The sequence below is a fragment of the Lepus europaeus genome, chromosome 15 (assembly GCF_033115175.1).
Source record: "Lepus europaeus isolate LE1 chromosome 15, mLepTim1.pri, whole genome shotgun sequence".
Taxonomy (NCBI): Eukaryota; Metazoa; Chordata; class Mammalia; order Lagomorpha; family Leporidae; genus Lepus; species Lepus europaeus.
This window is the reverse complement of record NC_084841.1, coordinates 51,125,947-51,198,035: the sequence shown is the minus strand read 5'-3', so window position 1 is coordinate 51,198,035 and position 72,089 is coordinate 51,125,947. Positions and strand designations below refer to the sequence as shown.

The window sequence follows — 72,089 nt, the reverse complement described above, 5'->3', positions numbered from 1 at the left end:
GCAGCCATAGTCCAGCTATTGGAACATAAGCCCATGTCAGTAGAAATCTCAACTGCTTTGTCCACTAATACACTCCCAGTCTGTTAGACAATGTTGAGCATATGAAGTACTCTCCACCTATGTGTGCTAAGTTAATCCAGAACATTCCAACAAGCCAACAAGAGCACCAATCCCTACTCTCAAACTTCAGGGTGATAACCTTCTTCCACCTGCTTTTCCATCCCCTGCTTACTATATCTTCCACCCCCTAATCCCCAACCCCACCCAGCTCCTGGTAACGGATATCTCTGCCATCTCAGTTAACAAAACCAGTCACCAATGATAGATCTACCTCATAACATCAACAATTGTAAACATGCCAAGTGCTTTACATGTCTTATCTATTCCTTACAGAAAACCTGTGAGGTCCTTAGTGTTCTCTTAGGTTGGAAGTTAAGGATTCATGGCATGAGAGATGTTAAATCAGTCAGTTGTCCAAAGGCCACACTAGAAAGCAATGAAAAACCAGATCTCACCTTTCTCTCCTTTACTTGTAATTAATATGCAAATTACACATGTATTAATGCTGATGCTATGTGTTCAAGTTTTAAATGCTTTATTGAAGAAGGAATCTGGGAGCAGAGTTTATGTAAGATTTCTAACAAAGAAAGGGCTCGACTATAGGTGTCAACACCAGTAGCAGCTGCCAGGCTGTGAAGCAGAACTGGCTGCTCTAGTGCCAATTGATGCAAATCGCTGCAGCTGCTGGGACAGGGATAGCAACAGCTCCACAGTGCCAGAGCCAGGCTTGAGGTAACAAGCAGGGCAAATGAGGAAGGCAAGTGAACCTCAATGCTTACCGATTCCCAGGTACTGAAGATAACAAAAGCAATGTTGAAAAGGTTATTAAGAAAATTCAGCAGTTGTTTTAAAATGTTTTCTTTTTACAAAGCAGCAAGCTCTTCACTCAGGAATGCAGTTTATAATCATTTGCATCAGGATTGCAAGCAAATAGAGCTTTGTTTAAAATGTAACTAAATGATTAATGGTGGTTGCGAAAGGAACCTAATTTTTACAGAGTTCTCATCTTATTACCTAAATAATTCTAGTTGCCAGAAACAGTCCTGAAGACCTCACTGACACTACCAAAAACTCACAATTCATGTTGTGAATTTTAATTCAGAAACATTTCTCATTTGGTCTCAAAGGTGAGTTCAAAATGAGCTCAGTTTTGCCAGTTGTAAGCTGGATTACATTATTACTATTTTAAAAATAATTTCATTGTTAAGTGGTACAAAGAATAACAATGTAATTTTCAGAATAGCTTTTGTTTTCCATGCGTGGGCATTGGAAATATTAACCTATTCACACTTCAATTTATAATATTTGTCTGTACTAAAACATTGGGGAGAAAAAATTGAAGAAAAAGTGCTCTCATAGGCATACCTAGAAAAAGTGTATTTTTCACCAGGAATTATTACATATATTCATATAATTATTTCATTTTATCCTTAAATAAACAAACCAGTGAACTCTCATAGTACTCATTTTACTGACAAGGAAACTAAATACCACCAAATGGTAAAGTCAATATTCAAAGTTAAGATTTTCTCCCAAGTCATCTATTTCACTAATTTTCATAGTTAGAAATGCAGATACCCATGACCCACAATAATAAAGGTAGAGATGGATTAAGTAAACAAGATTCAATCATTTCTTACACAATTTCCTAACCAGGCCTTTGGTGGGAGGGAGAAGGTAAAAAAAAAAAAAAATCATTAAAAGGTTTCACTTCTTTTCTTCTTCATTTTCATATAGGAAACAAAGCGAAGTATACCAGCAAGTACAACCTCACTGTCTCGGGCAGAAAACTGAGTCACGTTACAGTTTTTATAATTAATTTTCTTGCTGTCAAGATATCAGAGCAAGAGATACTCTCTTTACCAAAGTAAAGTGAGCTAAAGTGAAAGGAGGTTGAAAACATGTTCAACTCCATGGTTTTGAAGATTTTGAAAGGAAAGTTTCAAAGAATTCTTTGTCTTATGCAGCATGCATATTTTATCAGATTTTCCACTGTACGAGAGCCCTTATACTTAAATTTCTAACAACAAAACGCCTTTGTTAGTTCAGTGCTTCCACATGAAAATAAGAAAATTGCACATTTTTCTAGAAGGTCTCAATACCGTATGAAACCTCAAGTGTTCTAATACTGCTGACTTGTACTCTCTTTGCCAATATTATTGTCTCTAAAGGAGAATGAAAGAAAACATGAGGACCCAGCCAACTCTGAATTTCAGGCAGGCTATATAGTACATGGAGTATAACTAGATAGAAGCAGAGCAACTAGACTACATTTTGGCCTAACAGTGGTATCCCCTTTTCTTGCCTTACTGATTAGGTTGGGACAAAAGTCCTAAAGGAAATAAGTAGCTGAATTATATTGTATAGTGGGGTTCCTTCAATGTATTTCCTTGAGCAAAAACATTAAACTGTAAAACTCATTTTTTTTTTTAGGAAGTATCGTGAATGTAGCATTGTTCCTTTTGTTTTTCTTGAACAAATGTTCATATAGCTGCTTGGGAAATTTATAATGGCAGTTAAGAGAAAATGAGACGACTCCTCCAGATTCTTTTCCTATTTCTCCTATGTCACTCACCTGTCCCAACTCCTTACAATAGTTGAATTCAAATAGCTACCGCTTGCTAAGCACAAAGTAGAACCCATAATTTCTCCAGCACGGCACTCAGCCCTTTAAAGCAAACTTTGACCAACAGCCTTGTGAGCGAAGACTGTTCCCGGACCTTAGATAAGGAAACAGAAGTTTCGAAAAATCACAGAACTCACCCAAGACCACAAGGTGAATAAACTCCAATCTAAGAAATTTACTCACCGGACTGTAGCCCGCTGTCTCCAAGTCCTCCTGCCTCGAGCAATCTTGGGTGCTCCTCTCTCACAAACGTGGAAGAGTCGTCCAATGTTCTCCTTCACAGGGTTTTCTGGCTTCTCTGGAATCCATATCCTACTATTACCCTGCACACTTAGTTCCTGCACAACAAGTTCAAGTTTGATTCCTGCTCTTAACTTTGCATGAGAAACTGGTAATTGACTTTTCTCTGGTCCTCAAAACAGCAACAATCCCTGAGGGCCAGTAAACCTCCTGGTTGATGAAATGGATAGCCTGGGGTATCTGCTGGCCACACTAGCAGGGCTCAGGCTTATCACAATGAAAAAGCCACCCAAACCTACCTCTCTTGCTAGGCCGCTGTAACCCAGAGTGTTCGGTCAGCGTTACCCTTCCAGTTTATCTCCTGAAAAACCAGCTCCTCTCGAGGTGTGATCATGAGAACACCTGAGAACACATTAATTGTGCAAATTAGCCATTCCTGCCCCAGACCCACAGACCCACAGCCCAGGTGTGAGGCCCATTGTCTATTGAAGCAAGGCCTTCAGGTGATTTGGTGCACATGAAGTTTACAAACCACTGGAATAAAACAGACTCTGTGTGTCTGGCAGGCTTGGAGAGAACTTTAAAGTTAAAGGTCAGGAGAAGAAAGTTGCCAGCATGCAATTTAATTCCACTAGCAGATTCTGGTGTAGTTGATCATGTTTCCTGGGGTTTGGAGATGCTTCCTAAACATCAACAATAAGTTAAAAATTGTTTGCTGTCTATCTGCTATCTTTATGCTTGTATCTTGTAGGATCAGGGTGGTAGAAGGGATAACGGTATGATTCCACTTCATCTTCATCACGTGGGACATTGAGCAGGAAACCAGCTTAAGGGAAAAACAAAACAACCCCAAGGGCTCATGTTTGGGAATCCAGGATCACAGAGAAAGGTGAGGGCTTCTGACCTGTAGCAGTCTCAGTAGCTTGGCCGAAGCTGCTAGTGCAGCCACAGCTGTGATGAATTTTTGATTATTTAGAATAGCATTTAAGTGCCTCTTAGATGTAAAAATCAGCAGAGATGAACTCTACAGATGCTTTAAGATATTAGGAAATGGGACTTTGGTGCATTTGAGTCCAGACTTTCAGTCTCATGGGCTGGGGTAGATATTAGCCAGTCACTGAAGGGTGAGATTTAGTACTTAACTCAGATTTGAGAGATACACTCACAGCCCATAGAACCCTCAACTGTTCCCAACATGATCACCACTTGTTCTCTAAACTCAGGTGTCATTATTTGTCACATAAACCCTCATCAGAGTTGTGGATTTCAGGACTTCAGAATACGAGTTCACCCATGACTCACACGGTTTATCAGTCAACAGAACAGAAAACAGTGACATCATTTTCTAAACTAAAGTAGAGCAAACCTCATGGAGACTTCAGAACTAAAGGGACACCTTCTCTAGGAACCAGCATTGCTCAGAGACAAAGGGGAAAAGCATCATATTGCAAATACACTTTGATTTTGCAGGCAAATCAAGACCAGTTCAAAGATAGAGAGAAAAGAACCCAGCCAATGACCTAGGGAAAGAGGTTTCTACTCAAATGAAAGGTTAATTCATTAAATGACAGGCAGGGACATGGCAACGAAGACCAAGGCTTCTATACTATAGAGCAAGACTGGAGCTGGAAGACATCTAGTAGGAAAAAAGGGGAGTTCTCACAAAGCAAACCCAACAGAACCAGAACCATTGCTAAAAATAAAAAATAAATCAAAGATGGAGATTTAGAAGAAAATGCCTTCTAGGAGCACAGGTTAGAACTTAGCTGGAGAATTCCAAAATGGAGGAAAGGGAGCCTTAATGGAGGGGCCCATGACAGAGGGGCCTGGCGGATGCTGGCTGGGGGGGCGGCAGGAGCAGTTTCGTTCCCTCCAGGTGTATGTTGTGGGTGAGCTATTGAGACAAACGCAGGTATTAGGAAGAACTTTCCTAGGAATCCACATATATTTTTCCTTTAATTTTTAAATTATTTTTAATTCTTTTGTTCATTGACTTGAAAGGCAGAGCAACAGAAAGAGAGAGAGAGGAGAGAAAGAGAGAATGAGAATTTTCCCACCTTCCCAAATACCTGAAAACATCTTAGAGCAGAAAACAACAGCCTTTTGTAGATGAATTCTGAATTTTTTTAGCGATGGGCTATACTGGCAAACCACTTTCACATTTAAAATTTTTCTTTCATCTCTCACTGTCCTGATAGCACACTTAAGATGTAAATGGAGGGAAGTATTCACAAAATAGTATCTTATGATATGTATAAATTAAGTGTACCTGGTTAGAAAAGTCACAGTATGTGATGGGTAGAAATAAAAAGTCTCAGACTTATTTACACACTACAGAATATGTATGCTATGGAGAAAATAAGGGGAAGTGTTTGTAACCTTGAGCAGAGATTCACAAGAAAGGGAAACGACAAAGACTTTTTGAGAACAAAATCACAGTGGCTTATAAAGTGAAATACTCGTTTCCTGAGCAGCGCAGCCTAAGAGGCGTATTCTAAAATTCTGAGTGGGCAAATCCCTAGCAAAGATCCTTTTAATTAAAACCAAATGTTAATTTGCCTGTTATGACTTATAATAATCTGTTATGTATTGTTTTGGTCAGCCATTTTAATTTTATTAGATTTAAATTTTAATCTGGTCCTAATTAGATCTCAGATTGATGAGAATCATAAAGAGTTTCCAACATTGAGATATTATTTTAGAAGGCTACTGAGGGTTTTAATATTCATTTCATGATAGTGGTGAGCTCATTCCCTCCCCTCCACTGAAGGCTGATTTCAAACAGCTGACCTTATGCCTCTTAACACATATGAAACAGACTTTGCAAAGATAGTTTCAGTCAAATTTGTGATAACTGAAAATTACTTAAAACTGGAATATTTAGGACAAAATAGGGGGGAAAAAACCCAGGATCTTCTGAAAATTAAATGAATCAAGGAGAAAAACTACGATTCTCTTGATGGAAGTCAACAAAAATCATGCCAGTGTGAGATGTTCTTTTCCTCAGTACTCCGGAGCAGTAAGTACTGAATTCTCCCTTAAACAATTCCACCAGCCAAGTAATGAAAGTCAACAGAGTGCCTTCCCCTAGGAGGTTCACACCTCCCTTAGGATATACCCCATGTGAAGAGATAGATAGGTCTGGGCCTCTGAATTTACAAGGCCTAAAGCCCACCAGATTATTATCAAGCCCCTTCTATCAGGTTCTATTTGCCTCTCAATCAGAAAAATTACTTGTAGCTTAGACAGCACCTTTCTTAGCTCCTCTAATAATGACTCTGTCCTTTGTTCTAGGCCCTGTCTAGTGCACTTGGGCCTCATTCCTTTGTAATCATAACCTCTACTCTACCACCAATGGCTCTACTCCCAACATGTGTGTACTGATGGTCCTCTTCCCCACTTAATGCTGTATAATTGTTCAAACCTGGTAAATGCCACTCTTAGGATCATTGGTTACTATCCTCACTCTGTCTTTTATGACCTTGTCTAAATATGATCAGAGTCGGCAAACTTGGAAGGCTTCCATAGCCTTGGCAACTCATGACGACAGCCTAGGATGGTTACTGGCGCCATAAACTAGAGTGTCAATTTGTTGGGTCAACAACAGGAGCCACTGTGCACTTGCTCCTCATGTGGGATCTCTGTCCTTAATGTGCTGTCCATTGTGATTTAATGCTATAACTAGTACTCAAACAGTATGTTTCACTTTGTGTTTCTATGTGGGTGCAAACTGTTGAAATCTTTATACTAAATTGATCTTCTGTATATAAAGAGAATTGAAAATGAATCTTGATGCAAATGGAAGGGGAAAGGGAGCGGGAGAGGGGAGGGTTGCGGGTGGGAGGGAAGTTGTGGGGGGGGGGGAAGCCATTGTAATCCATAAGCTGTACACTGGAAATTTATATTCATTAAATAAAAGTTAAAAAAAAACAAAAAAAAATATTGGAATCGACAGTTGTCTAAAGACAAAGTACAAGGGAAGGCATTGTGGCACAGCCGATTATGCTGGAGTCAGGGACCCCTCTGTCCAAATCTGAGGGCCTGTGGGGACATACTGAGGCTTCAATTTGACATCAATGAGCTCTACAAACAATGAAGGTGTAGCGAGACAACTACTTCTTCATTAATCAAGACTTTAGGGACTGGCACGGTGGCATAGCGGGTAGGGCCACCTCCTGCAGTGCCGGCATCCCATATGGGCAACTGGTTTGAGTCCTGGCTGCTCCACTTCTGATCCAGCTCTCTGCTGTGGCCTGGGAAAGCAGTAGAAGATGGCCCAAGTCCTTGGGCCTCTGCACCTGTGTGGGAGACCTGGCGGAAGCTCCTGGCTCCTGGCTTTGATTGGCACAGCTCTGGTCATTGCTGCCAATTGAGGAATGAACCAGCGGATGGAAGACCTCTCTCTCCCTCTCTCTCTCTCTGCCTCTCCTTCTCTCTCTGTGGAACTCTGCTTTCAATTAAATTTTCAATTAAATAAATAAATACTTTATTGTAGCACTTAGTTTTGTATTTATCTCCTTGCTCTTATTTAAGTTTTTTTTTTTTTTTTCATCTAATGCCTAAGCCTTTGAGGTCTGTGACTTGTCTTTATATCCTCAAGATTTGCTCACCCCTTTTGTATGACTGGATAGCAACCACAGTGCTTTTACACATGTATTTCTGTTGCTGATTCAACACCAGACAGCCCAGTGCAGTTTTAGCACTTGTTAGTTTTCTACTTTCTTCCCAGCAAATGAGGCCCCTTTCATCTGAGATGGCATGAAGCCACAGTCACCTCTTAACATCATATTGTCCCCCTCTCCTGAGTGCTTCTTTGGATATTGAAGAAATCAGTGCAATAAACTAATGTTGGTTTCCTACACTTGCTTGGATATTTTAGAATGTGTGATTTTCAGGGACTTAAGGGTTAGCACTCACTTTGTATTCCTCTAATTTTAGAATGAATGTCTGTTCATTTATTAACTCAGTATCATTAAAAATGACAAATTCAGCTTTTTTTTCAACAAGGGGAGAAATGAGACTTCCAGATGAGCTAAACTTGTGACCTAAATAGGAGTTGCTTCGAGTAATATTTCAATGATTATTTATTTATTTATATATACACACATAAGCAGATAGATACAGATATATAATTTCCATAAAGAAAAGCATGAATGTTTTTGAAGTCCAATTCCAGTCTCCATCTCATGATCTAAAACTGAACAGGAAAGTGTTATCAAATTTCTAACCAGGCATATGCATTCTATTTGAAAAGAATTTGAAACTAAAAGTTAATCCATTTATTAAATGTCTGCTGACAGTTTTCTAAAATGCACTGTATCTTCAAGAAACATGACATTGTAATTGTATTTCTTTTATGCTTAATGATTTCTTAGTGCCTCAGGATATCGTTGTACAACAAAATCACACATCTCAGTAACATCCAAAGATATTAAAGAGTTTAGAACCTTCATTTTGCAGGAAAGGGACTGCTTAAGGGACTTGTCCAAGGTTACACAGAAAGCAGGTAGGAACTTGACTTAAACCTTTCTTCTAGTTCTAGTTCTTGTGCTGAAAGATATTAATGGTCTTACAAATGAGAAATGAAAGCATTAGGACTCTAATGTGTTTTTTCACTAATACAAAACCATATATTTATATCTGTATCCATATATATCTATACATGTTCTTGTAAATTCTATTTCAGTTAACCATTCTGACATGTTTAATAAGCTGTCATTTTCTAGAAAGATGTTATAAAATTTTCCCGGGATTTCCAATTTAGTCTGATGCCAGGGTTGTATTTCTTCAATTGTCCAATGCTTCAATAAAGTACAGATTAGAGCATGGCATGGTGGAGGCTCTGAGACAGAAAGTTATTTGCAAGAGATCATGATGAATTTCCATTCAATCAACACAAATAGATTAGCACTGAGGAATTCAATCATGGTCCACACAGATTTCCTCCAGATTTGAAAATATAGTAGTAGCAGCAGCAGCAACATCAGTCTGGAGGTAGGAAGAAAAAGGCTCAGTCCCTTTTGTGATCTGTACCACTCACAGTAGCCTCTGGTTCAGCCAATGCTGAGAAAACTCTTAAAGAGTTTCAGTTTCATCTGCCACTAGCTTCTCACACTCTGTGCCTCCCATTCTTTCTGTAGCTACCCACAGAGCACAATGCCCAGGTCAGAGCAGCACAGGAAGCAGAAAGACAGTAATCTCAGGTTTCTCCTCGGAAACCCAACCCCCAACAAAATCAAGTGTGTAGTGCTCATCCCTCAAATCTTCACTCACAATCTCAACCTTGGAAGCATTGGACACAGAAGTTTGCATTGCTAGTGGGTTCCCCGGTATTCAGAAACACAGGAGGACGAAGTCTGGTGAGGGATATTTCTTCAAATTGACTTCCAAGAGTTTCATAGTTGTTACACATACAGCTTGATGAATTTTTAGAAATGAACACATTCAAGAGACCAGAACAGGGAATGAAGACTTTGGATCCAAAAAAGTAGTATGTGTGTATAAACTAAAAAAGAATTTTCACATGTGAACTATTAAATGGAGAAATCCAACAAAGCAAAAAGGAATGAAATTGAAAATCAATTCCAATTGTTTACCAAAGGTTAAATGCTTAGACATGAAATAGCCACATATTGATCATTTTACCATAAAGTAGTAATACCCAATTCAAACATAAATTAAGACACACAATAAAATCTCCCTCACAGCAGCAACTAAGAATATAAAATAACTTATATGTTATCTTAACTGGTATGTTTTAGTGAAAACATAAACAGGAATATCACAGTTCTTTACAAAGAAAATAACCTTACTTGCAAAAATAAGAATGATCTTGACAAAACAGAAACTAGTTACCCTGCAGACATGAACAAAGATGAATTGTAAAAATAACATTTCTTGCACCAATTTGAGTGAATTAAATTCTAATGAAACTCTCAGTGAGATGTTTTATTTTGAGCATGAGAAAATTATTCTAAAATTCATCTAGAAAAAGGCAAAAAAAGATACATTTTGAAATCAGAAATAAAAAGGATTCAAATAAGTCTTACCCTACTAGATAAAGCATAGCCAAAAAAGACAAGAATTAAAATAAAGAATAGCTATCAGAAATGAGATACAGTCAATGAAACAAGTAATGTCTCTTAAAAATGAATCCTACCACACTCCACTGTTCATAATAATCTGGGGAGCTAGGAAACCCTGCAAATCTCTGGGTCCCACCTCAGAATTTGCAAATCAAGACTCTAGATGGTCCCAGTCCCATACTTTGACATGTGCCCAAAGTTCCTGAAAATTAATTAAAATGGCATGGAAAATAAACAATCAACAATCTTAATGGAGCAATCCCTAGCTAGATCATGCACACAGACTCTTGGAACTGAAAAGGACATGTGAATGAATATGCAAATACATGTTTCAGAAATTACACTAACCTGAATGTAGCATTCACACATATAATTGACTTCAGAGGAATGCTTGAATGTATAGGATGATAAAACTCACAAATGTTTATCTGTTCTTTTTTTAAAAAATGATTTACTTATTTATTTGAAAGGCAGAGTTACAGAGAGGCAGAAGCAGAAAGAGAGTCTTCCATGTGCTGGTTCATTCCCCAGTTGGCTGCAACAGCCCCCTGCAGGGGGCCAAGGACTTGGGCCATCTTCTGCTGGTTTCCCAGGCTGTAGCAGAGAGCTGGATCGGAAATGGAGAAGCTGGGACTCCAACCAGTGCCCAAATGGGATGCTGGCACTGCAGGTGGCAGCTTTACCCACTATGCTACAGTGCCAGCCCCTGTTTTTTTTTTTTTGTTGTTGTTGTTGTTGTTGACTCTATTCATTGAGATACTAAAAGGAAGTATTTTGGGTTCTGTTTTCATACAGAAATCCAAGCATTTGGATTTATTTTCATTTATATTGCCTCACCACCCAGTAATAATTAGGGCAGTTTTATGATTCTCCCAGCTATAATGTCAGGGTTGCCACACTTTTAATTATCAAATCATTAAAGGGATTGAATTACTATCATGGAGTAACAGTCCTTTCTTAGTAATAATTCAAATTCCAGTTGGTTTTTGTCAAGTGTGTGCAAACTGTATTAACATTTGTAGTCTTAATTATGCAAAGAATTCAAGTTTGCTGGTTTATATCATAAACAAAGCAAATGATTTAAAGTAATCTAATTGGGTTTTTCAATAATTCAATTTAGAATAATTATCTGGGAATTTTAAAATAATCATGTTAGAAATCCCCATTATAACATATACATATCAAAAATAAGATCAAAATTTAATTTTAGAAGTGTATTATATGTACAAATGAACATTGTGCTAATCAAATGACCTCAAACAGAAAATGATAGGAAACCCCCTTCAATACTCAGCATTTTTTTTTAATATTTATTTATTTGAAAGGCATAGTTACAGAGAGGCAGAGGCAGAGAGAGAGAGCGAGCAAACAAGCGAGATAGCAGGTGGTCTTCCACCTGCTTGTTCCCTCCCCAGATGGCTGCAAAGGCCAGAGCTATGCTATGCTAAAGTCAGGAGCCAGGAGCTTCTTCTAGGTCACCCATGTGGGTGCAGGGGCCCAAGGACTCGGTCCATCTTCTGCTTTCCTAGGCCATAGCAATGAGCTGGATCGGAAGTGGAGCAGCTGGGACTCAAACCAGTGCCCATATGGGATGCCGGCACTGCAGGTGGCAGTTTTAACCACTAAACCACAGTGCTGGCCCTCACAACATGGAATATAATGCATAGAGGAGAAAACATTTTTATCTTCTTCATTATAAGCTGTTATACATTAACATTCTACTTTAGGCCAACAGCTATTTAAGCTGATTTGTCTTTCACCAATTTAAATTAATTGATTTATGCTGCTAATGACAGAAAGTTTAGCTTTCATATTATGTTTATGATTAGAGCTAACATTTCAGGGAAATTAAGGTAAGTTCAGTTTTAGCTATGTGGCCCAGGGCAGTTGGCATTGGGTTATATCAAATTGTGGACTCTATAATAATTTTTACTTAGTATACCAAATTTTAGATAAATAAAGAGATAAATAAATAACTTCATATGAAAATTGGAAATCTATTTTAGGATCATAAAAATATTAACAAATGTCAAAATTGAGGCTGTTGAAAGTACATGAAGAACTTCCATGTTGAAAAAAGCAATGGAATATATTGCAAAGAAACAGGTAAAGAATTAGAGTGCAATGAAATCTGAAAAAAAAATAACTTTTAAAAGGAAATAAACTACATAAATGCTTGCTTGAGAAACACATTTTTACCATTATTATTTAGAGTGCTTACTAAATAATAAAAAAAAATTGTCAGGATGGATGTGTCAAGACATATAAAATAGAACCATACATTCACTTTTAGGAATAAGAAAGTACTAAACAGGGACCAGAGCTTTGCCATAGCAGGCTAAGTAGCTCCCTTCAGAGCCCATATCCTATATGAGTGCTGGTTCAAGTCCTGGCTGTTCCACTTCTAATCCAGCTCCCCACTACTATGTTTGAGAAAGCAGCAGCAGATGGCCCGAGTCCGTGGGCACCTGTACCTACACGGAGATCTAGATGAAGGAGAGCATTTTAGGCAAGGAAAGCCAAAACACTCTGGGAAAAAAAAAAGAAGACCTAAATGAAAGATCTCTGCAAGTGAGATCCCAGTGGAAAGAATGGGGCCATCAAAGAAGGAGGTACCTTTCTCCGAAGGGAGGAGAGAACTTCCACTTTGACTATGACCCTGTCGGAATAAGATCGAAGTCAGCGAACTCAAAAGGCTTCCATAGCCTTGGCAACTCATGACTAGAGCCTAGGGAGATTCCTGATGCCATAAACAAGTGTCAAATTGTTAAGTCAACAACAGGAGTCACTGTGTATTTACGTCTCATGTGGGATCTGTCCTTAATGGGTTGTCCAATGTGAAGTGATGCTATAACTAGTACTGAAACAGTATTTTACACTTTGTGTTTCTGTGTGGGTGCAAACTGATGAAATCTTTACTTAATATATACTAAATTGATCTTCTGTATATAAAGATAATTGAAAATGAATCTTGATGTGAATGGAATGGGAGAGGGAGCGGGAGATGGGGGGGTGCGAGTGGGAGGGAAATTATGGGGTGGGGGAAGCCATTGTAATCCATAAACTGTATTTTGGAAATTTATATTTGCTAAATAAAAAAAAGAGTAGAATACTCCTGCAGAATTAGATCCCAACCTGAAGGAAATCTAGATATAGAATTCAAAATGACTGTAAGGAAACTCAACAAGATGCAAGAGGGTACAGATAGAAATAGTAAAGAAATGAGGAAATCAATGAGTGACATAAATGAAAATATTAAAATCCATATAGAAATTTTGGAGATGAAATCTTCAATCAGTGAAGTAAAAATATCACTGAGAGATCTAAAAGCAGAATAGATCATGTGGAAGAAAGAATTTCAGATCTTGAGGACAAGAATTTGAAATAACTCAGTCAGACACAACAGAGAAATGAATTAAAAAGAATGAAGAAAGCCTACGTGAAATGTGGAATGCCATTAAACAATGAAATATTTGTATTGTAGGTATTCCTAAAGGAGAAAAAAAGGAAAAAGGCATTTAGAACTTGCTAAATGAAATAATACTTGAAATTTTCCCACTTCTTTTAAGAGACATGGACATCTGGATACAAGAAACTAAAAGAACCCCAAACAGACTCAACCAAAAAAGGTCTTCTCCAAGGCATATTGTTGTCAAACTGTCAAAAGTTAAAGACAAGGAGAGAATCCTAAAGACACTGAGAGAAAGGCACCAAATTACGTATTAAGGAAAACCAATAAGATTAACATCAGACTTATCAGTGGAAACCCTACAGATGAGAACAGAGAAAGATGATGTTCAAGGTTTTAAAAGAAACACACACACACACACACACCCAAAGAAAAAGACAAACAACAACAACAGAAAACTTCCAACCAAGAACATTATTTCCAATAAAACTATGCTTTAAAAATTAAGGAAAAACAGAGAAATCTCCACCACCAGACCTTTCTTACAAGAAATTCTGAGGGCATATACACATCATGAAAATACATGACACACAAAATTCACTAACAGAGCAGGTAAAATCATTATCCAGTCAACAAAATGACAGGCCTTAGTTCTCATTTATCAATATTAACCTTGGATATAAATGGTTTAAATTCACCAACCAAAAGATTTAGATTGTCTGAATGGGAAAAAAAAAAAGACTCCACTATATGCCTACAAGAAACTCATGTCATAAACAAAGATACACACAGACTGAAAGAGAAGGGTTGAAAAAAGTTATACCGGATCAATGATGTGGCATAGTGGGTAAGGCTACCACCTGCAGTGCTGGCATATGGCCACCAGTTTGAGTCCCAACTGCTCCACTTCTGATTCAGCACTCTGCTAAGGTCTGGGAAAGCAGTGGAAGACGGACCAAGTGCTTGAGCCCTTGAATCCACGTAAGAGAATAAGAAGAGGCTCTTGGCTCCTGGCTTCAGATCAACACAGCTCTGGGGACTGGATTAACAGATGGAAGATCTCTCTCTCTCTCTATCTCTCTCTCACTTCCCTCCTCTGCCTTTCAAATAAATAAATAAACCTTTTAAAAAAAAGATATGCCAGGGAAACAGAAATCAAAAGCAAGCAGGAGTAGCTATTCTGATATCAATAAAACAGACTTTAAATCAAAAAGTGTAAAAAGGGGCCAGTGCTGTGGCATAGTGGGTAAAGCTTCTGCCTGCAGTGCCAGCATCCCATATGGGCACTGGTTCGAGTCCTGACTGCTCCACTTCTGATCAAGCTCTCTGCTATGGCCTGGGAAACCAGTAGAAGATGGCCCAAGTCCTTGGGCCTCTGCACCCGTGTGGGAGACCCAGAAGAGGCTGCTGGCTCCTGGCTTCAGATCAGCGCAGCTCTGGGGACTGGATCAACAGATGGAAGATCTCTCTCTCTCTCTCTCTCAATCTCCCTCTGCCTTTCAAATAAATCTTTTTTTTTTTTTTTAAATATATGCCAGGGAAACAGAAACCAAAAGTGAGTAGGAGTAGCTATCCTGATATCAGTAAAACAAACTTTAAACCAAAAAGTGTAAAAAGAAATAAAGAAGGACACTATATTTTTATAAAAAATTCAATTCAGCAAGGAGACATAAAAATCATGAATACATGTACACATTACCACCCAGATATATACAGAAAATACTATTAGACCTAAAGAGGGAGATAGACTTCAATACAATAACAGTGGGTAACTTCAACACCTGCCTCTCATCAATGGACAGATCATACAGGCAAAAAAAATAAAAAAAATATGCATCAGAATTGGAGCATACTATTGAATAAATGGATATAACAAACATGTATAGACCATTTCACCAAGCAGCTACAGAATACACATTCTTTTCACCAGCTTACGGAAAATTCTCTAGGATAGAGCACATATTAGGACACAAAAAAGTTTCACCAAATTTAAAAAAAATTGAAATCACACGATGTGTCTTCTCAAATAATAAATAAATAAAACTAGAAATCAACATCAGGAAGAATAATAGAACACTCATTAATTCTTAGAAATTAAACAATATGCTACTGAATGGCCAATGAGCATTTAAGAAATTACAGAAGAAATAAAAAACTTTCTTGAAATAAATGAAAATGAAAACACAACATATCCAAAATTGTGGGATAAAGTGAAAGCAGTATTAAGAAGGAAGATTATAACATTAAATGCTTACATTAAAAAAAAAAACTAAAACTCTGATGTTACATTCTGAAGTCTTAGAAAAACAAGAACAAAACAATTCCACAAACAGCAAGAGTTGAGAAATAATGATTAGAGCCAAATTAAGTAAAATTGAAAATAAAAAAAGGCAAAAGCTCAACAAAACAAAAATTCCTGGTTTTTGAGAAGATAAACAAAATAGATAAACCTCTAGCCAGACTAACAAGGAAAAAAAAGAGAAAAAAAACTAAAATAAATAAAATTAGAAATGAAAAATAAAATAAACTGGGAATCCCCAAAGAAATAGATAAAATCATGGATTCATATAACCTAACAAGATTAAATCAAGAAGATACAGACAAATCTAAGCAGACTCATACCAATCACTGAGATTAAAGCAATAGCCAAAAATCTTCTGTCAAGGAAAATCCCAGAATCTGATGGCTTTACTACTGAATATTACAAAACATTCAAAGAGGAAGTAGCTCCAATCCTCATCAAACTATTCCAAAATACTGAACAGTATAGGAGTCTGCCAAATTCTTTTTATGAAGCCAGTATTACTTTGATACCAAAACCAAACAAAAATTATGACGAACACACAAAAAAACTATGGACCTATGCCATTAACAAACATAGATGCAAAGATTCTCGACAAAATATTAGTCAATTAAATCCAAAGAGACATCAAAAAGATCAAGCATCAGGATAAAGATGGATTTATCCCAGAAATGCAATAGTGCTTTGAAATTCATTAATCTATAAACATCACAAAGCATATCGATAGAATGAATAACAAAAACTGTATGGTTATCTCAACAGATGCAGAGAAAGCATGTGATAAGATTCAGTACCCCTTCATGATAAAAACCCTCCACAAATTAGTTATAGAAGGAACATTCCTCAAAATTATTAAGACTATGCATCACAAGCCAACAGCCAATATAACACGGAATTGGGAAAAACTGAAAGCATTTCCCCTCAAATCTGAAACAAGATAACGACGTCTGCTTTCATCACTCTTATTCAATACAGTACTAGAAGTTGCAGTGAGAGCAATTAGGGAGGAGAAGGAAATAAAAGGCATCAAAACTGAAATATAGGAAGTCAAATTATCCATGTTTGAAGATGACATGATGTTGTACATGGAAAAACCTAACCACTCCAACAAAAAGCTGTTAGGATTGATAAACCAATTTAGTAAAGTTGCAGGTTACAAAGTAAACATACAGAAAACTGTATCCATTTTGTATGCTAATGATGAACTCACAGAAAGAGAAATCAAGAAATAAATCTCATTCACAATAGCTCAAAAATCAAATATTATTTTTTTTTACATGCTGTTAGCTTTTTTTTTCACAATACTGCTTTCCAAACATCATTCTGTGACAATAGATAATGTCTGATGGTGACATAGTAGTTCCTAATAGTTCAGTTTCTTTTTTTTTTTCATTTATTAAACTTTTATTTAATGAATATAAATTTCCAAAGTACAGCTTATGGGTTACAATGGCTTCCCCCCTCCCATAACTTCCCTCCCGCCAGCAACCCTCCCCTTTCCCGCTCCCTCTCCCCTTCCATTCACATAAAGATTCATTTTCAATTCTCTTTATATACAGAAGATCAGTTTAGTATATATTAGGTAAAGATTTCAACAGTTTGCCCCATATAGCAATATAAAGTGAAAAAACTACCATTGGAGTACTAATTATAGCATTAAATAACAATGTGCAGCACATTAAAGACAGAGATCCTACATAATATTTTTTTAAAATTAATTAATTTTCTATGCCATTTCCAATTTAACACCAGGTTTTTTTTTTTTTTTCATTTCCAATTATCTTTATATACAGAAGATCAATTCAGTATATAATTAGTAAAGACCTCATCAGTTTGTACCCACACAGAAACACAAAGTATAAAAATACTGTTTCAGTACTAGTTAAAGCATCACTTCACATTAGACAACACATTAAGGACAGATCCCACATGGGGTGTAAGTACACAGTGACTCCTGTTGCTGACTTAACAATTTGACACTCCTATTCATGGCGTCAGTAATCTCCCTAGGCTCTAGTCATGAGTTGCCAGGGCTATGGAAGCCTTTAGAGTTCGCTGACTTTGATATTATTCCGATAGGGTCATAGTCAAAGTGGAAGTTCTCTCCACCCTTCAGAGAAAGGTACCTCCTTCTTTGATGGCCCCGTTCTGTCCACTGGGATCTCACTCACAGAGATCTTTCATTTAGGTCTTTTTTTTTTTTTTCCATGGTATCTTGGCTTTCCATGCCTACAATAATTTCATGGGCTCTTCAGCCAGATCCGAATGCCTTGAGGGCTGACTCTGAGGCCAGAGTGTTGTTTAGGACATCTGCCAATATTTAAGAATAGCTTAACCAAAGAAATGAAAGATCTCTACAATGAAAATTATCAAACATTGATGAAAGAAATCATCAAGAACACAAAAAAAGAAAAGATATTCCTTGCTAATGGTTCAGAAGAATCGGTATCATTAAAACATCTATACTACCTAATGCAATTTACAGATTCAGTGCAATCCCTAGCAATACGCCAATGGCATTCTTTACAGAATTAGAAAAATCAATCCTAAAATTCATATGGAATTACTAAAGACCCTGAATAGCCAAAGAGATCCTGAGCAAGAAAAATCAAACTGGAGGTATCACAATACCTGATTTCAGATCATCCTACAAAGTTATAGTAATTAAAATAACTTTTTATTGGCATAGAACTGGTACATAGATCAATGGAACAGAATAGAGAGTCCAGAAATTCATCCATGTGCATACTGCCAACTGACTTTTGACAAAAGTGCTCAGACCATAGAGTGGAGTAAGAATAATCTTTTCAACAAATGATGCTGGCAAAACTGGATGTATATATGTAAGAGAATGAAAGATCTATTGCTCTCACCATATATGCAGATCAACTCAGTGACCTATATTTAAGATCTGAAACTAGGAAGTTGCTAGAAGAAAATGCAGGGGAAATGCTCCAATACATTTGTGTAGGGTATGGCTTCTTTGATAAGACCCTCAAAGCACAGGCCAAAAAAAAAATGGTCCTTTTTCTAATGGAAACAAACTATTGTTAATAAATTATTGTTTATAGCCATTGTCTGTATTATCACCAAACTAGGGACTTTTGCTTCTTATTTGGTGAGGTATTAAGGCTTTTTACTGTAATGTAATTTTTATTTCAAAAACAAAACAAAGAAAGGGAGAAGGAAAGAGGGTAGGGAGGAGAGGTGTAGAGGGAGGGAGGGAGGAGGAAGGGAGGAAAAAATATCAATATATTCTTTGAATAGTATTTACAAATTACATTGAATTTGTTAAATACTGATAAAAATTCATTGGCATTCAATCAGAGCCTATTCTTGTCTGGCAGCTTTCTAAAGTGGGAATTTCACATCATCACAGGGGAAAGGTAATCACTCTTTATCTGAGTTTCTGCCCTCCTTGTTTTAGAGTTGAGTAAACAATGCTGTTAGTTATTGATATATAGAATGTAAGCTGGGCATGGCGGCAGCATGGTGCAGTGGGTTAAGCCACCACCTGCTATGCTGGCATCTCATGTGAGCACGGGTTTGAGTCCAGCTTCTCCACTTCCAATCCAGCTCCCTCCTATTGTGCCTGGGAAAGTAGCAGATGCCCAATACTGGGCCGCTACCACTCACATGGGATACCTGGGTGGAGCCCTTGTCTCCTGGTTCAGCCTGGCCCAGTAATAGCCATTGTAGCTATTTAGGGAGTAAACCAGCAGATGGAATCTCTTTCTCTCTTTCTCTCTAACTCTGCCTTTCAAGTATTTAAATAAATCCTTTTGTAAAGAAAAGAAAGTAAGCTGAGTCCCAATCCAGTTGTGTGTTCAATTCCCACCTTCAGCTCCTAACCCCAGAGATTCCTGATTAAGGCAGACCCTGGTGGGTGTGCTTATGTGATTGGATTCCTGCCATTCATGGGGGAGATCTGGTGGAGCCCCCAGTTTTTGGCTTTGGCCAGGCACAGCTCTGGCTGTGGCAAGCATCTTGAGAATAACTTGGCAAATCGGAGTTCTGTTTATTTCTGTTAGTCAAGTAAACAAAAATTATCCTAAATATAAGCTATGAAAATATGAAAGTGCTCATTTGAAAGCAAAAAATTAATATTTTCTAACATTGGTGCAGTGGTGGGGATCATCCAGCCCATGAAATCCTTTGATTTGGCCCTGACAAGGTAACCACAGGTTTAACTAGAAATTCAATAAATCTATAGCAGGTTAATTTTTAATCTGATAATTTGGATGGCCTACAAATAATGTTATAAATATCCAAATGGCTCTTGGTAGAAAAAATGCTCCCCACCACTTCATAAGAAGTGAATTTCTCCTTCTATGATTGATCTAAATATCTGGTGAATATTTTTAAATCATATTTATAACATTATTTTTCATGACTGCTTCAAATACTTTAAGTCTAAACAAAGAAAGGAAATATTCTGGAACAATTAAACCACATGTTTAGTTACTATTTATCAACATGGAAAACATCTTAATGCATATCAGGTATGCATTTTTTAAATTTTTTTTCTCCTCTTCAGCCAGCCCTCAGAACTTGCATTATATATAAAGGAAACAGAAATTCTAAGCCCAGATATGCAATTAGAATGATTTTTAGGTGGGCACGAATAGGGCCTAAGACTAACTTTCTATTTTGGGAGAATAGAAAAAAAAATGTTGTAATATACTTTGTTTAATCAATTTGGGGTACCATCATGAATTACCCTAATATGAGTGGATAAACAACAAATATTTATTTATCACAGTGGTGATGCTGAGAAATCCAAGATCACAGAGCTAAGAGGCCCGGTCTCAGGTAAGGGGCATACTTCCTGCTGTGCAGAAGGTTGTCTCCTCACTACCCTACACAGAGGAGAGCAGAGGGAGAGAACAAGCACGCTCCTCCTTACAGGACACCAGCCCTGCTCATGAGAAGCTTTGCCCTTCCGACCTAATAACCTACCAAACCTCCTAATCACCTACCCCCACGTCTTAACACTGTCATATGAGGGATCAGGATTTCAGTGGATGGATTCATGGCTGGAGACATTGGTCCAGAACATGTACAGTCCCAAGATGCAGTGTGAAAGGCAAAGGAAAATAAGCCATATACGTTGCTTCCGGAAAGAAAATGAGACAATGATTCAAATAAATAAATCTTTAAAGACATTTAAGACTAATAAAAGTCATAACAGCTGCTTTTAAGTCCTAGGCTAAATACGTGATCAATATCAACTTCACCAAGAAGCGAATAACATTATTATTCCTACTTTTTGGATAAGGAATCTTACAAAGGATGCTTGCCCAGGGGGTGAGTTACAAACTCAGACTGGAATCCGTTTAAAGCTGGGGAAAAGGAGTGGGACTGGAAACAGTAATTCATGTTTGCGTCGGGTATGTCTTATACAATCCCCATACTTCCTGAAATTAAATTCCACTTTCAAAAATTATGCTGCCAGATACAGATATCTAAAGAACAGAGATGTCTTGTGAATTTCTCAATCCAAACTTATTTTGGCAGTCTCGTACTTTTCAGATATAAATTCAAAGGTATCTGGCTTAATTCTCCTCTCTTTCAGAGCATTTTTTTTTTTTTTTTGGCTTCTTAATTTCTGCAGTTCTCAGCAAGCCAGGAACCTGCTGACTCCCTCAATGTGTTCCAAGACTTTCACCTGCCTTGCATTTCCCCTGATGTCTCCTTTTCATTATCGAAATAATAATAATAAAAAAAATGACTGCTAAGCACATCTGCTCATCTTGGAGAAGTTCCTCTGGAATCTGAAGGGCCTTACAGAGATCCCATGGGATGATTCACTCCCCACTCTGTTCTGCAGAGCTTTCTTGTGTTGCTGCTTCTCACCTTCTCTGTATTCATTGCCAGGCTCAGCATCCAAGCTCAAACGGAAATAGAGATGAGAGTATACTAAGTTAGCATTTGAATCCTACATTCCTTCCCAAACAAGAGAGATAACCACTAATAAATACTAGCAGATAATTCCACTTAGATCTGAATTCTTGAGGCTCATTTGAAATTCTAAGCAAAGTTAGGAAATTAGATTTATCTGTAGGTGGGTACCAATAGAGCCCAAGCAGAGCCTTCAGTTTGACACAGATTCTTGAGAGTTACATCAATAGTCCCATTCTCCTTCCCTCATTGTTATTCTTTCTTTTTTTTTTTGTCCTCTGCTTCTTCTTATAGCTTTTTCCGAGACTTTGCACACTCAAAATATCTGCATCAGTGGTTTGCAAGCCTATCTGACTCAAACAACATCTTCATTGTGTGTATCTTTACTGTTATATAATGAGATCAAGAAATCAACATAAGTATATAGAAGAAATTGGGGCTGGCTCTGTGGCACAGTAGGTTAATCCTCTGCCTGTGTTGCTGGCATCCCATATGGGCGCTGGTTCTATTCCCGGCTGCCCCTCTTCCAATCCAGCTCTCTGCTGTGGCCTGGGAAAGCAGTAGAAGGTGGTCCAAGTGCTTGGGCCCCTGCACCTGCATGGGAGACCAGGAAGAAGCACCTTGCTCCTGGATTCGGATCGGCATAACTCCAGCCGTTGTGGCCACCTGGAGGGTGAACCAACAGAAGAAAGACTTTCGCTCTGTCTCTCCCTCTCACTTTCTGTAACTCTACCTCTCAAATAAATAAATAAATAATCTTTTTAAAAAGTATATAGAAGAAATTAACCAAAAAATTCCCAAAAATACAGAATTATGGAGTTATCACTTCAGACATTTCTTGACAAAGATTTGCATGCCAAGGAGTGGACAGATAGCTAATTAGTAGAAATATCTTTGAAGAAGAAGTTACATCATTACGAATATAGAAAGATATATAGATGATAGGTAAGGAGATTAACCAAAAGACAAAAGTAATTATATAAAAAGTTGGTCACCCTACACAAAATATTTTCTAAGAGAAAGTACTAGATTTAATTTTTGCATTTGATAAAAGAAGAAACATAAAAGAAGCTTAAGAAACTGCTGAAATTATATGCTTCTTAGTTTTAATACACAACTGCCTTTTTCATCTATGGTAGCAAATGTAGACAGGAAACTACATTGAAAGTGTAAAATTATGATTTCTTTTAAAACACATATTTCAACTTCATTAAGAACAATTGACCTCCCTGCTTTTAAATATAAGAAAATTAATTATACATACTCCACTAGTCACATCCTACTATATAGTATTGCTTATGTAATTATTTATTTTACAGAATTTATAGCATTTTCTTTGTTTATTTTTGCTTTGATTGCCTGTGCTTCTGGGGTCTTTTCCAAGAAGTCTTTGCCTATGCCAATGTCTTCCAGAGTTTCCCTTAAGTTCTCCACTAGTAATTTGATGGTTTCAAGTCATAGATTTAAATCCTTGATACATTTTAAGTAGATATTTGGATAAGGGGTAAAGTAGGGGCCTGGTTTAATATTTCTGCATGCAAAGACGTAATTTTCCCAGTACCCTTTGTTGAAAAGACTCCTCTTTCTTCATGGGTTAATGTTAGTTCTTTGTCAAAGATTACTTTGTCACAGATGTGTGGATTTACTTCTTGGGTTTCTATTCTGTTCCAGTCCTCTATCTGTCTATTTTTGTGCCAGTAACAGGCTGTTTTGAAGATAACTGCCCTACATCATGTCTTGAAATCTGGTATTGTGATGCCTCAGGCTTTGCTTTTGTTGTTTAAGATTACTTCAACTATTCATAGTCTCATGTGTTACCATAGAAATTTTAGCATCATTTTTTCTAGATCTGAGAAAAATGGCTGGCATTTTGATTGGGATCACGTTGAATCTGTAAATTATATTCACTAGTATGGACATTTTGAAATAAATTCTTCCAAATCAATCATGAACATGTAAGATTCTTCTATTTTTTTCTGTCTTAATTCTTTCTTGAAGGTTTTATAATTTTCATTGTAGAGATTTTCCTATCATTGGTCAAATTTATTCCCAGGTATTTAAATTGTTTTGTAGCTATTGTGAATTGTACTGATCTTAATGTTCTTTTTTAGCTATGGCATTGTCTGTGTATACAAAAGGTATTGAGTTTTTTGTGTTGATTTTATATCCTGCAATTTTACCAAACTCTCTGATGAGTTCCAATAGACTCTTAGTGCAGTGTTTTGTTTCCCCTACTTAAGGGAACATGTGATCTGCAAGGAGGGATGATAATTTGACTTCCTCCTTTCCAATTTGGATTCCTTTGACTTCTTTTTTCCTTGCCTAATGGCTCTAGCTAAAAGTTCCTGAACTATACTGAATAACAATGGTGAAAATGCTAAAGTGGGCATCTTTTCCCCATTCAATTTGATGCTGACTCTGAGTTTGTCATCTATTGCCTTTATTGTGTTGAGGAATGTTCCTTCTACACCCAGTTTAAATAAGGCTTAAGATTTTTTTTTTTATCGTGAAAGGATGTTTTATTTTGTCAAATGTTTTCTCTGCATATATTGAGATAATCATACAGTTTTTTGTTCTTTAATTTGTTAATGTGATATATCACATTTACTGATTTGCATATGTTGAACCATCCCTGCATACAAGGGATAAATCCCACTTGGTGCAGGTGAATGCTCTTTCTGATGAACAGTTGGATTCCATTAGCTAGTAGTTTGCTGAGGATTTTTCCATCTATGTTCATCAGGGATATTGGTTTAGAGTTTTCTTTGTTGGGGCCAGCGCTGTGGCTCACTAGGTTAATCCTCTGCCTGAGGAACCAGCATCCCATATGGGCACCAGGTTCTAGTCCATGCACCTGCATGGGAGACCAGAAAGAAGCACCTGGCTCCTGGCTTTGGATCGGTATAGCTCTGGCCGTAGTGGCCATTTGGGGGGGTGAACCAACAAAAGGAAGACCTTTCTCTCTCATACTGTCTAACTCTATCTGTCTAATAAATAAAAATAAAATAAAATATAGTTCTCTTTGTTGTATCTTTTTCTGGTTTTGGAATTCAAGTTATGAGGGCCTCACAGAAGGAATTTCAGAGAATTTTCTGCCTTTCAATTAAATTGAATAGCTTGAGAAGAATTGTAATCATTTATCTAAAAGTTTGGTAGTATTCAGCAATGAAGGCATATATCTCTTTGTTTGGCATATATCTCTTTGTAGTAATTCCTGATGATTCTTTTTTTTCTGTGGTATCCATTGTAACATCTCCTTTTTCATCTCTGATTTTATTAATTTGGGTTTTCTCCCCCCACTAATTTTTTTGGTTAGTTGGGCCAATGGTGTATCAAATTTCTTCATCAGTATATCAATATTTTTTTCAAAAAACCAGCACTTCATTTTATGGAATTTTGTATGTTCTCTTTGTTTCAATTTTATTACTTGCTTCTCTAGTTTTTCTTTTTTTTAACTTTTATTTAGTAAATATAAATTTCCAAAGTACAGTTTTGGATTACAATGGCTTCCCCCACCCCATAATTTCCCTCCCACTCACACCCACCCATCTCCCGCTCCCTCTCCCATTCCATTCACATCAAGATTCATTTTCAATTCTCTTTATATAGAGAAGATCAATTTAGTATATATTAAGTAAAGATTTCATCAGTTTGCACCCACACAGAACATAAAGTGTAAAATACTGTTTCATTACTAGTTATAGCGTTAATTCACATTGGACAACACATTAAGGACAGAGATCCCACATGAGGAGTAAATACACAGTGACTCCTGTTGTTAACAATTTGACACTCTTGTTTATGGCATCAGTAATCTCCCTAGGCTCTAGTCATGAGTTGCCGAGGCTATGGAAGCCTTTTGAGTTCACCGACTTTGATCTTATTCAGACAAGGTCATAGTCAAAGTGGAAGTTCTCTCCTCCCTTCAGAGAAAGGTACCTCCTTCTTTGATGGCCCGTTCTTTCCGCTGGGATCTCACTCCCAGAGATCTTTCATTTTTTTTTTGCCAGAGTGTCTTGGCTTTCCATGCCTAAAATACTCTCATGGGCTATTCAGGCAGATCCAAATGTCTTAAGGGCTGATTCTGAGGCCAAAGTGCTGTTTAGGACATCTGCCATTCTATGAGTCTGCTGTGTATCCCGCTTCCCATGTTGGATTGTTCTCTCCCTTTTTAATTGTGTCAGTTAGTATTAGCAGACACTAGTCTTGTTTGTGTGATCCCTTTGTCATTTAATCCTATCATTATGATCAATTCTGAACTGAAACTGATTACTTGGACTTGTGAGATGGCATTGGTACATGCAACCTTGATGGAATTGAATTGGAATCCCCTGGCACATTTGTAACTCCACTATTTGGGGAAAGTCAGCTTGAGCATGTCACAAATTGTACATCTCCTCCCTCTCTTATTCCCACTCTTATATTTAGCAGGAATCACTTTTCAGTTAAATTTAAACACCTAAGAATAACTGTGTATTAATTACAGAGTTCAACCAATAGTATTAACTAGAACAAAAAAAATACTAAAAGGAATAAAGTATTAAATTGTACATCAACAGTCAGGACAAGGGCTGATCAAGTCACTGTTTCTCATAGTGTCCATTTCACTTCAACAGATTTCCACTTTGGTGCTTGGTTAGTTGTCACCGATCAGGGAGAACATATGATATCCCTTTGGGACTGGCTTAATTCACTCAGCATGATGTTTTCCAGATTCGTGCATTTTGTTGCAAATGACCAGATTTCATTGTTTTTGATTGCTGTATAGTATTCTATAGAGTATATGTCCCATAATTTCTTTATCCAGTCTACTGTTGATGAGCATTTGGGTTGATTCCAGGTCTTAGCTATTGTGAATTGAGCTGCAATAAACATTAAGGTGCAGACAGCTTTTTTGTTTGCCAATTTAATTTCCTTTGGGTAAATTCCAAGGAGTAGGATGGCTGGGTTGTATGGTAGGGTTATATTCAGGTTTCTGAGGAATCTCCAGACTGAGTTCCATAGTGGCTTTACCAGTTTGCATTCCCACCAACAGTGGGTTTACTCCTACTAGTTTTGGGTTTGGTTTGTTTGCTTTCTATATCCTTAAGATGCATTGTTAAATGATTTATTTGATACCTTTCCAGTTTCTCACTGTAGGCACTAATTGCTAGTCTTCCCTCTTAACAGTGTTTTTGCTGTATCCCATAAGTTTTAAAATGCTGTGTTGTCATCTTCATTCATTTTCAGAATTTTTAAAATTTCCCTTTTGATTTGTTATTTATATTTATATAAATATATATTATATATTTATTAATATTCCCACTGTTTATTCAAGAGTATGTTGTTCATTCTCCTTGTGTTTGAATGTTTTCTAGAGATTCTTATGTTGTTAGTTTCCAGTTTCTTTCCGTTGTGGTCACAAAAGATATATGGTATATTTTAATTTTTTTTTTGTTGAGACTTACTTTATGACCTATATATGGTCATCTTAGAGAAAATTCCATGCACTGATGAAAAGAATGTGTATTCTTCAGCGTTTGAGATGAAATGTTCTCCATGCATCAATTGGGTATATTTGGTCCATAGTGTAGATTAGCTCTGATATTTGTTGATTTTTGTCTAGTTGATCTTCCATTGCTGAAAGTGGGGTGTTAAAGTCCCATTATTATTGTAGTGGAGTCTATGTCTCCCTTTAGATCCATCACATTGTTTTTAAGTAGCTGGATGTCCTGGTATTGGGTACATACACATTTGCTAGTCATATCTTCCTGTTGAGTTGATACTTTAGTCATCACAAAATGCCATTCTTTGTCACTTTTTAAAAAAATTTTATTAGACAGGTAGAGTTACAGACAGTGAGAGGCAGAGAGAAAGGTCTTCCTTCTGTTGGTTCACTCTCCTAATGGCCGCTACAGCCGGCACTGCGCCGATCCAAAGCCAGGAGCCAGATGCTTCTTTCTGGTCTCCCACGTGGGTGCAGGGGCCCAAGCACCTGGGCCATCCTCCACTGCCTTCCCGGGCCACAGCAGAGAGCTGGGCTGGAAGAGGAGCAACCGGGACTAGAACCCGGCGCCATATGGGATGCTGGCACCACAGGCGGAGGATTAACCTTGAATGCCACAGTGCCGGCCCCTGTCACTTTTAATGTATTTTGTGTTAAAGTCCATTGAGTCTTACATCAGGATGACTGCTCCTGCTATTTTGCTTTCCGTTAGCATTGAATATCCTTTTTTATCCTTTCACTTTCAGTCTGTGTGTATCTTTGTTGTTGAGTTGTATTTCTTGGAGGCATCAAATAAAGGGTCTTTTTAAAAAATCCATTCAGCCAATCTGTATTTTTTTTAATTAGAGAACTTCCATTTACATTCAAATTGACTATTGATAAATATTGACTTGGCCCTGCTGCTTTTCCATAAGTTTCCCTATTGTTTACTTTGGATTTCCTTTGTACTTTTACTGGGAGATTTTTTGCCTTCACAGTATTTCATGATGACTATCTTTCTGTGTTGTCATGTGCAGCACATCCTCCAGCATCATTTGTAAGGCTAGACCAGTGGAGACAAATTCTTTCAATTTCTGTATGTTATGGAAAGCCTTTACTTCAACTTCATTCACAAATGAGAGCTTTGAAGGGTATAGTAATCTGTCAGTTGACAGTTTTAATTTTCTTTTAAGAATTGGCCTCACTATTCTGTCCTGGCCTGTAGGGTTTCTGATGAGAAATCAGCTGTCAGTCTTTGAAGAGCCTGTGAAGGTAATCCAGCATTTATCTTGTGTACATTTTAGAAACATTTCTTTATGTTTTACTGTTGAAAGTTCGACTACAATGTGTTGTGGTGAAGATATTTTTTCTGGTCAAGTCTATCAGGAGTTCCATATGCTTCCCATACTTGGATGTCCCTTTCTTTCTCCAAAATTAGGGAAGTTTTCTGTAATAATTTCACTAAACAGACATTCTAGTCCATCCTCTCTTTCCACACCTTCAGGAACTCCCAAGACCCATATATTGGGTCATTTGATAGTATCCCATAAATCTCCAATGCTGATTTTAATTTTTCTGATGTTCTTCTTTTTTGGTCTGTTTCCAAAGATTTGTCCTCTGGTCCAGATATTTCTTCTTTCTCATCATGTCTGTTGTTAAGGCTTTTCATTGTATTTTGTATTTGACATATAACTCTTCATTTATAACATTTCTGTTTGATTTCTCTTCAATGACTCTATATCATGGCAAATTTTTCATCCATGCCATGTAAGGATATTCAGAGGTGTGTGCTGGGTGTGGACAGTGAGCTCTGCTTAGTGTGTTGGCGTGGTATAAGAGTCCAGGATGACACTCATGTTGGTGTGGTAGATCTCTTCTATTGTCAGCAGTGGGGAGGGTATGATCTTGTTGGCTGGTGTAATCACTGCCTCAACTCTATGCCAAGGTGATCAATGCCTAGGGAAAGCCCACAGTGGCTACACACCCAACCTATGCATTCACAAGAACCACACAAAGGATCCTTGCAGTCCTCAGTGTGAGCATAGAAACTTCTGCACTGACCCACCTGAGACACTCAATGAAACCTGAGCCTCTGAGGACAGACAGAGTGATTTACAGAGATTTCAGCTAAAATCCATGTCCTATCGTGCAGGCACAGAATTCCCCAGTCATAGCATGCAGGGTTCCTACAGTCACAAGGAGCAGCCAAAAGGCTGCTCGGCCCACAGCCAGCCAGAATGCCAAGGTGTTCCAGAGCCAGCTGCCTGCTGGTGTTCTGTCTTGGCAATTTGAGTACAGACCCCAGTGATATAGAGTGGAGCGGAAGAACTCACAGTCTTAAGTGGGTACCCTGCCCCTGCCAACCCTATGGGCCAGAATCGAAATCATTGGGTACTGTTGATTTAGCCCTCAGAAAAAAATCACCTATTTGCATGCACACAAGCCACTTTTGCCTGCACTCAGCTTATCAAGACGATGCCTCCTCCCTGCTTGTCCCTGGGAGCCCTTGTTGGGGGAATGGGAAGCAGGCAATGTGCTCTAGATTTACTGGGATAGGTGGGCATTCTGATCCCTGCTAATGCTCCAGGCAGCAAAGTCTGCATGGTCTGGAAGTTTCTCGATCAAGCAATATCACCTGTGACACTGGCTGCTAGCATCTCCTCATTTCTCTTTAAGAAGAGGGCGTCTCCTTATGCTGATTCTGATACTAATTGGAGTGGAACAGAGGAGCACTACCCAACTTTTCACCGTATGGCACTGAGTTAGGGAGGGGAACAAGAAGGTCATCCTCCCTGTTCCAAACCTGGCAGGTGCTCGGACCCCAGTCAGCTCCCAGGCTGGAGTAAACGTCAGTGGGCGACTGAGGAACTTCCTCTCTGCTAAAACTGCCAGCGGTGGGGCCCCAGGTGTTCAGTGCTTATTTCCTACCTTGTCATGGTGTGAGGCCAGTTCATAGCTGACAGCTGTCTGTGCCGCACAGCTGGCTGCAGTGGTGACCCAGCCCTCTCTCCCTCCTTCCCATGGAGTCTTCTTACACTGTAAAAGATGACTTTCAGATTTTTATCATAATGCCTGAAAGATGAAGCATTTGACCTTAAAGTTCAATAATGTAGCTGAGCTATGTCTCATGATTGATTGTTCTGAAATGTGTTTTTTCTTTGACTAGATGTGCTCTTCAATCTCCAGATTCAATTGTAGAATTGATACATAAATAAAATTCCTCAGGAAGAAGCATCTTGGGCCCAGTTTGCCACACTTCTTACCACACAGTCAAAAACTCCAAAAGGTGCTGGCATTGTTGGGTAGCAAGTAATGCCACTGCCTCTGTCACCAGCATCCCTTACAGAAGCCAGTTGGTGTCCTGGCTGTTCCACTTCCAGTACAGCTCCCTGCTAAAGGTCTTGTAAAAGTAATGGAAAATGGGTCAGGTGCTTGGGCCCCTGATACCTATATGAGAGACCTGGGTAAAGTTCCAGGCTCCTGGAGTCAGCCTTGCTCAGTCCCGTCTGTTGAAGATATTTGGGGAGTGAGCCAGAGAATGGAAGATTTCTCTCCCTGTCTTCTCTCTCCCTCTCTCCCTCTCTCTCTCTCTCTCTGTAACTCTGCCTTTCAAATAAATAAATAAATCTTTTAAAAATATCTGAGATTTTTCTAAATTTAATGAAAACCCAGATACAATGATTCAGAATGTATTGGTAGGCTGTGACTGATAAACAAAAATGAACCACTAGGAATGGAGGAGTGGAAATGGAAAATAAAAACTGTCACTGAAGAAAGCCCATAACTCTTAACTGAAATAGAAGAGCTGGCCAAATCTAGAGGTAACCATTTGGAAGTAGTTATCCTGCATTTGATCCGGATTGGAAGTAGAGCATCTGGGACTCGAACCTGCACCCATATGAGATGCCTGTGTGGCAGATGGCAGCTTTACCTACTATGTCACAACACCAGTGCAGAGATTTTGTCTGCCCCTCCCGTTTCCAATTGTACATATTTTAGCCCATTTGATAAGTCCTATTTGCCATGACACTCTGGTCATATTATGTTCTTTATTCTTCCTGCATTTCAGTGTAGAGATTTTATCTTAATATATTTTTAAAATCACTATTTTCTTCTTGCATAGTCTTATCTGTTTTTAATCTCAATCAGTGTGTTTTTGATCCCAGGTGCTGACGTTTTGAAGTTTTGATCTCTAGAATACATGTTCTTTGTCATCATTTTGCTTAAAACATCTTTTACCTCCTTGCATACATGCAGCGTATTTAAATAGTTGTCAATATTCTTGTGTTCCAATTCTATCAACTGTTGCTTTTCAGAGTCTCTTCTTCTTGATGGATAACTCCAATTATGAATCAAATTTTCCTGCTTATCTGCTTGCTAGATAATTTTTGATTGGATATCAGAGATTGAAATTTTTGTGCTTAAATATGTATTATGTTGTTACATTGCTTGGAAACAATTTGAACCTTCTGAAGTTGCATTTGCGCTTTGTCAGACTGGTGCAAAACAATAGCCTATAGGTTAGGACTCATTGTGTCTGGCTGTTGAAGCAATCTTCTTTGATGAGCTTCACTTGACTGTGGCTTAAAAGGTTTTCCTATTTTTGTTTGTGACTTATCCCGGGCTTTGTGTGATCCCTAAAGCTTATTGTCATTAGTATGTATTATAACAGAGAGAATATAGTATTATCATTCTACTTGTTGCTTTATGTTCCTTCTTCCCCAAGCCTTTGGTGCTTTCTTCACATGAATGCATCTATCAGTAGCTTGCTGTTAACTCTAGATAAATTCTGTGCACATTTAACCAGCGTTCTCTGTGTGTGTGTGTGTGTTCCCAAATACCCTTCTTTTCCTCTCAAATTCTACTTAGGTTCCCTTTCTTTTGGCTACAAATAAATTAATTAATTGTAGGATAAATTAATAAATAAATTTTAAAATTTATTTGATAAATTTTAAAAATTAAAATATTGCAAAAGGCACTCGCTTTGAAGATTTTTATTTATTTATTGACAGGTAGAATAACAGACAGTGAGAGAGAGAGACAAAGAGAAAGGTCTTCCTTCCGTTGGTTCACTCCCCAACTGGCCGCAACGTACGGAACTCTGCCGATCTGAAGCCAGGAGCTCTGTGTTTCTTCCTGGTCTTTCACCTGCGTGCAGGGCCCAAGCACCTGGGCCAACCTCCACTGCTTTCCCAGGCCATAGCAGAGAGCTGGATTGGAAGAGGAGCAGCCAGGACTAGAACCGGCACCCATGTGGTCCTCTGCTTGCTCTCCTTATTTCCCTCCAAGCCCTGCATCTGACCTGACATACTTGCATCTAACATATGTAATAAGAAAGAATCCCCAAGCCTGGAGACAGAAACTGGAGAGAAAAGGAACAATTCCTATTTCCAGTGCAGTTGGTAGGAGACAGGAAATATGTACCTGGCACCTGTCTTCAGAACTATATGGAGAGGTTTTAAGTCCCTTTCCTTTCAACACTATTCAATATCCAATAGCTTAACCTGGGAATTTTACTTTCTCCCTTACTGATATTCAACTCTTAGATGATACAACATCCAAGGAAATTACCATTTTAATTCTGTCCTCCCTGTAGACCTGCTTTGGAAGACATTTAAAGGATTAGAACCTCATCAGAACCTCATTTAAGCATAATTTACTTTCTGAAGCCATATCACCTTAGTTAAAAAAAATTAGCAGTTCCTTAAGAGATCTTCTGGTTTTTAAGTCAGTCACTTTACTTGCAATTTTTTTTTCAATAAGGCTTAACTTACGGGCATTTTTTCCCATAATTCTGAGTTGCTAATGTTTTATAAAGTTCAACAGAATGATTGACTCTCAAGGAAATAAAATTCCTTTCTTGGCAGGAAAGCTACTTCCTGGGCTCTAATATACCATACCGGACTCCTAAAATAAAAAATAATGCTATTCCTTTTATTGTGTTTGTAGTGCCAGACTAAAAAGATCTGAGTTCTAATTAGAAAAAAATGGCTGTAGGTTATGCAACACTTGATATTTGCACTAAATTCCCTAAGTTGAGGATCTTATGAGGTCGGCTGCTAAAGAAAATATTTCTGTGGATGAAATTTGATTCAGTGATGTTAGCACTAGTCTCAAATTTGAACTATCCAGACAGCAACCACTTAGAGAAATCACATCACATCACTTCACACTGAGCTTATAAATATGGCTCATCAATGACTTCAACCACAGCTTAATTTAGGCAAACAACATGGTGATTAGCAAGGTGAGCTGACTCTCTTGATGCCAAAATCTGAGTAATGTGTAGCCTACTTTAAAACACACACACACACACACATACACACATCATGAGCATGTTTTTTTTTTTTTTCAATTCAAAATGAGAAATGAAACACTTGAGATTGGGGAGAGGGAATCAAGAGGATAGAAAACATCAATATTTGGCTTATACTCCATGTTAGTCTCTTAAACAAATGATGGCCAGTTTTCTCTTGGTAGACATCAGTTAGACATCCACAATATGAAGCATCTTAGAACATTAGGGCTGAAAGAAGTCATTACTATCATCTTTTTTCCAATCTTCTCTCCTGACAGGTGACACCCAAGGCTAGCCTAAGAATAAACAAGTAAACAGGACAAGCAATGAAGTTAAGGCTAGGTCTCCTGACCTCCAATCTCCCTTTGCACCAACCTGGGAGGAAAGCACTTACTGAAGAGCATGGCAGGTGAGTCTGAGTGCATATGGTTAGTTCTGTACAATTCAATTGACCCAGAATCATTGAGTTACGGGTTAAAGGATGAATATGATTTTTTTCTTCTGTGCTATACATTTCAATTTTTAAATTACCATAGATTATATTTAATATTGGAAAACTGCAGTAGATTTAATTTAAAATTGATTTAGAAATCCAGTGGCACTGTACCTAAATACTTTTAAAATCCATTTATAAAGAGTAATTGTACTGCTTAGACTGAAATTTTAGAGTCTACTTTAAAAGATGTCTTTTGAGACAAATTTGCAGCAAGTCCTGAGATTCGAATACAATTTTATGATATCTGTATGATGATGCTCATTTATTTACATTTATATTCGGGATGTGGTGTTTTTTTGTAAAAGGGAGAAGGAATGGGAAAAGGAATAGGAGAAGCAGAGAGAGGGGAAGAGAGAAAGAGGATGAGAGAGAGAGAGAGATGCTGTGTGTGTGCATGTGTGTGTAAGATAGCTCATAATTTATAGTGCATGCAATTTAGTCTTTCACATGAGATCTGTCTTCTGGTTAGACTTGGGTAGCAGTGCCTTTTTCAGCAAATAGCCTTTTTTAGGATTTTTTCAAACAATTCAATTGGCCACCTAATCTCTGATCTAGCCAATCCCTTACTGTTTCAAAATAAATTCTAATTTGGTGTTCAATATTCAATTAGTGGTTGTGACTAATTTTATGTGTTAACATGATGAGGCCTCATAGTATTCAGACATGGGGTCAGGTATTATTCCAGGTATTACTTTGAGGGTGTTTCAGGTTGAGATTAGCATTTAAACAGGTGGACAATATTAAGCAGATTCCCATCCCCAGTGTGGAGGGCATGGAGTCAGTTGAAAGCCTGAAAAGAGTAAGAGAGGAGGAGAGAATTCTTCTTGCCTGAGAATCTTCAAACATGGGGTTTTCCCAGTCCTCAAACTGGAGAGCAGCTTTCTCCTTGACACTATGGCTTCCATAATCATGGGAACCAATTCTTCATGACTCACTCTCTTTCTGGACAGCCCTAATACAATGGTTTCCCAATTATTCCCCTAAATTCTCAAAATATGAATGGTAGCTTGTAAAAAATATTTTTGACTAGACATGAGAAATAAAATTATTGTCCTACAAATTTTAGCAGAACAGATCAATTTGAGCAAAACTATACAGTTGAAAACATGAATTTAGTGGTGGGCTTTGTAGCAACATGGGTGAAGCTGCCACATGGGATGTCCATGTGCCCTATCTGCATGCCAGCTGGTGTTACAGCTGTTCGCTGCCCATCCAGCTAATGCACCTGGGAAGGCAGCTGATGATGGCTCAAATGGTTAAATATTGCTAACCACATGGGAGACTAGGATGGGTTTTCTAGGTACTGGCTTTGGCTGGCCCAGATCTGGCTGTTGTAGCCACTTAGTGAGAAATACAACAAATGAAAGATTCTCTCTCTCTCTCTGCCTTTCAACAATATTTGTCTTTAAAATGAACAATAATTTGGTAATACCAATGAGATGACCAAATTATGTTATAAAAAGTAAACATTTAGCAAATGAGGAAACACTGTTATTAAAGTACAATAGCTAAAACTTGAAAATGTCAAATGGTTGGAAAATGAAGTTGAATAAATATTCAGAAAAGTAGAATGGCAGCTAAGCCACCACTTGGAGCATCCGAATCTCATATCAAAGTCTTGTTTGAGTCCCTGTTACTCCATGATTCTGATCCAGCTTTCTGCTAATGAGCCTCTCTCTCTCTCTCCTCCCATTACTCTGCCTTTCAGATACATAAATAAATACATCTTTAAAAAGTAGAAAATCTTCAGAAAAAAGGTATCAGGACTATTTTCTTTTTTCCTGTTCTCCTCAGCTTTATCCAAGTAAATATTTTTCATCTGCCCGTTCTGCTCAAAGTCCTGAAGCTTGCTCTCAGTGCCTTTCCAATTCCCCTGAGTGTGGATTATATACCTGCCCCCCTCCCACAGAAGCCTATTCATGCCTTGATGTTGCCAGTTAGATGCTGTTTTATAACCATCAATTTATGTATCTCTTCCCTTGAATCCAGAGAATGTCACTCACATCTATTACCATGCCTGGAATATAGGAGACTGATGGACATCATTCAAATATTTGTGGAAAAGTGTAATTGAAAGATGCAGTTATCTTGGCACAAAATTTTTTGAATTTCATGCGTAGTCTTCATAGTACACATCTTGCATGAAATTTGAGAAAATCTCTCATAACAAATGTGTTTTACATTAATATGTGTAAACTTGCTTGCCTTATTATCCTCATCTGAAAACGTGGAGAGCAATACCAAGCCTGATAGTGCTGTGGAGAGGGTTCAAGATAACACCATGAAACATCCAGCATGCGGCTTGGCCCACACAAAACATGTACCCAGTAAATCGTAGCTTGTTGATGGAATCTTGACTAAGTGGGACTGGTAATGACAGTGAAATTGAACATGGAAAAGGCAGTGGTTTCATGGGATAGGGTTATGGTATGAGTAAACACTATTACTAACTTTTATTTGTAACTGCTCTGACTAGAGATGGGCATGGAAAGGGAAGGGATATAGTACTTGTTAGGGGGTCAGGCAAAAGGAAGGACTTTCATCAAGGAGAAATAAAAGGAGGGAAACATCTCCTAGTGTCTCTTTCCTGCAGATACACTTCGTTTTCTACTCCTTATCATGTTTTATCCACCCACAAGGGCCCCACCCCCTACTGCCCACTCTTGAGTCCATCATGACATATTTTGCTTAATCATGACATGTTGGTAGGGGAACAATAAGAAGCAGCATCTACAAGCAATGAGAGACTTTACTACTTAGCCTAATCACATTTTTTCCTGCTCAGACCAACTCTTGGTGCAGCTCTCCTGACAGAGTTTGCCTGTTCTGTAGCAGATTGTGTGTCCGTTCCTAGCCAGATCCACCACAGGGCACAGTGAAGTCTTACTGTGTAGAGTAATACCAACTGTGTTTGCATCAGACTCATTTTGACCTGTGTCACTGCCAACCTTGGCCAGGCCTGGGGTAAAAAAAAGTATCAAAAATTCAAAATTTTTTGTGGGGGGTGGATTTCAGCACAAATACATAGTTCTTTATTAGGATTTCTTATCTCTTTGTTTATCTCTTTTCCTATTTTCATAAGCAGCATTACGTTTTTATCATTTCAAGATACCTTATTATAGCCAAAAAAAGATTTTATAAGTCTCTTAGTAACCATTCACCAAGAATAAGAAAAGAGGGGTTTACATTGTGGCACAGTGGGTTAATTTGCAGCTTGGGACACCTACATCCCATGTCAGAGTGCCCATCTGAGTACTGGCTGTTTCACTTTCCATCCAAGTCTCTGCGAATGCACTTGGAAAGGTAGCAGCTGCTGATTCAAGTACTTGAGTCCCTGACACCTATATGGGAGACCCAAATCGACTTCCTAGATTCTAGGTTCAGCCTGGTCCAGTTCTGGCTGGTGAGGCATTTGATGAGTGAGTCAGCAGATGACGATCACTTTCTCTTTCTCACCCTCTCTCTCTGACACTCTGCCTTTCAAATAAATAAATCAATACTCTTTTTAAAAACAGAATAAGCATGGAAAATCAAGGTACGTCACTATAGAAAATCACTTAACCACAAATGAGGACGATAAGAGTAAGAAGAAACTAAGGAACTACAATAGAAATACAAAATAAGTATCAAAGGGCAGCAGTAAGACCTTACCTATCAATAATTATCTTAAATGTCAATGGAATAAACATTCCAATTAAAAAACATAGAGCAACTTATTGGATAGAAAAATAGGACCCACTTCCCATGTTGGATCGTTTTTTCCCTCTTTGATTCTATCAGTAGACTCATAGAATGGCAGATGTCCTAAATAGCACTCTGGCCTCAGAATCAGCCCTTAAGGCATTCAGATCCGGCTGAATTGCCCATGAGAGTATTTTAGGCATGGAAAGCCAAGACACTCTGGCAAAAAAAAGAAAAGAAGACCTAAATGAAAGATCTCTGGGAGTGAGATCCCAGTGGAAAGAACGGGGCCATCAAAGAAGGAGGTACCTTTCTCTGAAGGGAGGAGAGAACTTCCACTTTGACTATGACCCTGTCGGAATAAGATCAAAGTTGGAGAACCCTAAAAGCTTCCATAGCCTTGGCAACTCATGACTAGAGCCTAGGGAGATTACTGATGCCATAAACAAGAGTGTCAAATTGTTAAATCAACAACAGGAGTCACTGTGTACTTATGTCTCATGTGGGATCTGTCCTTAATGTGTTGTCCAATGTGAATTAATGCTATAACTAGTACTGAAACAGTATTTTTACACTTTGTGTTTCTGTGTGGGTGCAAACTGATGAAATCTTTACTTAGTATATACTGAATCAATCTTCTGTATATAAAGATAATTGAAAATGGAAAAAAAATACAACCTGGTGTTAAATTGGAACTGGCATAGAAAATTAATCAATTTAAAAAAAATATCATGTAGGATCTCTGTCTTTAATGTGTTGTACACTGTTATTTAATGCTATAACTAGTACTCCAATGGTATTTTTTCACTTTGTGCTGCTATGTGGGGGCAAACTGTTGAAATCTTTACTTAATATATACTAAACTGATCTTCTGTATATAAAGAGAATTGAAAATGAATCTTGATGTGAATGGAAGGGGAGAGGGAGCGGGAAAGGGGAGGGTTGTGGGTGGGAGGGAAACTATAGGGAGGGGGAAGCCATTGTAATCCATAAGCTGTACTTTGGAAATTTATATTCATTAAATAAAAGTTAAAAAAAAAAGAAAAAAGAAAAATAGGACCCAACTATATGCCACTTAGTTACTTCACCTCTTACAGACAGAAACTAACTTCACCTCTTAGGGACACATTCATATTGAAGTTGAAATGATAGAAGATGTCCCATGCAAAAGGAAGCCACATAAAGAATTACTAGCGTATTTCCATAAACTAAAATAATTTATACTACACTTGATCTTAGCCAAAAGGCCGAGAAGCAATGCACTAATATAGTTTATAAGAAAAAAAATAGCAAAAAAAGAGACCATGAAGTTTAGTATATAATGATAGTGTTAAATCTAAAAAGAGGAGACAATACTGAATATTAGAGCACTCAAACACATAAACCAAATCTTAGTAAGCCTAAAGGAAGAGATAGACTTCAATATAATATTGGTAAGGATCTTTAACGCCCCACTTTCAGCAATGGACAGGTCATCTAGACAAAATAAACGAAGAAGAGAAGGTAAATTGCATGCTATATAATTGGACCTACAGCCATCTAGAGAACATTATATCCAACAGCTGCAGAAGATACTTTCTTCTCAATAGCACTTGAAACACTCTTTAGAATAAATCATATAGTAGATTGAAAAACAAGTCTCAACAAACATAAAATTATAGAAATAGTATCTGTATCTTTTCTGACCTCAGTGCAATAAACACAAACATATGGAAATTAAACAACTTAGGCCTGAACAACCAATGGATCAACAAAAAAATAAGAAAAAATGCTAAATTCCTGTAAAGAATGAAAACAAGCAGAAGCATAACTTGGCAGAAACCTATTGGATGAAGCAAAACAGTATGAAGAGGGAAGTTTAAAATAATCTATAGATGAACTAAGAAATAAAAAGAAAGATTTCAAATAACTTAATTCTGTCCCTCATGAAACTACAGAAAAATAACAAATTTAATCTACCATCAGTAGAAGAAAAGAAATAATAAAATTCAGTGCATAATAAATGATATAGAGACCAACATTTGTGGCAAAAAAGTTAATGATAGGCCAGCACTGTGGTGCAATGGGTTAAGCCACAGTTTGAGTTGCAGGCATCCCACATCAAAGAACCAATGTGAGTTCTATCTGACCCACTTCCTCTCCAGTACCCTGCTAATAAACTTGGGGATAAAGAAAGGATGGTTCAAGTACTTGGGTGCCCATCTCCCATGTGGGAGATCCAGATGGAGCTTCTGGCTCCTGACTTCTGCCTGGCCCAGCCCCTATTATTGTGGACATTTGAAGTGCACCAGCTGATGGAAGATCTCTCTGTTTCTCCTCCCCTCGTCACACTGCCTTTCAAATAATTAAAAATAAATTTTATAATATCAATGATACATATAGACGGTTCTTTAAAAGATAAAATTGATAAATCTTTGGCTAAACTACATAAGAAAAAAAGAAATAAAATGTAAATACATAATATCAGAGATGAAACAAAATATTATGACTGACACTACAAAAACACAAACAATTCTTAGAGATTACTATGAATAACTAAATGGCAACAAATTTGACAACCTAGAATAAATGTACATGTTCTTGGACAAATACGCCTACTAAGATTGAATCATGAGAAAATAGGATTACTAAACAAACTGATTAGTAATAGCAAGATTGAATCAGCAATAAAAAAACAAATATCTCATCAAAGAAAAACTCAGCACCAGATGGGTTCAGTATTGAATTTTTCCAAAATCTAAATAAGAATTAATTGCGATATTTCTTAAATTATTTCCAAAACTAAAAGAGAAGGTAATTACTCAATATTCATTCTTTGATACCAGAATTACCTTCATACTAAATCCAAACAAAAACACAACCACAGCAAAAAAGCCAACATCCTTGAATAACATACATGTAAAAATCTTTAAAAAAAATCACTAGTAAATCAAATCCAACAGTACTTTAAAATGATAATTCACCACAATCAAGTGGAATTCATCCTAGGGAGGCAAAAATGTTTCGATATACACAAATCAATGAATGTGACACACAGCATCAGCAGGATAAAGAACAAAATTAATAGTAGCATTTTGAAAGATACAGAAAATGCTTATGATAAAATTCAACAGTCCTTTATGATGAAACTCTGAACAAATCAGGTGTAGGAAGAATATACCTGAACATAATAAAGATCATATATAACAAACAGTTAATATTATACTGAATGATGAAAAGCTGAAGGCTTTATCTCTAAGACCTGGAACAAAACAAGGATGCCTATTCTCACCAGTTTCAGTCAAGATGGCACTGGAAGTCTTATCCAGTGCAACTAGGCAAAGAAAAGAAATAAAGGGCATCCAAATTGGAAAGAGGGAAGTAAATTTGTCATTGTTTCAAGATGACATGATGTTATATATAGAAAACCTCCTAAACTCCACCAAATAGCTGTCAGAATTTACAAAAAACTCAGAAAAGTCGCAGGATACATAGTCAATGTACAAAGTCAGTAAAGATGTAATATACAAATAGTGTATATACTGAAAAAGAAATCAAGAACCCAATCTCATTTCCAAAGCTACAAAAAACACCTGAGAATAAATTTAACCACAGTGGTAAAATAATTCTATAATAATTCTAGAATTCTAAAATTAAAATTCTATGATTCTATTGCTCTAAATTCTATAATTCATAATTCTTTAATATTGATGAAATAAAATGAAGATGTGTTCATGATGGCAAGAATCAATGTCATCAAAATAGGCATGTTATCCAAAGCAGTTTACAAATTCCAATGTAATTTCTACCAAAATTCTAAAGGCATTGTCCACAGAACTAGAAAAATTTACTAAAATCTGTATAGACCCAGAAATGACCTCAAATAGTCAATGCAATCTTGAACAAAAAGAACAAAGCAGGATGCATTACACTACCTGATTTAAAACGTATTCTAAGGCTATAATAATTAAAACAGCAAATATTATCATAAGAACAGATCCATAGACCAGAACAGAAATAAAGACTGTAGAGAATCCACACATCCACAGCCAACTGATCCTTGCCAAGATGTTAGGAAATTGGAAAAAGGAGAGTCTTTAATAAATAATTCAGAGAAAATGGGAAAACTACATGCAGAAAAATTAAACTAGGCCCTTACTTTCAACAAGTATAAAAATCAACTTATTATGGATTAAAAATCTAATTTAAGAACTAAAACTTCAAAACTTCCAGGAGAAAACTCTATGGGCCATTGGGTCAGGAAAAGATTTTTAGATTTCTGGATCAGACCTAAAAGCTAAAATAGACTAGTGGGATTTCATCAACCTAAAAACTTTCTACATAGCAAAAGAAACAACAGTGAAAAGACAACCTATGGAATAGGAAAAAAATATTTGCCAACTATACATTTGCAAAGGGGTGAATAACCAGAGTATATAAGCAATTCAAACAACTAAACAAATAAGCAAGCAAGAAAAAATGTTTTTTTTTTTTTTAATGGGCAGTGGATCTAAAAATTGACAGTAGATCTAAACAGACATTTCTCAAAAGAAGACATGAAATGGCCAACAGATACATAAAACAATGCTCAACGTCACTAACCATCAAGAAGATGCAAATCAAAAGCACAATCTGATGTCATCTGACACTAGTTAGGTTGGTTATTACCAAAAGGACAAAAGATATAATGTTGGCAGGGATGTGGAGAGATGGGAACTCTTGCACACTGGTTGTGGGAACGTAAATTAGTACAGCCATGTAGAAACGGTAGGGAGGCTCCTCAAAAACCAAAAAATGGAAGTACCACATGATCCAGCCATCCCACTCCTGGGTGTGCTATCCAAAGGAATGAAATCCATCAGTTGAAGAGACATAAGCGCTCCTATGTTTAGTACAGCTGTATTCACAATAGCCAAGACGTGGAAACAACCTAAGTGCCCATCCACTAATGAATAAGTAAAGAAAATGTAGCAAATGTACAGAGTGGAATACTATGCAGCCATAAGATGGATGAAGATTTGTCATTTTCACAGTAGGATGGAATTGGCAGTCATTATGTTTAGTGAAATAAGCTAGGCACAAAAAAACAGAAATATTACATGATCTCACTCAACTGCACAATAGTGCAACTAAATATAATGCTGATGTACTGCAAATTTCTGTATAAGAAACTGAAAGATATGATGTTTTCACTCTAAAGGAATATTAAAAGCTTGAATGGCTAAATGTAGTTATCCTGATTGTTCCTTACATAATGTACACATAACAAGACTTCACATAACACCCTATAAATGTGTGCAGTTTTTATGTCAGTTAAATTTAAACAATTAAAATAAATAAAGCAACTGAGTAGTCTTTGTCTAAAACATAAAGAAATCTCAAAATGTTTTCTCTGTTTTGCTTATTCCCCAGTACACGCACATAGACACACACACACACACACACCATATCTCTAGTGTGTCTATTAAATTATTCTTTATGTTTTATCGAATGATGGTTACTCAGGTTCAGTCTCAGATCCGGTGCATTCTCTAACTTTGTCGCTGTTCTAGTTCCTGTTCTAAGGAGCTGACAGACTTCCTGCCCTGGTCTCATGTTTAAACCTCTGTTTGCAAATTTCTTTGCCTTCTATTTGGGATTTTAAAAAGTAATAACATACCTATTAATGGCTGATCTGTACAGTGATCTGCCCTCAAGGAGACCCAACAGGCCAGTCCACTGCAGTGGCTTTCAATGTGGTAAGCCTGGGCTTCAGCAGAAGTCAGCTTGTGAAGAGCCCTGGCAGCTCTGCCAAGAGTTGGATCACTGGAAATGGACCTGCCCTGGAGTCGAAGGATGCCCAGGTCAGAGCCACAGATCTTATTGGCTCCAAGCTGAAAAGCCCTTCACTCAGCCCAACTTCCAAAGTGACCACTGCAGCTGAGGGGATGGTCAAGTAGGGTCAGCAACATTGCAGGCAGAACTGTAAATTTCTTGTTAGAGATGCCCCCTGCCTTTACCTGGCCAGCTCTCCTCCCAGGCCAGCCAAGTAATGAAAGTCAACAGAGTGCCTTCCCCTAGGAGGTTCACACCTCCCTTAGGATATACCCCATGTGAAGAGATAGATAGGTCTGGGCCTCTGAATTTACAAGGCCTAAAGCCCACCAGATTATTATCAAGCCCCTTCTATCAGGTTCTATTTGCCTCTCAATCAGAAAACTTAATTGTAGCTTAGACAGCACCTTTCTTAGCTCCTCTAATAATGACTCTGTCCTTTGTTCTAGGCCCTGTCTAGTGCACTTGGGCCTCATTCCTTTGTAATCATAACCTCTACTCTACCACCAATGGCTCTACTCCCAACATGTGTGTACTGATGGTCCTCTTCCCCACTTAATACTGTATAATTGTTCAAACCTGGTAAATGCCACTCTTAGGATCATTGGTTACTATCCTCACTCTGTCTTTTATGACCTTGTCTAAATATGATCAGAGTCGGTGAACTTGGAAGGCTTCCATAGCCTTGGCAACTCATGACGACAGCCTAGGATGGTTACTGGCGCCATAAACTAGAGTGTCAATTTGTTGGGTCAACAACAGGAGCCACTGTGCACTTGCTCCTCATGTGGGATCTCTGTCCTTAATGTGCTGTACATTGTGATTTAATGCTATAACTAGTACTCAAACAGTATGTTTCACTTTGTGTTTCTATGTGGGTGCAAACTGTTGAAATCTTTATACTAAATTGATCTTCTGTATATAAAGAGAATTGAAAATGAATCTTGATGCAAATGGAAGGGGAGAGGGAGCGGGAGGGGGGAGGGTTGCGGGTGGGAGGGAAGTTATTGGGGGGGGGGAAGCCATTGTAATCCATAAGCTGTACACTGGAAATTTATATTCATTAAATAAAAGTTAAAAAAAAAAAGAAAAAAAAAGTAACATAAAAGTCACCATCATATAATGAAAGAAAGAACAATTTATCACTCTTCCCTGAAAAAGTAAAATAAATAAATAGCAATTTAAGACAGCAGAATTTTTTTTTCTCCTTAATGGTATTGATTTAGCTTGTAAAATACCTACTCTCTAGATCTTAATAAATCCCACAAGGTCTAAATCACAAAGCAGAGCTTGTCCTTGGAGCTTTAAACTAATGACTACGTGACTGGTAATTCCCATCTAGAATACTTTCATCAACGTAACAGGATGCAATAAATCTAACTTTATTTGTGGTCTCAACAACATTATTACTAATTCCTTCACATGGAAAATGATACTTGTCCATGTCTTGTTTCTCAAATAAAGTTTCTGTTTGCTAACATCTGAAAATCTTGTCCATTCAGTGAATGACAACTGCTGCCAGCCTCACTATTCAGACAGACATAATCATAAATTTGCAATAAATTTGTCTGCTCTCAGGGAAGTGGATGAAATGACTCAGAGACAAGTTTATGTTCAATAGGAGGATAAAGATTGATGATTCTGTATTAGTCTCTCAGTCTACTATGAGAAAATATCATAGATGGGATGAAATGAACAATGGAAATTCATTTTCTCATGTTCTGGAGACTGGAGTTCCAACATCAAGGAGCCATAAGAGTCAGTGTTTGCTGAGAGCTGTCTTTCCTCTGCAATATAACCACCTTTTCACTTTTTTTTTCACAAGAAAGAGAGAAAGCACACTTTGTCTCTTCCTATTCTTATAAAAGCACCAGCTCTATAAAGGCCACCATGCTTATGAATTCATTTAACCTTTATCTTGGCCATATGAAAATACAGTAACATTAGGGAGTTAGGCATCAACACAGGGATTTGTGGGGGATACAATACAGTTCATAGCAACATCCAATAAAGGAATAAAGCTGAATGAGTAAAGGTAAGATATAATATTTGAGACTTTTATGATAAATAAATGACAATGGCACAAATGAATACATAAATACCATAAATATTATACATTATATACATATATATATATATATATATATATATATATATGACTAGTGAAATAATTCAGGTGCAGTCACTATCAGATGAAACAAAAAAGCACATATTTAGAATACAGAAATGTGAAATTATACCATTTGCACCAAAATGGATGCAACTATAGGACACCATCCTGAGTGAAATAAGCCAGACACAGAAAGACAGTTACCACTTGTTCTCTCTTATATGTGGGAGCTTAAATTTGAAAAGAAGAAAAAATCATATAAACAAGCAGGCCTATGTGTATCAGTATTGCTGCAGATACAGTTTTGTCAAACTCTGCTTTATGCATTATCAAACCAATGGGTAAGAATGCTATACTACTATAGCTTTAGTGATATATGATTACTTTAAAATGTACTGTATATGGGTGAAATGGTCATCTTTCCATTTGACTATTGTTTATAGCCCTTGTCCATACTATGGCTAAAGTTAGGATCTTTTTGCTTTTTACCTATTGAACTCTTTATTTGATGGAAAACTGAGCCCTTGACTGAAATATAAGTTAAAAATATGTCCTCTCAAAAGCTCACAAAGGAAAGAGAGAAAGACAGAAAGGAAGGAAGGAAGGAAGAGAATGGGGGATGGAGGAATGGAATATCATTATATTCTTAGAATTATATCTGTGAACTATATTAAGTCTGTCATAAATTAAATAACTTAAAAATAAAATATTTTTTAAAAAGCATATAGAAAATCCCACTATGACTAAGTTAAGCAAAGTGCTGCTTGTGAATGGTCCTGATGCCTAGCTGTTTCCTCTCAAGCTTGTGTGGATAGTCACATAATAGGCAAGAGTTCAGCATGGATAAGCCAGCTGTCATTACAGCAAGCACATGACTATACAGATCAACATAAATATCCAATCTCTGAGTCCATGTATCTACATTTTGTTCTAGGGTAAGGTACTCAGGAGCAGGGAAGGGGCTAGGGAAGTCAAAGGGTGAAGAGAGGTGGAGGAAATTTGAAAAGGAAGGTGAATAAAGGAGAAAAAAAGTATTACCTCCACGCAAGAGTTCCAGTCCCAGGAGACTGAAAGTGGTCATTTCCTGAAGGAGACGGAGCTGTTCAAGATTATTAACTGTGAAAATATCACCTTTCAGGATGCAATTTACACCAGGGTGACAATTATCAAATCATAGTAACAGTGCTTTGTATCTCTTGGCTTAAAACCAAATATACCTGCTGTGAATTTAGCATGTTTCTTTCTTAAGCATGAGGTCTCATTTCTCTTCTCTTGAATGAAAACCATGCTTAGTGATTTGCTTCTAATAAAGACTGTTGTGGAAGTCATATGTTTGGTTTCCAACACTGGGCCATACAAGGCATTCTGTCACCCACTTCACTGTTTCTTTGGATCACCCACTCTGGGAGAAGGCAGCTGTCATTCTAAGAAGACACACAAACAGCCCTAAGGAGAGGATCTTATAGTGAGGAGCTAAAACATCAGGCCAACAGCTGGTAAGAAAGACAAGCTTCCTACCAACAGTTCTAGAGGTGTGGCATCTTAGGAACAGGTCATCCCTCCCCAGTGAATCCTTCATATTGTAACAATATGAGCTGATGCCTTAACGTCACCCTTGTGAGAGATCCTGATTTAAACCCACACAGCTAAGCTGCTCCTGAGTACCTTATCCACAGAAACTGAGAAACAATTGTTGTTTTAAGGATCTAATGTTAAGCTGCTAAATTTACTGGCTGAGATAAGTGTTTGTTCTTCTAAGCAGTGATATATAACTAAAACAATATATATGCAATATATTATTTATACATAATATCTGTGAGATATATGAGAGGATGTAAGAAAAATCCTGTGGAAAATGAAATCCAATGATAAAAATAAAATCACAAACTTTATTTCTCAACACAAGCTCCATCGATGCAAGATATTTTTGTAATTAATAAAATCAGCTGTATAGTCCATCTCTAAAGAATTGAGTGTCCAGGGAATTTAACCAAATCCGTGAAGCCTTGTCACATTATTAATTGAAGAAACATAGGTGCTCCTTTAGGATTTTTTTTATGACTAAGAAACAAAAAGAAGTCAGAAGAAGCCAAATAAGGACTTTAGTGTGAGTATGATTTCCCAATAAAGTCTGCTAAAACCACCCTTGCTTGCGGAGACAAATGAACAGGAGCATTGTCTGGGTGCAGGATTTTCTGGTAAGGCTTTCCCAGGCATTTTCCTGCTCAAGTTTGGATATTTTCTTAAAACACTCTCCTAATAAGCAGATGTCATCATTCTTTTACCCTTCGACCCTCCAGAAAGTCAACAAGAAAAATTCCTTGAGCATCCATCAAAAAAAAAAAAAATGTTGTCATGACATCTGCTCTTGACTGGTTCACTTCTGCTTTAATTGGATCACTTTCATCAGTTGGTAGCTACTGCCTCTGACTTTGCTTTGTTGTCAGGATCATACTGGTAAAGCCATTTTTATCTCCTCTTACAATTCTTCAAACACAAAACAAAGATTTATGATCATGAACCCTCTGGTTTAAATTCTCCTCTGAAATATATGCTCTTGTTTCCAGCTGACCTGGCTGTAGCAGTTCGGGCACCAATTGAGCAGAAAGTTTGATCCATTTGAATTTTTCGGTCAGACTATGTAAGATAAACCAACTGAAAAGTCTATGGGGTTGGTTATTGTTTCTGCTGTTAGCGGTTGGTCCTCTTCAATTAGGGCAGGAAGAAAATAATTTCTTCCTTGACAATTGATGTTGATTACCTGTAATGTGGGCATTATCTTCAACATTGCCTTGTCCCTTCTTAAGACAGCTGCTGATTTCTTTGGGAGCATTGACTGTCCCTATAAGCTTTTTGTAAAGAACCTGTGATGTCACCTTTCTGCTGTCAAGTCTCATCATAAATTCAATGCTTGTGTTGCTTCAGTTTTAGCAGAATTCAGGTACTCTTTTCAATTTTGATGCCTTATGTTCTTAGCTTTAAACAAGATCCTATTCAGTCATGTGATACAAGTTAGTATGAGTTTATTTTGGTACAAAAAAATTTGAAGTTCATGTAAACTATTTCCACAACATTTTTGAAGCTATAGATATGCATGTGTATATATATATATATATATGTGTGTGTGTGTGTGTGTGTGTGTGTTTATTACACATATTAGCTTTGCCAGATTCCTATAACAAAATATCACAAATTAGGTAGCTTATAAAGAACCCAAATTTGTATCTCACAGTTCTTGAGCCTGGAAAATCTGAGATCAAAGATCACTTGTTCTGTGCTTAGTATGGGCTCACTGCCTGGTTTAGAGAAATATACATTCTTGTTGTATCTTTATCTGGTGGAAGGGAAGTTAGGGAAATGAAGTTTACTGGGAACTCTTTTATAGGGGCACTAATCCCATCATGATAACTCCATCCTCATGATGGAATCCTTTCTCAAAGACCTCACCTCCCATTACATCACCTTGGTGATTTTCTTTCCAAAAATGTTGTTTTTACTTATTTGAGAGAGAGAGAGGGAGAGAGAAAGAGAGAGAAATCTCATGCCCACTGGCTCACTTCCCAAACGCCCACAATAGCTGGGCTAGAGTGGCAGGGACCCAAATACTTGAGCCATCGTCTGCTGTCTCCCAGGGAGTGCCGCAGCAGTAAGCTGGGTCAGAATTGAAGTGGGGATTTATATCCAGGCACTTTGATATAAGAGGCAAGCATCTTAATCACTGAGCTAAACGTCTGCCCTGGTGATTAGGTTTTCCACATATGAATCTCAAAAGTACACAAACATTCGGTTCATAGAAATATGTAAATATTTACTAAGTGATATATATTTAATAGGTTATATTTCTAATAATCAGAAAAAATGGCAATATTTAGTTATAATGTATCTAATAACTAATACAACATCTAATGCTCAAAAGAAAGGGAACCAACTTATTATTGAAGAACAAATGCATTGACCATGTCCTGTTTGCTTTTCTGTTATCAATTCTACTCTTGAGCTTCACTTAACTGTTCTGTTTTCAAGCCAGTCACTAGTACTTGGCATTGTGCAGAACAGTGACCATATTCCATACGACTGGAATTTTTGTTTTAACTTTTAAAACGGGATCCTTGGCCTAACAAATGAGAACCAAATAATAGGGCAAACAAATTGAAGTCCATAGTAGATAAAAATAATTCTCTTGTTCAATTATTTTATTAGCTATAAAATAAGCCTATCAGGTTTTCTAACAACCTAATTTATACAATCCTTAGGCCAAAGATAACTCTATTACTACATTAACTAGCTTCCTATTAGGAGGATCTTTTGGAATTACAAAAAGAGAAACTTTGTATTGACTTCATGTCTGCACAGACTGTGAGAGACTCGCAGTTTCTAAATATTACGGTCAGAATGATTTTTCTCTAGTAAAATGAAACTGAAAAAATTAAAATAAAATCAGAGTCTTCCCTCACTCACAAACCATTCCCTGGGGTGCTTTGGTACTATGAGGACCTGTAATATAATTTTTGACTACTCCTTCTGAAAAGAAGATTTTCGTATTACCTGTTTTTTTGTTGTTGCTAAGTACCAGAAGGAATGTTTCTCTGCTTTCTGCCTCTTAAAGTGAGTTAAATGCTAGCTTGAGCTATTGCACGCTCTTAGGCATCGTTTTCAAATGTGCCTAAGCCTAAGAATTAATGTCCAGAGGCCAGATCATTTATCAGGCCACTGTGCAGAGGGGAGCTGGGGGAGCAGCACTGTGGGTGAGCTGCAAAGGAAGATGAGAAGGCCAGTGATTGTGGCTCCAGGCAGTAGTTCCAAAACTCACCACTGCCCATCCATGACCAGATTTTTCCTGGACCAGAGCCAAGTATGAAACGTAGGGAAAATAAAATGAATTTTACAAGAAGGAAAAAAAATCTATTCCATTGTTTTAAAACAGTCCTTTAATATGAGTTTGTATATCTCCCATTCATTAAGATGCCACAATATCCTTGGCATATGAAATTATTTTTAAAGCATTTTATCTAGTTTTTAAATATTCTTAGTGTGGAAAATAAAATAAAGCATTCTTTTGTACTACAACCTCTTGAAATGTTATAATTGTTCCTTTAAATCTATAAATGACTGATACTGAAAATTATGAATAAATGAATAAAGCAGTCAATCAGTGAATGAGTGAAAGCAACAGTGGTGATGGGAGGTTGCTGAGGGTTAAGGGCAGGATGAGTCTTGAGTGCACAGAGGAAACTGTATGACAACTCCGTCTGGAATAAGATATAGTGAAGAGGCACCAAAGTTTCCCTCCACATAGATGCTAGTTTCATTATCTTTAAACCAATGGAGTTATCTGATCCCAAGCCTCCCTCTGATGCCAAGCCTCCCTCATTTTTTTAAAGACGTATTCATTTGGAAGAGTTATACAGAGAGATGAAGAGAAACACACACAGAGACACACACACTCACAGAACGAGAGAGAGAGAGAAAGAGAGAGAGACAGAGAAATTTTCTATCTGCTCATTTATTTCCCAAATGGCCACAACAGCTGGGCTTGGGTCAGGCCAATGCCAGGAGCCAGGAGCTCCTTCCAGGTCTCCCATATGGATGCAAGAGCGAAAGCACTTGGGCCATCCTCTGCTGCTTTCCCAGGAACATTAGCAGGAAGCTGGATGGAAAGTGGAGCAGCCAGGTCTAGAACCAGTGCCCATATGGCATGCCGGGGTTGCAGGCAGTGACTTTACCCACTATACCACAATGCCAGCCCCTAGCCTCTCTCATTTTACATGCAATAAAGCATTTGGAAATTAAGGTTGTGCATTCCAGGTATCTTCAAACAGAACCAGTCTTGATGGTCTTTCAGACAAATACTTTCAGAGTCTTCAGCTGAGAACATAGCCTGCAACCCATGCAGTCCAAAAACCTCATGGTTCTCAAAATGTTTCCACTATACTCTTGCAAGGCATGCTGCCCCCAGACAACCTCCTGCCAGGTGGTGCCCTTTGTGGCACCTTTCAGAGACTTCGAACAGGAGCAGCATTTCCATGAATACCTGTGAAGCCGTGACAGCACTGATGATACCAACATAGTAAGCCACTATTTATTTGCACTATTTATGCATCGATACCTTTCTAGGCAATTTTTATATAATCACTGTCCCAGAAACCCTATGGGAAGGGTTCAATTGCTAACTTCGAACGTTTTTTGCAACATGAGACTGTTAGATTTTTTTTCCTGTTATGTACTATTCACGTATTGATATTTGTCTCTTTGCTCATCTGCATAGCAAAGCCGATATTGTCCCTGAGATTTATGCCTTCCTTAGACACTGGAATTTCAAGGACCCTTAAGGCATCGCTTAGAGAATTAAAATCCAGGCAGCCAGGCTTCAGATCCTTTTCTAATTCTTGTTTTGATTCCCAGGAATTAGGCTCAGGTCTTATTCCCAGTGGCCAAACTGTGCCTGTTAACTCTTTCTGTTATATATGCCTTTTGTTTGGCTTCTTAGGTAGCTCCAAAGTTTTTAATGAGCTTAAAATAACCATAGTTTTGCCCCTGAAATCCAGTAACTGGTGCCCAGTCATTACTGCCGTCTTTCTCTTATGTGAGCTCCTGACCTGCCTGAATTTCTGCCCGCTGTTTCTTCCCTTACTGAATGTGCATGGGTGTATTAGTTTGCTGTTCTTTCATTTAATTTACATCTGTTAATATTAAAGTTTCATTTCAATTTTCCAGAAGAAAATTCTCATGAGAAATCTAGATTTCCCCAGGTATATGTGTGCTTGTTCCATGTTATTTGTTTTGTCTTTGGCTAGGTTATAATTAAATTCACTAGTTTTATGGTTGGAAGAATTGCCAAGAAAGACAACAAGAATTGCTTAAATTTTCAAATCCACTAGAAATTCAAAATACTGTCAATATGAGTAGGATTTTGTAGTGACTATTCAAACTGATTATTTCAAATTAACATGGCACAAGGATTTAAAAATATGTTCTATTTGTTGTAGATATTTAAAGAAGAAAAAATTTTGTCTCTTTAACTAGATTTTCTTAAGTAGTGAGAGGAAAAATTAACATAATTACCTATTTTTATGTACTTTTTTACAACTGTATGATGCACTAAAGTAGGGTCAGCTTTTCAGAGGTGGATTTTAGATTCAAATAGGTGCCCAATCAAGGAAGACTGGAGATGTTTGTAATATCGAAATAAGTACTGGCATGTCTTTGTTTCAGCCCAGCACTGGTTTCTGGCTGATTTTCCCTGTGACCAACTAGGAATTGGCCACTTTCAATAGTTCATATTGTAAGAGGTTCCTGTCCAGTTATCCAAGTCACACCAAGAGAAGTGACTGCAAATAATTACGGAGGCAGGGCTAAAAAGGATAAAAGTGAGAGAAAGCAAAGACCTCATCAGTTTGTGCCCACACAGAAACACATAGTATAAAAATACTGTTTCAGTACTAGTTATAGCATCACTTCGCTTTAGATGACACATTAGGGACAGATCCCACATGGGGCGTAAGTACACAGTGACTCCTGTTGCTGATTTAACAATTTGACACTCCTGTTCATGGCGTCAGTAATCTCCCTAGGCTCTAGTCATGAGTTGCCAGGGCTATGGAAGCCTTTAGGGTTCGCTGACTTTGATCTTATTCCGATAGGGTCATAGTCAAAGTGGAGGTTCTCTCCTCCCTTCGGAGAAGGTGCGAAGTGATGCTATAACTAGTACTGAAACAGTATTTTTATACTATGTGTTTCTGTGTGGGCACAAACTGATGAGGTCTTTACTAATTATATACCGAATTGATCTTCTGTACATAAAGAGAATTGGAAATGGAAAAAAAAAAAACCTGGTGTTAAAATGGAAATGGCATAGAAAATTAATTAATTTGAAAAAAAATTATGTAGGATCTCTGTCTTTAATGTGCTGTACATTGCTATTTAATGCTATAATTAGTAATCCAATGGTAGTTTATTCACTTTACGTTGCTATGGGGACAAAATGTTGAAATCTTTACCTAATATATACTAAACTGATCTTCTGTATATAAAGATAATTGAAAATGAATCTTTACATGAATGGAAGGGGAGAGGGAGCAGGAAAGGGGAGGGTTGCGGGCGGGAGGGAAGTTATGGGAGGGGGGAAGCCATTGTAACCCACAAGCTATACTTTGGAAATTTATATTCATTAAATAAAAGTTTAATAAAAAATATTTATTAATCGAAAATCAAAAAAAAAGTGAGAGAAAGCAGAGAATAAACGATCAAGAAAGGAAGGAAGGAAGGAAGGAAGGAAGGGAGGAAGGAAGAAAAGAAGGAAGGGCCTCGAGGAGCAAATATTGCCTGGGAAGAAGGAAGGTGGGAGAAAAGGGAATGAGGACCCATCCAGGGGTCACAGCAAGGGGCTGCAGGAGTTTGAGGAATGAAGGTAAAGTTAGGAAAAGAGAAAAAAAAGTGCAAAGGCTCATTCTTTCATTTATTTGTTATGTGGCAAGCACTTAGGAAGGTTTTCTATATAACAAAGACAAAGATGATTTCAGACTTCAGTAGGCTTCATGTCTGCACAAGGGTACTTCAAGTGTTTGTGGTGAAATGGAATTAAAAAATATGTTTAGGGGCCTGTTTTGTGACTCCGTGGGTTAAGTCACTGCCTGTGACATTGGCATCCCTTAGCAGTGTGCTAGTTTGAGCCCTAGCTGCTCTGCTTCTTTTTTTTTTAAGATTTTATTTATTTATTTGAGAGTTAGAGTTACAGACAGTGAGAGGGAGAGACAGAGAGAGAGGTCTTCCGTCTGCTTGTTCTCTCCCCAAATGGCTGCAATGGCCAGAGCTGCACCGATCCAAAACCAGGAGCTTCTTCCAGGTCTTCCACATGGGTGCAAGGGCCCAAGGACTTGAGCCATCTTCTACTGCTTTCCCAGGCCATAGCAGAGTACTGGATCAGAAGAGGAGCAGCTGGGACTAGAACCGCCGCCCCTACTGTGCCATGGTGCCAGCCCCACTGCTCTGCTTCTGATTCACCTCCCTGCTATTGCAACTAGGAAAGCAGCAGCAGATAGCCAGACTACTTGGGTACCTGCCATTCACATGGGAGACCTGGGTGGAGCTCCTGGTTTCTGTCTTGACCTGGTTCAACTTCAACTCTTGTGGCCATTTGGGGAGTGAGCTAGTGGGTGGAAGATCTCTCTCTCTCTCTCTCTCTCTCTCTCTCTCTCTCTTTCTCTCTCTTCCTCTTTCTCTTTCTCTTTCTCTTTCTTTCTCTCTCCCTTTCTTTGTCGCTCTGGCTTTCAAATAAATAAATATTTTTTAAAATAAAAAATAAGCTTATGTTGGTGCAAAATAGGTTTTAAATTTATGCATAGTTATTTTTATGATATACATTTCTCATGAACATTGGGAGAACCCTATTTGCCTGGATTTCAAGGTTCTTGCACCAAAGTTTATTTATACTTAATTCCATTTTTCATGAACCTTTAAAAATTTTTATTTATTTATTTTCATCTACTTCAAAGGCAGGGGGGAGGGGGGGAGGGAGAGAAGTAGAGAGAGGGAAAGAGAGAGAGGTCTTCCATCTGCTGGCTCATTCTCTAAATGCGGCTGGCAGTCAGGGCTGGGTCAGGCTGAAGCCAGGAGTGTGGAACTTGGTAGGTGTGAGCCCAGCAATCATTTGCCACACAGCTGGCTGGGTAGCCTTCTCTGGAAACTCACAGAGGTCATAAGATCTGCACCTAGTGATGTGATGAGGGGAGGGAGGTGGGGGGTGGAGGGAGGCTGAATTCTCTGGTTCAGCTTCACCTGTAGTAAAGTGACTATACATCAATGCCTGTTTGACCCCTGTGCAGATTTTTCAACCTACCTGCTTCAAATGTTCTGGCTCAAATGAAATGTCTGTGTGAGAAGAGGAGCTAATTAAGCTCAAATGTGCCTTTAATTCCTTGGCTTCACTGGTATTTCAGCTCCCCTCTAGAGAATAAGACCCAAGAATTCTGCAGGTAGCCTGTTTGTGTGGCAGAGAGTAAGGGAAGGCCGAGAGCACCTGCTGCTGTGCAGGACACCTGGGCAGTGGGTCTTTGGTTCCCTGGAATATCAGAGTTACTGAATAAGAAATGGGACAGGGATGGAAAGATACTAAAATGATGATTTGCTGCACATAATTCTCTTTCTAGGAAGAGCCTTCATTTTAAAGGCTAGTCAGCATTTCTTCTTAGCAGATGCTTGCAGAATCTTGTTCCCATAGAAATTTGTAAGAACACTATCAAGTTAACAATTACAACTCATCAAGAGTCGCCACATAACTCAACAATAATCAAAGGGGATGTAAAACTTCAAAGATATTAGCTTATGTTCCTCCAAAGATTTTCCTTTACCAAACATATTTACTTACTTTCAAAAAAAAAGCAGGTAATATTTTAATGTTTTAATAGAAAAAGAACTTGAGGACTGGAGAAATTAAGCAGTTTTTCCACTGTCTTCCTTTAACACTTCATTGTCATTGCCTGTTTCTCAAATTTTCAAAACTTGATAGTCTCCTTATCTTAAGAAGTATACAAAGCGGGAACGGCACTGTGCCGCAGTAGGTTAATCCTCTGCCTGTGGCACCTGCAACTCATATGGGTGCTGGTTCTAGTCCCAGCTGCTCCTCTTCCCATCCAGCTCTCTGCTATGGCCTGGGAAAGCAGTAGAAGATGGTCTAAGTGCTTGGGCCCCTGCATCCATATGGGAGACCTGGAGGAAGCTCCTGGCTCCTGGCTTCAGATCAGCTCAGCTCTCACCATTGTGGCCACTTGGGCAGAGAACCAGTGGATGGAAGATCTTTCTCTCTGTCTCTCCCTCTCTGTAACTCTACCTCTCAAACAAATAAATAAAAATTATTTTTTAAAAAAAGAATACAAAGCAAGATTATTTTCAGCCATCTGTAGGTTGGAGGACATGCTGGAGCACAAAGTGCTTGAACTAAGGGGGTCAAGCAGCTCTGCTGAGACTCCTGACACTTGTCCAGCAGCATTGTCCCTGGGACTCTCCACCTTGGTCCTTGCTGTGACCTCATGGCAATGGTGCCACCACCTCTCCCACTGTGCTCACACACACCAAAATGAAGTGCTTGGCCTCCTTATGGGACCTGCCAAAGAAGTAGCCAAAAATTGCTTTGTTATTCTTAGTCCACTGCTCACTTACCACAGGGTTATTAAGAAGCTAACTTTGAAGATGCTGTTGAGAATTGGAGGAGTTCCTGAAAAAACGTATTGCTGTTCTGAGTGTCCACCTGTACCTCCCTGGGAAAAGGAGAGAATAATCAGAGATGGGCTAAAAGGTGTGCAAGTAGAATACAACAGGACTGCCAATGTTCTCCATGGTGCATTTCTGAGTCCAGTGCAAGCCTAGATTTGGAAAGCGGGCAAATTTGACTAAGAAGGAAGGTGTGTTGATGAATGTACTGAATTCAGCATGTTGACTCCTTAACTGAAATCATCCTTGGAAGCAAAGGATTACAGATTTTGCCTTTTGGCTTCTGAGTGTGCCCACATACTGGCAAGAGATTTGGAAAACATAGTGGTTTCTCACCACTGCTAGAACACTGCACCGTCCACAGGTGGCTTCCCATCTATCCTACACCTTTGAAGACGTCCCATTTGTCTCCTGCCAAATAGTGACTGACACAATGAGTCACTGCAGCACATTGTGTGAGTCGGTATTTTAAGCTAGACAAAAACTTGTGGGTGAATGTTTATATGTACTAATGCAGAGTGACTCTTCTGGAAAGCAACTGGAGGGATATGCACACAAAAGACCGGGAAAACTTACCTGATAGCATTTTCAGAATCCTCCAGCAGGTCACTAGCAATGTAAGAAAGCATTCTCAACGGTTTCCAAGTATGGCTGGAATGAACATCACCAAACTATGCAATATCAGAAAAGTGTTAAGAGGGCAGGCAGTGGAACCACTGAAAACAGGACTTACAGAGAAGACTTTACTCACCTTCAGTATTGCCTGGCAGTAGAGATAACCCTGAAAACACCTCTGCTTCTCTGTGAGTTCCCAAAGGAAATCCCCAAACACACAACAAGTGGAGAAGCTCTGATCCGTATAGAACAACATTCATTTCATCTACGAAAAACTCAAGTTCAAAAAGCCAAGTTTGCATCCTACAATATTTACAAAGATCTGAAGAGCATCAATACATTTTCTAGATGAATCGCCTTAGATGTGCTTTTCATATTCCCCATGAGTTTTCCAGGCCTGTAAAAACCAGGGTAATTCCAAGAACGTTAGTTTCATGCTTAGATCAACTTAACAATGTAATTCTTGGCTCTTACTTTTTAAAAGAAAGGTCATCTCTTAGAAGTTAAAAACATAATGGTGGTTTCTAGATGCTAGGGATGGAAGGAAGGATGTGGGGATGCTGATTGACAGGTACAACATCATAGGTAGATAAGACTAAGAAGTCCTGGAAGTCTATTGCATAGTAGGAGGATTATAAGCAATATAAATATACTGAATTTTCTCTTAAATAATTAAAAGATAGGATTTGGGATGTTTTTCTTTGAAAGAATTGTTAAATGCTTGGAAAGATGAAAATGTTTGCCCTTATTGGAACTTATACAATAAATACATGTGACAAAACATTACATGGTACCCCGAGAATATATAGAATTTTTATTTTTGTTAAAATTTTTTTAATTAAAATAAATAAATCAAGATATCTCAGGGTCAGCACTGTGGCAAAGCAGGGTAAGCCACCTCCTGTGATGCGGGCATCCCATATGGGCTCCGGTTAAAGACACTGCTGTTCCACTTTCAGTCTATCTCCCTGATAATGCACCTGGGAAAGCAGTGGAATATGGTGTAAGTTCCTGGGCCCCTGCACCCACATACCCACATGGGATTCCCAGAAGAAGCTCCTGGCTCCTGGCTTCAGTCTGGCACAGCTCTAGTAATTGTGGCCATTTGGAGAGTGAACCAGGAGATGGAAGATCTCTCTCTCTCTCTCTCTCTCTCCCTCTCTCTCTCTTTCTCTCCATACTCTGGCTTTCAAATAAATAAAAAAAAATTTACTGAGGTATCTCTGAGTGCCTGCTCCCTTTCTATACTCTTCCAACACACACACACACACACAACTGTAGCAGATATTCTTGAGGTTTTATCTAAGTAATGGCTACTCAGTCCCAGTCTCAGTTCAGATGCATTCTCTCACTTAATATACTAAATAGTGACTATTACATTTTTTTTGATAGGCAGAGTAAGACAGTGAGAGAGAGACAGAGAGAAACGTCTTCATTTTTCTGTTGGTTCACCCCCAAAATGGCCCCTACGGCCAGTGCTGCATCGATCTGAAGCCAGGAGCCAGGTGCTTCCTTCTGGTCTCCCAAGCAGGTGCAGGGCCCAAGCACTTGGGCCATCCTCCACTGCCCTCCCGGGCCACAGCAGAGAGCTGGACTGGAAGAGGAGCAACTGGGTCAGAATCCGGCGCTCCAAGCGGGACTAGAACCTGGGGTGCCGGCACTGCAGGCAGAGGATTAGGCTAGTGAGCCACGGCATCGGCCGACTATTACACTTTAATGTTAGAGATCTTTCCCCTAAATTCTGGATCTCTATTCTAGTTTCTGTTCCAGAGAAATGACCTACTTCCTACAATGGTCTTGTCCCTAAACTTCTGCTTGCAATTTTTTTTTACCTTATAGCCAGAGCTATAAGGTAATACTAACACTGTCAAGTAATTTTTAAAAAGAACATTTTAGCACCCTTCCATGAAAAAGAAAAATAAATAAATAACAATTTAAAAGGCCAGGCTTTTATTTTCCCTTAATGGAATTGATTTAGCTTGTAAAATACTCACTGCATGGGTCTTAATATTCTAAAATCACACAAGGTCTAAATTCCAAAACAGAGCTGGTCCCTGAAGCCTTGAGCAAATAACTGCATAGGTGCTGACTCCCATCTAGAATACCCCCCATCAACTAAAATGATGTAATAAATCTGACTTTATTTGTGTCCTTAACAACAGTTTTACTAATTCCTACTCAGGGCAAATGCTACTTTTCATTGTCTTTCCAAATAAAGATAGTATTTGCTAACATCTGAAACACTGCCCAGTCAGCCCGTGACCACTGCCACCAGCCTCATTCTTCTCAGAGATGTGTGTCATAAATCTTCAATATTTTGTCTATTCTCATGGAAATGGATAGAAGGACTCAGAGGAAAATTTATGAGGCTGGAGGTGAAAGGGGCAGATATGGGTGACCTAGCATTAGGCTGTTCAGGCTACCATCACCGAAAGGACAGACTGGATGATTAAACAACAGAAATGTATTTTCTCACAGTTTTAATCCATAAGCATTTCTATTTTTATATACCATGTTTCAAATTCTCTGCAAGAACAAACTGAAATCCATTACTCCTCTCTTGCATTTTTGTTCCTTTGATATTCTGCTTCATCATATATAACACCCCCAAATGAATGGAAATCATAGGCTAGCCTCAATTCCTACTTTCCTTATTTTCCACACGGAATGAGTTAACAAGGAAGAAAAGGAGATAAGAAACGAAACTCCACTCTAGTTCCATCATTCCCCAGGTTTCCATCTTCTCTGCAACTGGAAATTATGGTAACTTTCCAATGCAGACTTCTGTCATCAACTCTGCCCACTCCCATATGCCTCCAGAAGTCAGAGCCTACCCTAGCTCTCACCTACTCAGATGTACTCCAGGTCCTTTTGTCCTGTAACATAAAGATGAAACTCCTTAGTGTAACCCAACCTGTATTTCTTTCCAATTTCAATTTGTATCCCTTCCTCATGCATTGAACTCCTTCATTGTGGCAAGTCGAAGCATGCCCCATCAGAACATGTTCATTCTTCTGGTATATACTGTCACAATTTCAACTGGACCAAACTCCACTCATTCTGAAGATATAGCTGAATTACTGTCAGTTATAAAATCTGGTCTCACATCTTCTTTGTGCTTACCAAAGTCTATCATATATGATTCACCGTACACATCATTTTTTGTTAATGAAGTGTGCATCTCCCCTCTGCCAAAAAAATCTATAGGAGTCATAGGTATAAGTGGCAAATAATGGAATATTTCAGAATCAGGCTTCAAAACATTCTTGGATAAGAAAATCTTTAGGGGGTCAGCGCTGTGGTGCAGTGGTTTAAACCCCTGGCCTAAAGCACTGGCATCCTGTATGGGTGCCTGTTCTAGTCCTGGGTGCTCCTCTTCCAATCCAGCTCTCCACTGTGGCCTGGGAAAGCAGTAGAAGATGGCCCAAGTGCTTGGGCCGGGGCACCCATGTGGGAGACCAGGAAGAAGCTCCTGGCTCCTGGCTTTGGATCAGCACAGCTCTAGCCATTGCAGCCATCTGGGGAGTGAACCAAAGGAAGGAAGACCCTTCTCTCTCTCTCTCTTCCTCTTACTTTCTGTAACTACCTCTTAAATAAATAAATAAATAAATCTTAAAAAAAAGAGGAGAGCTACCACTCACAACTCAGGTGATACCCTGAATATTCACTCCATGCTGGAGCACTGAAAATAGCTCCCTGACCACACCCAGCACCTGCTTCTGGGTATTCACTGAAAGAGCAAACACTCCACTAAGCCACAGAGGAATAGTACAAAGATAAAAACCATCAAAAGGTTAAAAAAAATGATTATCTCCACAAATGCCAAGAAATAAATGCAGTAATCAAAGAAGCAAAAATAAAGTAGCCAACATGATGCCTCCAAAGGAACATAACACTTCAATGCTAGAATGGGTAGATGAAGAGATTGATGAAATAACAGAAACAGAATTCAAAAGATTAATCATAGAACTACTCAGAAGCAGTCAGAAGCAAATCCATGAACTAAAGAAAACCATATGTGACATGAATGAAATTTGCTTCCAAGAAATTGAGATTTTAAAGAGAAACCAAGATGAAATATTAGAAATAAAGAACTCAATAGATCAAATAAAAATGCAGTCAAAATCCTTAACAGCAGACTCAGAAAGGCCAAAGAAAGAATATCCAAACTTTGGAGACAAAATTTGGAAATCCAATGAACAGACCAAAGAAGAAAATAGAAAACTTAAAATCAGTGTTGGGGATGTATGGGATACCATACCCAACATAGGGGTCTTAGGCGGTCCTAAAGGAGTGGAAAGAGAGAATGGAGAAGATGCCCTATTTAGTGAAATAATTACAGAAAATTTCCCCCAAATTGGAGAAAGAAAAGCATATCCAAGTAGAAGAAGCACATAGAACTCCTAACAGACTGACCAGAAAAGATTGGCACCATGACACATTATCTTCAAATCTCCACAGTAAAACATAAAAAAAAGATTCTAAAATATGCATGTGAGAAAAGCCAGATTACTTTTAGAGGATCTCCAATGAGACTCACAGCTGAATTCTCATCAGGAACCCTACAAGCTAGAAAGGAATGGCGAGATATAGTCCAAGTCTTACAAGAAAAAAAAAAAAAAAACAGAATCCTGTACCCTGCAAAGCTTTCATTTATGAATGAAAGTGAAATAATGACCCTCCATAACAAACATAAGGTGAAAGAATTCATTAACACTCCTTCAGTCTTACAAAAGATGCTTAAGGATGTGCTACACACAGAAACACAGAAATAGGGTCATCAATATGAAAGAATATGAAGGCAGAGAATGTCCCAGTAAAAATACAAAGGAAATACAAAGTAAAAAAATAGGAGTATTATGGAAAAATGACAGGTCAAAGTCATTATTTATCAGTAGTCACCTTGGGATTTGGCAGGTAAAGTTGCCACCTGCAATTGCAGCATCCCATATGAGCGCTGGTTCAAGTCCTAGCTACTCCACTTCAGATCCAGCTCTCTGCTATGGCCTGGGAAAGCAGTAGAAGATGGCCCAAGTCCTTGGGCCCCTGCACCTGCATGGGAGACCCGGAAGGAGCTCCTGGTTCCTGGCTTTGGATTGGCACATCTCTGGCTGTTGCAGCCAACTGGGGAGTGAACCAGTGGATGGAAGACCTCTGTCTGTCTCTCCGCCTCTCCTCTCTCTGTGTAACTCTTTCAAATAAATAAATAAATCTTTAAAAATAAATAAATAAATAAATAGTCACCTTAAATGTAAATGGCCTCAACTCTCCAGCCAAAAAGACACAGACTGGCTGACGGGATTAAAAAAGAAGACCCATTGCTTTGCTACCTACAAAAAACACATCTCACCAACAACAATACTTGTAGACTGAAAGTGAAAGGATGGAAAAACATAATCCATGCTAACAGAAACAGAAAAGAGCTGGGGTAGCCATCCTAATCTTAGACGAAATAGGCTTTAAAACAAAAAAAAAATGTTAAAAGAGACAAAGAAGGATATTATGTAATGATTAAGGGATCAATTCGACAGGAAGATGTGACTATTGTAAAGGTATATGAACCTAATTACAGTTCACCTGGCTATTTAAAAAATGTTAATGGATATAAATGGAGACATAGACTCAAATACAATAGTAATGGGTGAATTCAATATTCTACTTTTAGCAATAGACAGATCAACCAGGCAGACAATCTACAAGGAAACAATAGAGTTAATCAACACTATAGACCAAATGTACTTAACAGATACGTACAGAGCTTTCCATCCTACAGCTGAAGAATATATATTCTTGTCACCAGTCCATGGAACTTCTCTAGGATTCATCACATACTAGGCCATAAAGCAAGTATCAGCAAATTCAAAAGAGTTGAAATCATATCATGCATCTTCTCTCACCACAATGAAATGGAATTAACGACAAAGGAATCTGCAAACACATGGAGACTGAACAATGTGCTCCTGAATGAATAGTGGGCCATTGAAGAAATAAAAAAAAATTCTAGTAACAAGTGAAGATGATAATATAACATAATATAACAGGAAAGGCAGTGTTAAGAGGAAAGTTTTTAGCAATTGGTGCCTACACCAAGAAATTGGAAAGGTAACAAATAAATTAGCTATCAATGCATCTCAAGGACCTAGAAAAACAACAGCAAACTAAACCCAAAACAAGTAGGAGAAAAGAAACAATTAAAATCAGAGAATAAACAAATTCATCAAAATGTCCATACTATCAAAAACAATTTACAGATTCAATGTTATACCAATCAAAGTAACAAAGACATTCTTCTCAGATATAGAAAAAAAGATGCTGAAATTCATATGGAAACACAGGAGACCTTGAATAGCTAAAGCAAACATTATACAACAAAAACAGAGCCAGAAGTATCACTGTATCAGATTTCAAGACATACTACAGGGCAGTACTGGTACAAAACAGATGGATAGACCAATGGAACAGAATAGAAACACCAGAAATCAATCCAACTATCTACACCAAATTATCTTCGACAAAGGAACTAAAATCAATGTTTGGAGCAAGGACAATCTCTTCAACAAATGGTGCTGGGAAAACTGGATCTCCATATGCAGAAGCATGAAGCAAGACCCCTACCTTACACCTTTCACTAAAATCCACTCAAAATGGAGTAAAGACCTAAATCTATGACTGATATCATCACATTATTAGAGAACACTGGAGAAACCCTATTAATCATCAGCATAGACAAAGAGTTCTTGGAAAAGACCCCAGAGGCACTGGCAATCAAAGCCAACATCAACAAATGGCACTACATCCAATAGCCTAGGTAGCTCAAGTCAAGAGCCTCAGGAATCACTGACATCATACATAAGAGTTTGTTAACTGTTGAATAAACAACAGTAGTCACTGTTCACTTACTTCCCATCCAGGTCCTCTGTCCACAAAGAATTGTATTACAAGACTCAATAGTAAAACTTGATTTCAAAGAATTATTTTGATTTAGTGTATGAAGTGGAGGATATTCTTAGGTCTCATAAGTGATAATTAAGTCTAAGTGCTCCGAAAATATGTATCATTCTTGGGTTCTTCTTTAAAGATAATTAAGTTCCAAAAAAAAAAAAAAATAGCGAAATTACCTTTGAGTTGCAATGACTTTGAACAACCCTTGTCTGGATTGTTGATGTTTATCACTTAAGCAGATGCTTTATAGGTAAAAAGCCCCTGCAGATGTGTGACAGGGTATATACAGCATAGCCACCTTTGCAGCCTGTCTCTCACACACATGCACACCCACATAGTTCTGGGTATGGGGTGATGTGAAACAGTGGGAAAAGTACTGGACAAAAAGTCATGAATCCAATTTGTGACTTTCTCTACTAGTGGATTTTTGTGTGACCCTATAGGGGTCACTCGTCCCTCTGGACCTCAATTCAATAAAATGGGGAATTGGAATAAATCATTCCTAATTCAAATTTGCATTAATTTCATCTGCAACCCAATTTGTAACTGAATTAATTTTTTAGAGCAAACAGTGACAAGCTCCCAAGTTAAACATTATAGCTCTCACTTAAATTAAACAAATAATGAGGAAGTAATAGATAATGATAAAATAATAAACTCATATCACATCGTCACATTTCAGGCTGTCCTGCTATCTTCAACCGACTCCCAAAAGTATAGTGACTTGTAGAATTATTTTTTAAATAAAAGCCATCCATTACTTCTTCTTACTATGGTAGCTACTGCTAACCTCAGAGACCTCAATCTCCACCTCTGTTACTATTCTCCCTGGCCATGTGAGTCAAGGACTCTGAGAGCATTGGGAATTTATCCGTTTTCCCAATGCTAAACTCCAGCTAAGTTACCCACCCCTTACAAAAATAAATGACCATTCCCAAACAGTGCAGCAATTTTCTGCCTTCCCAATGCTTCCTCTACTGCTCATTCTTAGAGATTTCTTCAGTGGTAGATGAGAGTCTTTTAAAAAGTAGATGATTTTTCCTTTAGAACAGAGGCTAATATTTCCACCTGTTTCTATCACTCCACCATTTTCCATGTACTTTACTAGAGGCTATTATTGTGCAAGTTAAAATATATTCACTGACAGAAATCTATCAATCTTACCAAACCTATGGGATTGCAGTACAAACGCATACACTTAGTCTCCCTCTCCAAGTCCGCCTTTGCTGAGTCATAATTCAAATTTTTCAAAATGATATAACATTTACCTAGATACCTCTGATCACTTTCCTGGCCTTCACCTAGGTCCCTGGCACCTTTTGCGTCAGCTTCAATAATTTGATGACTGATAGATTGAAAAGAAAGCAGAAGTCTTACATATGAGAGTTTCTTCCTTAAAAGAGAGAAGGATTATTGTTGTGAAGTGCCACAATGAGTAGCTCCTCTCCTAACAAGAGCTGTGTTCTTCTCTAAATGTCTCAAGTTCTCAGAGAGACACTCCTTCACAATGGGCGGGCTGATTTGTCAGATGAGTTTGGCCTCACAAATGTGGGATGTGAGGTTTCAGAAAGACAAATCAACCTAAAGCAAGGGCTGCCATTACCTTCTCTCCTACTGGGAGACAGAAACTGGCCACTCAAGAGCTGGGACATGATGTCCTATAACATGTGTTAATACTATTAAAACGGGTTGAGTCAGGGATGTGTTCAAGAAAACAAGCAGAAATAGAAGCAGTGTTGTCCCTGGAAAGGAACTGAGGAATTCCTAGGAAATCAAATGGGCTGGATTCTCAGTGTGGTGATTGTATAGTCTGTCCTTGGCACCTGCAGGGTACTGGTTCCAAGACCCCCTTCAGATACAAAATCCTCAGGCACTCAAGTTCCTTATATAACATGGCCTAGTAACCTCTGCACACCCTCTGTTACACGGTCAGTCATCTCTAGATTATTTATAATACTTAGGTAACTACATATAAGCCCTCTGTACAAAGCTGTGATACTATACTGTGTAGGAAATAATGACAAACGGGAAAGTCTGTACCTCTTCCATGACACAGTTTTCTTTATTTCAAATATTTTCTGATCAGTTGGGTATGGCTACAGAGGACTGATTATACTTACATCCTTCCTGCTGGTCTCCCCTCCCAGATCAGAAGGTTACAGATGCCCCTCTCAGAGGCTGACACCTTATTTTCAGACTATTAGAAATGAATTGTAGGCCGGCGCCGTGGCTCAATAGGCTAATCCTCCGCCTTGCGGCGCCGGCACATCAGGTTCTAGTCCCGGTCGGGGCACCGGATTCTATCCCGGTTGCCCCTCTTCCAGGCCAGCTCTCTGCTGTGGCCAGGGAGTGCAGTGGAGGATGGCCCAAGTCTTGGGCCCTGCACCCCATGGGAGACCAGGATAAGCACCTGGCTCCTGCCATCGGATCAGCGCGGTGCACCGGCCACGGTGGACATTGGAGGGTGAACCAACAGCAAAGGAAGACCTTTCTCTCTGTGTCTCTCTCTCACTGTCCACTCTGCCTGTAAAAAAAAAAAAAAGAGAGAGAGATGAATTGCACCAGAACCATCGGTTTTTCTGAATTGGAGATCAGCGCACTTGTATGCAGGCTGAAATCAAGTGCAATGTTCCAGTCCACACACTCGGACAATTTGTTCCAAAGCCAAGGAACAAGCAAGAGTTCAAGATGTATGAATAAAGAAATGTGAAGTAGATCAGGGTCCACAGTAGGCCTTCCATATTCTTGGTTTGTAGTATGATAGCTTTAAATGAACTCTGTCAAGTTCCCATAAAAGAAAGCTGCTTCTTTGCCCTTTCAAAGAGAAAGTTTGACTGGAGCAGATTCTACAAAGACATAAGATCAATTTTATTTGAATTGCACATTTTAGTATATCATTACATCAGTGTCTGACCATGAACCTTGCTAAGTCATTGTGAAATGCTAAGTCATTTCAGATCACTGGTACAAAATTTTTACATCAAAAATTTACCTGATACATATTTGTTGAATATATTGAAAGACAATTCTCTCTCTCACTGTCCACTCTGCCTGTCAAAAAAAAAAAGGCATTAACCACAGAAATTAAAATCAAATTTAAGTTTGATTTTCCATCTTTAAAGGACAAAATAAAGATGCAGGAAGGGAGAAGTAGACAAACTCTTAAAGGCTGGAATTTTGCCCCAGGTCTGTGATACTCTGTATTCTCTCTAATCAAGTCCCCATCAGAATATTATACAATCTTTTCCTGCCTTCACAACCAAACTTTTTAAAAAAGATTTATTTATTTGAAAGTCAGAGTTACAGAAAGGGAAAGAGCCATTCTATCCTCTGTTTCACTCCCCCAGATGGCCACAATGGCCAGGGCTGAGCCAGGCTGAAGCCAGGAGCCAGGAGTTTCATGTGGTTCCCCCATGAAGGTAGCAGGGGCCCAAGCACTTAGGTTCTGCTGCTGCTTTTCCCAGGTGCATTAACAGGGAGCTGATTCAGAACTTTAGCAGCTGGGACATGAACCAGCATCCATGTGAGATGTCAGAGCCACCAGCATTAGCTTTATCTGTTATACAACAACACCAACTCCAAAACCAAAATTTTTAAAGCAATAATTTTCTCTGTGTATATGTTTTAAATTTTCATTTATTTATTTTATCTACTTGATAGGCAGAGAGACAGATCTCATTTGCTAGTTCATTCCCCAGATGCCTGCAACAGCCAGGACTAAGCCAGGCTGAAGTCTAGAGCCAGAACTCAGGAACTCAATCTCAGACACTCATGTAGGGTGTGGACCACCTACGCAATCACCTGCAGCTTCCCACAGTGCACATTAACATTATTGGGAGCAGAGCCAAGAAACAAACTGAGGTACTCCAACACAGAAGGCAGAGGTCTTAGTTGATGTCTTAGCCACTAGGCAAAATCGCCCTCCCCTGGTTAGATTAAAAAAAAAAATTTTTTTTTTTACGTGCTATTTGTTTTTCAACTTCTTTTAAGATTTTTACCTCCTGACTGCTCTCCCTTTGGATATCAAAACACTCATAAACTGTTGAACTCACATCTTATACTATTTCTCATCACAATTTGCCCATTCTTCTTTCTAAAAACTCTCTCCTATCAGAGCTGTCGTGACTCGGACGAATCGTGAATTTTGTCTACATCCTTCGTTGATCATTTTCAGGACTCTTTGGGAGCATGTTTTCCTCTGCCTACTCCTTACCTGTGGGAATTCCCTGAAAGCTCATCTAACTGTGTGGCTTTATATCCCAAAGCATCTGTCTTCAGCCCAGATCTGCTTTTTGACAAGTGAACCTACTATCCTCTAAAAGACTCAGCTTGTAAATTCTTTATCTCGCTACTTAGCATAAAACCTGACAACAGAAACTAAAAAAAAAAAAAAAAAAAAAAAAAGAGAGAGAGTATAAAAATGAGCAAAACCACAGATGATTCCATTTTTCTCTTGTTTGGATCGTGTGACTTTTCCAAAATCTCAACTGCTGAATTTTCAAGGATTATACTTTTCCATTTCACCAGTGAGATTCGTGAGGATAAGGATAAATATCTCTACTTGCTTTCTGGGCAGTTCCTTATACAGAGTAAGGTACTCACCAAATGCTTTTTAATAATTGTGAATGTTTGAAATGTATATTTTACATGAGGGTCTAACAAATGCAATTTGTATTTTAAATGGTGATTTGAAATAAATGAAAGGTTAAAATAATATTGAGAAGAGAACTTTACTCTAGCCTAATACCTTCCAGTTACAGAGATGGCACCTCTCTTACCTCTACAGCTTGTTAGTAGCTATTATTATAAAGCTTCCACCTCTTAATCTTGTGCTGTTTTATAGGTAAAGTTAAATTTCTGCTTAGCAAAATGCTAATCAATTATAAATATTATAATATTAAAATTATAAATATTAAAATCAATTATAAATATAAATATTCCCTGCCAAATGTCATCTACAGATTCCCTGGGTTCTTTTTATTCTAAGTCTCTAAAACCCTTCAGTGAATTTAGTGTAAAATTTCATTGGGTCTCCATTATCTGCTGAGGACTCATATATTTAAGTCATTTTATTCTTATACCTACCCCGCTTCTGTTTATGAGGAAATAGAATAAATTGCCTAAGGTCACACAGTCCTGAATTTGCAGAGTAGAACACAAGCTACATACAAATTCTGTTCACCCAGTGTTAGCCTCTGCTATATCACTAAGATCCCTTTCTGTAGTTCATACTCACCCAGGCCATTCTCCTGTGATTTCGTGGAAGATATATGTGTCTTTCTGTTTTTAAACAGTTGACTCCAACAAACAAATATGTTTTTCCTTTTGCCCATAGTCAGACCTAAAACCAGGTAAGAACTATAGATACTACCATGATTTTGTAAGAATTTTTAACTTTTCACAGCAAGCTATGAACTCTTTTAAACATCTTGTGAGTTTTGCAGTGCAGCAGCAACAAGTTAACTGAAGGAACTTCAGATATAGAATGAAATAGGCATTCTGCTAACAGACTCCAGAAAATATGTCCAACAAGCAGAAGACCCTCCAAGATCCTTATGTATTTGCCACATTCCATGTACACCAGGATGATTCCTCTCTCATATTTAGTATTCTTAAAGCTCTCAAAAATTAAACAAAGCTGTACATCTCAATTTTTGTATATGACAAAATAATTAATTTCATGAGCTCACAGCATTACATGTGTCAGCTCATTTTTAAAATTAAAGCCCACATAGCTTATGTGGCTGAGTGCTAATATTCTCTTCCTTTTAATGTGCACATGTTTTTATGTGGAAAATAAGCCAATTAACCTTTCTAAGAAAATGTTATAATAACTCTTTAGTGTGTCGAGTAATAAATATGTCACAACAATGTATTTTCTTTTTGAATTGTTATAAAATCTTTGGCTAAAATAATCATGCAGCCCATTTACAGGAAGTCTAAAGTTCAAAAGAAATTCCTTCCTTACTTCAATAAGAGAACATAGTTTTAAATTCATATACCAATTTTCAATGGATTGAATCTTAAAATTTCAGAGCAAATGGAAGTCTGACTATTCTAATTCAATACAGAGGACACATACAGGGTAATAAGTATAGATACTGAGTCTTACAGAAACCACTGTCATTATCTCCTAAAACTATATTACCACTTTGTCCTATATCCTTTCCTGAATTATATGGTCAATTAATTTCTAGCTTTCCTTAGGAGTCTGCATTTGCTAGTTTCCTTATAATGTCATTCTGCCTGTACATGCAGCTACATTTGAAGGACAGAAACATCAAGTACATAGTAAAAACTGAATTTCTTAGAATCCTCTTGAATCAGTACAAAATAAGCTCACATTCTTAATCTCTTTTTTTGGGCAACATGGTATGATGACAAAGAAAAGGGTTTAGAAATGGATAGATCCACATTTGGATACAGGCTTTGCCAATTGATGAGTGTGACCTTGAGCAAGGTCTTATATTTTGTTAAATAACTCAAAGTACACAAGGTTTTATAAGCTTTCAATGGAACAAATTATGTCTATGTCTATAGGTACTGTGAGGGTTAACTGAAAGCATCTGACACATAATTGATGCTCAATAATTATTGCTTCTTTCTTCTCATTTTTTGTTTATATCCTTATGAACATAAAAACATTTAAAGATCAAGAGCAGTGATGTTTCGACATTCTGGCACATTTGTGAATTACCACACTTTTGTGGAAAAAAATTGCATTTGGGATAAGCATTTGGGTCACAAAAAAAAAGGTTAACAGACTAGAGAGATTGTGACTTATAATCATAATGTTCCTGTACAAACTTTTGAGACTAGAGAGATAACTCTTTATATTTCTTACAGAGAAATTTTCAAAAAGAAGCAAAGTAAACAGAAATACTTTGCAGCCTAAAAGTCAAGAAACAGTATGTGAACATCAAAACTGTCTGTATTCAAGTTCTCAATTAAATACGTTGCCTCCTGAAGAAGATTCTTTCCAGAACCTTCTATGCTTCCATTAAGCATGCTTCTAAGTCATAAAGTTTTACACCTCTAAACTCCAAAGAATTTACCATATGATCTCCATATCTCATCCAGAATTGAAGGAGAAATTTAGCATCCACTCACAGATTAGGAAAAGATCTTAAAGAATATCTATTCCAGGCTATCAAGCCTGAAATTTTTGAGATGGGCTTAGTTTTTGGTGAGTACTAAATTCTAGGCTCTCCTTTTTTGCTGAACTGAAATCTGCCATATAATTTTTTCGTTCAGTTAATCTCAGTTTTGTCCTGTGGAATAATGCAGAAAACAGGGGCTCCATCTTCTGTGCTTCAGTACCTGTATATTTTCTTTTTTCCTCCAGACATCCAAGTTATTTTCCAGGAAAAACAACCCACCATGTTTCAGTACATTTGGACCTGGTGTTGTTGATTAGTATTTCCAGAGGTGGTCTTATGATTGAAAAATGGACTCATAGTATTCCTAAGACCTTAGTAACTAATCCAGGAAAAAGAGCAAGAAATCCAATTCATGCTAGAAAACCTTCTTCGAATTGCTGAACAAGTAAAACAATCACTATTTTAGTAGACGTGGAGATATAGGTACCATGACGGCCATCTTATCCATTGGAAGCAAGAATTTCTGTAGCAATGGGGCCAAAAGAGACAAAGGAAGAATAAGTAGCTGTGTCCTGAAATACTCAGCTAAGAAAGAAGGTATATCTACTTGTCCCAATTTCCAGTTATGTACACTTAATACATTTTTTTTAGTTTGGGTTGTATTTATTGTCACCTTCAGCTGAAACATCCTGACTGAACCAAATATATTAACATTAAATATATATATATACCAGGATATATATTACAATATATATTATATAT

At 38.0% G+C, this 72,089-nt stretch overlaps 1 pseudogene; it reads right to left on the bottom strand.

Annotated features, from left to right (window-relative positions):
- Positions 1–38,680: 38,680 nt before the first annotated feature.
- LOC133774764 (U2 spliceosomal RNA) lies at positions 38,681–38,821 on the bottom strand (annotated as a pseudogene).
- Between the last annotated feature and the right edge of the window lie 33,268 nt (positions 38,822–72,089).